This window comes from Mustela putorius, unplaced genomic scaffold (assembly GCF_011764305.1).
Source record: "Mustela putorius furo isolate JIRA1106 unplaced genomic scaffold, ASM1176430v1.1 tig00000744_pilon_pilon_pilon, whole genome shotgun sequence".
Taxonomy (NCBI): Eukaryota; Metazoa; Chordata; class Mammalia; order Carnivora; family Mustelidae; genus Mustela; species Mustela putorius.
The window spans coordinates 1-67,997 of record NW_025421465.1 but is presented as its reverse complement, the minus strand read 5'-3'; the positions used below and the strand labels follow the sequence as shown (position 1 = coordinate 67,997).

Genomic DNA, 67,997 nt, shown 5'->3' with positions numbered 1-67,997 from the left:
AAACCCCCTCCCCAGCAACCCTCAGTTTGTTTTGTGAGATTAAAGTCACTTATGGTTTGTCTCCCTCCCAATCCCATCTTAGTTTTTATTGGAATTCCAGTTAGTTAACAGACTGTGTAATGTTAATTTCAGGTATACAATATAATGATTCAGCACTTCTATACAACACCCAGTGCTTATCACAAGTGCACTCTTTAATCCCCATCACCTATTGAACCCATGACCCCCCCACCTCTCCCCCGCCATCTGTTTTGTTCTCTATAGTTTTTCTTCTTCTCGTTATTTAATGTTTCTAACTAGGCTTCTAATTATTAATTGTCATAACAAATACACTGGAAGATACATGGAGGAGTTCGAGAAGGCGAAGGGAGTTGGGGGCAATTTGGAAGGGGAGTGACCGATGATAGAGCTAATGGCCCTCATGAAAAACAATCTGAGGGGGTTTGAAGTTGGGGTGGGAGGTAGGGGTACCCGTGGTGGTAATTATAGAGGCACGGATTGCATGGAGCACTGGTGTGGTGAAAAAATTAATGAATACCTGTTTTTCTGTAAAAATAGTTTAATTAAAAAAAAAGTTTCAGATGCCAATGGGGTCAGTATAGGTCGCTGTACAACAAGTACAGACCTAATCCTGAACAAAACAAAAAAACACAAAAAAAAACAAACAAACAAAACCAACCCCAAAAAGTCGTGTGTGTCTTATGAAGACATCAGGGGGAAGTTTGTGTAAGTTCCTCTGAGATGTTTTAGAAATGGGACTTGGAAGGAGCAATGATACCCATGAGAGGTGGGAAATGGAACGGTGAATATGGGCTCAATGTCATCAAGTATAATAAAATTCACTGAGAAAATACTCACATTTGGGTTGAGAAAGTCCCCAGAATTGGGGATACAAGTTAACAGACCAGATGAAGGGCCCAAAAAAACCAAAAAAAAATTGAACTATAAAGAAATGAAGATACAGACCAAAACAAAATCTCATTCTCAGATCCAGCCCAAGGCCTGCAGGCTTACAACGACTGTGAAAATTTCACGTGTTATATATGTACCCAGTACGTCTTGTATCCACAGCCATAGCAGACAGGTAATAATCAATCTTTGTTTATCCTTCTGTAGTTGCCAGCCCAGAATTTGACACAAGTTTTTTCACTATAGCAAGACAAGATGTCCTTATCAACTGATGAGAATTGGCATGGAAGTTAAACTAATTTGCCATACATGGAAATAAAGGAATGAAATTGAGGAAATATCCTCACCCAGAAGGCTGCCTTGCCCAGGTTAGGGATGACTGATGCAAAATCAAAACGGGATATAAATGGCTGTTATTCCATTATTAAAGGTCATCCATGAGAGACTATGGACTCTGAAAAACAATCTGAGGGTTTTGAAGGGACGGAGGGTGGGAGGTCGGGGGGGGTACCAAGTGGTGGGTATTATAGAGGGCACAGATTGCATGGAGCACTGGGTGTGGTGCAAAAGTAATGAATGCTGTTATGCTGAAAATAAAAAAATAAAATTAAAAAAAACTTATCCAGCTATTAAAACATTAAAATTATCCTTCTATTTTTTGTCTGAAATACCATGTGAGGGACTTAGACATTTCCATCTCCAAAATGCAAACACCTGGCTAGAAAGAGAGCCGATCTTACTTTGTTGCTGTTCTTAAGTATAAAACAATTTCTTAAGTGTAAAGTAATTTATTGAACTTCTTTCTTATGTAATTCTTTTTCCAAGTGAATGAGAACCTTTTTTTTTTAAAGAAGCTTTGTAAACTGAAAGCTTCTTTTTTAAAAAAAAAAATTATTTATTTATTTTTATTTCTTGTCAGCAATAACAGTATTCATTGTTTTTTGCACCACACCCAGTGCTCCATGCAACTCCGTGCCCTCCTCTAATACCCACCACTTGGTTCCCCCAACCTCCCATCCCCTGCCCCTTCAAAACCCTCAGATGGTTTTTCAGAGTCCAAACTGAAAGCTTCTTACTAGTAGTTTACATCTATTGATTTTTTCTTTTTTCTTTTTTTTTTATTATGTTCAGTTAGCCAACATATAATACATCCATTGAATTTTGACTCTGTCTTCCAGTGGGACATAGGAAGCATTTCTGATTACATAGAACAAATTTTCCTTCATTCTGAGAGAAAAGTAACAAATAGAAAACACAGAAAATACAGGCCATCTTTAAAGAGAGGAGCACACGGGCAAGGGCGTTTTCAGGAAGCTTTATCTGATGAATGCAACCTGAGCTTCTGAAAGGCAGGAAGAGTAGAGATCAGAATCCATACAAAGGCACAGAGCCTAGCTTACCAATAGTTAAGTGATTGATGTTAGGTTTTGTGAATCTAATGACTCCAGAGCCCAGGATATCCAGCTGTTGAGAGAATTAATAAAAGGGACTATTGTTGTATCATGGCATGATCAGAAGACACAGGCTCTGCAGTTGGGAAGTTCCTAGTTCAGTAGGGAGGTAACACACACACATTCACCCAACCACTTACAAAAAAACTTCTATTTCAGATGGAACAGAGTGGTTTCATATGGTTATAAATGCAAAACATTTTTGCACATATATAGATTTCTACATAAATGTACAAAAATTCTTTGTAATTCAAGTGACCAAATTTGGATGAATTTATAAATGAAGGAAATATGGGGAGTTCCATATAAATATGGAAGGAAAAAAGGGAATGTGATTTTCTGGAATAGAGAGATATTAGGTGATCTACATTGTAGCATACATACCAAGACATGCAAAGTACTGTGAACCATGGTGTGACAGAGACCACAGGTTACAAAAGTACAGGGTACAGCTACAGTTGAGCAAAGAGTATATTTTTCCAAAAACAAGTTCTAACATGCTGGTTTGTGTGTTCATGTGTGTGCCCCTATGAGTTTGCAGGTGTGTGTACATAATAACATATACCCACACCCGCACTTTGCAATCAGGATCCATGGATTTTGTTGGCTCGTGTAGTAGGAAGCATATCCATTTGAGCCTTAATCCTGCTTATCAGTTTCTCTAAGCCCCGTTTCATATCTTTGTTTCTCAAACTGTAGATAAATGGATTCAACATCGATGTCAGTACAGTGTAGATGATTGTTGCTACTCGGTCTTTGACAGTATACCTGGACAAAGGGTGGAAATAGACATAGCCAATACTCCCATAAAACAGAGTCACCACGGTGAGATGGGAGCTGCAGGTAGAAAAAGCTTTGCATTTTCCAGCCACTGAGGGAATATTGAAGACAGCAATGAGGATTCTCAGATAAGAGATGACAATGCAGATACATGGGGCCATCACAGAAGCCATCCCTTCCGTCATGGCCACAATTTCGTTGACAGAGGTGGAAGAACAGGCCAGTTTTAGAACAGGGTTGACATCACAGAAGAAATGTTGGATAACATTTGATGCACAGAAGGTGAGCCGATTCACCAGGAGGACGTGTAGGAGGGAGTGGAGGCAGGAGAAAGCTACGGAGAAGGCCACTAGCAACAGACAGCGTCTGTGGTTCATCACAATGACATAGTGGAAAGGGTTACAAATGGCTACATAGCGGTCAATGGCCATAGCTGCCAGGAGATAACTGTCTATGTTTCCAAAAACCAGGAAGAAATACATCTGTGCCAGACATTTGGCATAGGAGATGGTCCTTGTCTCTCTGATAAGAAGTTCACTAACATTTTGGGATTACGACTGTTGTGTAGCAGATATCAGCAAAGGACAAGATGCTCAGGAAGAAATACATGGGGTTTTTTTGGAGTTTTAGGATCAGAGTGGATAGCCAAGATGATGAGCAGATTCCCCCCCAAGGTGACCAGGTACATGATAAGAAAAGAGGGGCAAAGAGTGGCTTCTGATCCTCAGGACGAGAGGACAGTCCTATGAGGATGAATTCAGAGAGTCTTGTCAGGTTGGACATTCCCATGGACTTGTATGCACCTACAGATAAAAGATACTGTCAGTTAATGATTCTTATGTCCTCTAGGACATGCAGCTTTCCATCTGGTTCTTACAGTGAGAATGAGCAGTTCTAATAGGGCATTTACTCTAATGTTTTTCTTCCTGAATATGAACAAAGCCAAAGGTGTATTTTCACTTGTTCTTTAAGGATCTTTGACATAGAGATCTATAGAAAACAGATTGAAGGGGTGGCACCTGGGTGACACAGTTGGTTAAGAGTCTGACTCTTGGATTTGGCTCAGGTCATGATCTTGGAGTCATGAGATTCAGCCCCACACTGGGATCCACACTCAGCCTGGAGTCTGCTAAAGACTCTGTCTCCCTCTCCTTCTGCCTTTCCCCACCGAGCATGCATTCTCTCTTAACTAAATAAATAAATCTAAAAAAAAAAAACCATATTGAAAGTGAGATGGAGAAGGAGGAGGAGAAGGAGGAGAGAAGGCTTGATTCCTGTTTCCTCTTCCTTTGTCTGTGGCTGATAATCACAAGAAACACAGATGCAGTCTATGAATCAGATTCAGGTTGGCTTCTCATAAAGATTATCATTGGTTAATGTACATCTAGATAACTATGAAATAGCTACTTCACCTAGTTTTGTGGTTGATAAAGAACCATCCTTTAAAAATAAAGTAAGATGAAAATAGAGAGGGAGGGACGTCTGGGTGGCTCAGTGGGTTAAAGCCTCTGCCTTCGGTTCAGGTCATGATCCCAGGGTCCTGGGATGGAGCCCCTGCATTGGGCTCTCCCGCTCAGTGGCAAGCCTGCTTTCCCCTCTTTTCTCTGCCTGCTTCTCTGCTTACTTGTGATTTCTGTCTGTCAAATAAATAAATAAAATCTTAAAAAAAAAAAGAAAATAGAGAAAGAGGCAAACCATAAGAGATGCTGAACTCTAGGAAACAAACAGGTTGCTGAAGGGGAGGAAGGGAGGGAAAGGGATGATAGGATGATGAGTATTAAGCAGGGCACTTGATGTAATGAGCACTGTGTATTGTATGCAACTCATGAATCACTAAATTCTACCCTTGAAAACTAATAATACAGTGTATGTTAACTAAATTGAATTTAAATGAAAAATTTGAGAAAGAACCATTCTTTTAAATCAAGATGTTTCTTTCCACATAATTTGCAGTGGAAGTGAGGAAGGCATACAAAACTGTTGAGTTGAATATAAATAGGTCTAGGGCAAAGAAACGTGGGGAAGGGAAAGTGAGAGAGAGGGAGTGAATTTTCATGTTCTTTGGCTGATATTTCATATTTTGAGGTCCGGGGAATGTGACTCACAAGTAGACTGGGTACAGAAGAAAGATTCAACTGCAGAATATATATCTCAACATTTAGCTCAAAGATAAGTTAGCTCTCTTAGTGTCCAGTAATGAAAAATTATCTGTCTGAAATCAGATATTCACACCTTCTTATCAGGCATTCTCAAAGTTCACTTCTTACCTGGGAAGGACATTAAAGTCTTGCCTCATGTGTTCTCTGCTCCCTGGAATGATTGGTAAGAAGAAGACAAACTGCGCCAAGAGGCCACATACAGAAAATGTGTCTGATTATAGAAAATCTAATGCTTCTTAAATCTGAATGTTACTTTCCATGGATTCTTACCATCCTTCCTAAGATATAGATACTTACATCCCTTTCTTCCTTAATGGGAGTATCCTCTGATGCTTTGCCACTAAATCTCTGGTGTTTTATTGGGGGGAGAGAATAAGAAGAAAAAACACATTAACTTTGTGCAGGGATTGTCTCCAAGGATCAAGAGGAATTGCATATCTTCTCCCTCCCCAAGTGGCCCACATCCCTGTCCTCAACAGTCTGGGCATCATGCAACATTGTCCTTAGCCTTTTGTAGGTGTCCAGATAGGTAACAATTTTCTGTCCCCTGGCTCTTGCAACCTCTCTGAGGGCTTACCTTGTTATGTCCCTTGTAGCACTGAGGATACAGTGCAAGGCAAGGACATCTGGGTCTAGTTTATTTCCTTGAACCTATAAAGCTTTGATTTGGACACTCCCTTAGTGCTTCCATTTGTCTAAAAGACAACTATCTCAGAGCACCCCAACATCGTGAATATCTTCTGCTCTCCCCTCAAGTTTATCTTGATTTATTTTGTTGCCCAAATATTATTGACATAAAATAATTAATTTCAGTGCTAATTTAGTGAACTGCTAATACAAGGACATAGTTTTTGAACATTCTAAAGTGATCATCAGTATAAATCTAGCTACCATCTGCCACCATACAAAGTTGTTACAATATTGCTAACTATATCCCCTAAGCTGTAACTTTCGTCCCCTTTATAACTGGAAGTTTGAGCCTTTTAATCTTTTTCTCCTATTTCAACCATTCCCCTTCCCTGTCCACCCTAATCCCCTCTGTGAACTACCTGATTGCTCTCTGTATCTATGATCCTGCTCATGTTTTGTTTTGTAGATTCCATGTATAAATGAAGTGATACAGTGTTTGTCTCTCTTTGTCTGACTTATTTCACTTAGCACAGTCCTCTAGATTTGTCCAAGTTGTTGCAAATGGCAAGATTTCAATCTTTTTATTGGGTGAATAATATTTCATTACACACACACAAATACATATATATATATATAAAATAACAAATACACATATATATACATATATATATATTCTTTATTCATCTATTGATAGATGGGTTGCTTCCATATTTTGGTTATCGTAAATAATGCTGCATTGAACACAAGGGTGCTCGTATCTTTTTCAAATTGGTGTTTGAAGCCAAACCATGTAGTCAATCCACTTCACAAAAAGGCCCCTCTGTCTTGCTTTGACAAATTAAAAACATTTTTAAAATTAGTTTTAGAACTGTAGTTCAGTGATTTATTAGTTGCATATAACACCCAGCACTCATTACATGAAGTTCCCACCTTAATGCCCATCACCAAATAATCCCTTCTGCCCACTACCTCCCCAGCAACACTCAGTTTGTTTCCTAGAGTTCAGTGACTCATATGGTTTGCCTCCCTCTCAATTTTCATCTTATTTTATTTTTCCTTCCCTTTCCCTCTGTTTATCTCTTTTGTTTCTTAAATTCCTTATATGGGTGAAACCATATGGTACTTGCCTTTCTCTGACTGACTCATTTCTCTTAGCATAATACCCTCTAGTTCCATATATGTCATTACAAATGGCAAGATTTCAGTCTTTTTGATGGCTGAGTAATATTCCATTGTATATATTTTTATGTTAAGAAATAGATTTCAGATGACTGATGGACTAAAAAATTTGCCCTGTTATTTTTTCTTTGCCAGATTAAACTTGAAAGCATAGACTTTCAGCATAAAATCTACTATCCCTTGGGGCCTGATTCAAATCCAGGCCTGTTTCTAGACATTGTGAGCTAAACTGTTCATGATACAGTATTTTATGGATTATATGACTAATTTTCCTTTTTTTTTTTTTTTACATTTTAACATCTCATATTGGGATGGGCTTAAATATTTGCATTTCACAAATAATTGGTAGTCTTGTTTTTTTCCTTAATGGTATATTAAAATAATGTATCTTACAAGTGATGGTATTTTATTTTATTTCTTTTTTTTGAAACAAGAGCATTGAATGACACATTGGACCAGATGGACCTCATAAATATATACAGAACATTCCACCCTAAAACAACAGAATACTCATTCTTCTCAAGTGTACATGGAACCTTCTCAAGACTCTTAATCTCACAAAACAAACTGAGGGTTGCCGGGGGGAGGGGGTTTGGGAGAAGGGGGTGGGATTATGGACATTGGGGAGGGTATGTGATTTGGTGAGTGCTGTGAAGTGTGTAAACCTGGTGATTCACAGACCTGTACCCCTGGGGATAAAAATATATGTTTATAAAAAATAAAAAATTTAAAAAAAAAAAAAAAAGAATAGACCAAATACTGGGTCACAAATCAGGACTCAACCGATACCAAAAGACTGAGATTATTCCTTGCATATTCTCAGATCACAATGCTTTGAAACTGGAGCTCAATCACAAGGAAAAGTTCAGAAGGAACTCAAACACCTGGAAGCTAAAGACCACCTTGCTTCAGAATGCTTGGATCAACCAGGAGATCAAGGAAGAACTGAAACAATTCATGGAAACCAATGAGAATGAAGACACTTCGGTCCAAAACCTATGGGATACAGCAAAGGCAGTCCTAAGGGGGAAATACATAGCCATCCAAGCCTTCCTCAAAAAAATTGAAAAATCCAGAACACAGAAGCTGTCTCTACACCTTAAAGAACTGGAGAATCAACAACAAATCAAACCAACTCCACACATAAGAAGGAAAATAATCAAGATTAGAGCTGAGATCGATGAGGTAGAAACCAGAGATACAGTAGAACGTATCAATGAAACTAGAAGCTGGTTTTTTGAAAGAATGAATAAGATCAATAAACCATTGGTGACACTAATCCAAAAGAAAAGAGAGAAAGCCCAAATTCAGAAAATTATGAATGAAAAGGGAGAGATCACAACTAACACCAAGGAAGTAGAAACAATCATCAGAAGTTATTATCAACAGTTATATGCCAATAAGCTTAGCAACCTAGATGAAATGAATGCATTCCTGGAAAACTATAAACTCCCAGAATTGAACCAGGAAGAAATCGACAACCTGAATAGACCGATATCTAGTAACAAGATTGAAGCAGTGATCAAAAACTTCCCAAAAAACAAGAGCCCAGGACCTGATGGATTCCCTGGGGAATTCTACCAAACTTTCAAAGAAGAAAATAACACCTATTCTCCTGAAGCTGTTTCAAAAAATTGAAGCACAAGGAAAGCTTCCAGACTCTTTCTCTGAAGTCAGCATTACCCTGATCCCCAAACTAGGCAAAGACCCTACCAAAAGGAGAATTTCAGACCAATATCACTGATGAATATGGATGCTAAGGTTCTCAACAAGATCCTAGCCAACAGGATCCAATGGCACATTAAAAAGATTATCCACCATGACCAGGTGGGATTCATCCCTGGGCTACAAGGATGGTTCAACATTCGCAAATCAATCAATGTGATAGAACAAATTAATACCAGAAGAGAGAAGAACCACATGGTCCTCTCAATTGATGCAGAAAAAAAGCATTCGACAAAAAATCCAGCATCTGTTCCTGATTAAAACGCTTCAAAGTATAGGGATAGAGGGAACATTCCTGAACCTCATCAAATCTATCTATGAAAGACCCACAGCGAATATCATCCTCAATGGGAAAAAGCTTGCAGCCTTCCCGTTGAGATCAGGAACACGACAAGGATGCCTAGTCTCACCACTGTTTGTTCAACATAGTATTAGAAGTCCTAGCAACAGCAATCAGACAACAAAGAGAAATAAAAGGTATCCAAATTGGCAATGAAGAAGTCAAACTTTCTCTCTTCGCAGATGACATGATTCTTTATATGGAAAACCCAAAATAATCCACCCCCAAACTACTAGAACTCATGCAGCAATTCAGCAACGTGGCAGGATACAAAGTCAATGTGCAGAAATCCGTGGCTTTCTTATACACTAACAATGAAAATACAGAAAGGGAAATTAGAGAATTGATTCCATTTACTATAGCACCAAGAACCATAAGATACCTGGGAATAAACCTAATCAAAGAGGTAAAGGAACTGTACTCGAGGAACTACAGAACACTCATGAAAGAAATTGAAGAAGACACAAATAGATGGAAGACCATTCCATGCTCTTGGATCAGAAGAATAAACATTGTTGAAATGTCTATACGGTCTAGAGCAATCTATACTTTTAATGCCATTCCGATCAAAATTCCACCAGTATTCTTCAAAGAGCTGGAGCTAATAATCCAAAAATTTGTATGGAATCACAAGAGACCCCGAATCACTAAGGAAATTTTGAAAAACAAAAATAAAACATGGAGGCTTAAGTGGGTAGAAGAAGAATAAATGAAACAAGATGGGATTGGGAGGGAGACAAACCATAAGTGACTCTTAATCTCACAAAACAAACCGAGGGTTGTCGGGGGGAGGGGGTTTGGGAGAAGGGGGTGGGATTATGGACATTGGGGAGGGTATGTGCTTTGGTGAGTGCTGTGAAGTGTGTAAACCTGGTGATTCACAGACCTGTACCCCTGGGGATAAAAATATATGTTTATAAAAAATAAAAAATTAAAAAAAAAATAAAGCTGGGGGCATCATGCTACCTGATTTCAAGCTTTATTACAAAGCTGTGATCACCAAGACAGCATGGTACTGGCATAAAAACAGACACATAGACCAGTGGAACAGAGTAGAGAGCCCAGATATGGACCCTCAACTCTATGGGCAAATAATCTTCGACAAAACAGGAAAAAATATACAGTGGAAAAAAGACAGTCTCTTCAATAAATGGTGCTGGGAAAACTGGACAGCTACAAGTAGAAGAATGAAACTCAACCATTCTCTCTCTCTCTTTTTTTTTTTAAGATTTTATTTATTTATTTGACAGACAGAGATCACAAGTAGGCAGAGAGGCAGGCAGAGAGAGAGGAGGAAGCAGGCTCCCTGCTGAGCAGAGAGCCCGATGCGGGGCTCGATCCCAGGACACCGAGATCATGACCTGAGCCGAAGGCAGCGGCTTAACCACTGAGCCACCCAGGCGCCCCTCGACCATTCTCTTAAACCGTACACAAAGATAAACTCAAAATGGATAAAAGACCTCAACATGAGACAGGAATCCGTCAGAATTTAGAGAAGAACATAGGCAGTAATTTCTTTGACATCAGCCACAAGTGATGGTGTTTTAGATTAAGTTAAATATAATAATTTGGAATCAAGGAAGTCAAGAGACAGCTGCTGTGTTCTGGATTTTTCAGTTTTTTTGAGGGAGGCTTGGATGACTATGTATTTCCCCCTTAGGACCACCTTTGCTGTATCCCATAGGTTTTGGACCGAAGTGTCTTCATTCTCATTGGTTTCCATGAATTATTTCAATTCTTCTTTGATCCCCTGGTTGATCCAAGCATTCTGAAGCAAGGCGGTCTTTGGCTTCAGGTGTTTGAGTTCCTTCCAAACTTTTCCTTGTGATTGAGCTCCAGTTTCAAAGCATTGTGATCTGAGAATATGCAGGGAATGATCTCAGTCTTTTGGTATCGGTTGAGTCCTGATTTGTGACCCAGTATGTGGTCTATTCTTGAGAAGGTTCCATGTGCACTTGAGAAGAATGAGTATTCTGTTGGTTTTAGGGTAGAATGTTCTGTATATTTATTTATGAGGTTCATCTGGTCCAATGTGTCATTCAATGCTCTTGTTTCTTTATTGATTTTCTGCTTCGATGATCTGTCTATTTCTGAGAGAGTCGTGTTAAGATCTCCAACGATTAGTGTATTCATATCAATATGACTCTTTATCTTGATTAACAGTTTTCTTATGTAATTGGCTGCTCCCATATTGGGGGCATAGATATTTACAATTGTTAGATCATCTTGGTGATAGTCCCTTTAAGAATGATGTAGTGTCCTTCTGGATCTCTGACTACAGTCTTTAGTTTAAAATCTAATTTGTCTGATATGAGAATCACTACCCCAGCCTTTTTCTGAGGCCCATTGGCATGAAAGATGCTTCTCCATCCCTTCACTTTCAGTCTGGGTGTATCCTTAGGTTCAAAGTGGGTCTCTTGTAGACAACATATGGATGGGTCCTGTCATTTTATCCAGTCTGCAACCCTGTGCCATTTTATGGGCGCATTTAGGCCATTCACAATGAGGGTGATTATTGATAGATACGTTTTTATTGACATCGTGTTACCTTTGAAGACTTTCTTTCTGTAGATTGTCTCTATATTTCTGTTCAATGCTATTCTTGGGCTTTTTCCTCCTTTAAAGAAGCCCCCTTAATATTTCCTGCAGTTTCGGCTTGGTGGTTGCAAAAGCCTTGCCAGTCCTGGAAACTCTTTATCTCTCCAACCATTTTGAATGTCAGTCTTGCTGGATAAAGTATTCTTGGCTGCATGTTCTTCTCATTCAGTACCCTGAATATATCTTGCCAGCTCTTTCTGGCTTGCCAGGTCTCTGTGAACAAGTCTGACGTTATTCTGATGGGCTTTCCTCTGTATGTAAGGATCTTCTTTGTCCTAGCTGCTTTCAAGAAGTTCTGCCTACAATTATAATTCTTCATTCTTACTATTAGGTGTCTCGAGGACTTTCTAGAATCTGTAATCTTGGGGGGAAACCTTTCAGCCTCTAGTACATAAATGCTGGTTCCTTTCACGAGATTTGGAAAATTTTCATGAAGAACTTGTTCCACTATATATTCTAGACTTCTTTCTTTCTCCTCCCCTTCAGGGATTCCAATAATTCTGACGTTGGAATGTTTCATGGCATCATTTATTTCCCTGATTCTGTTTTTCGTGGCTTCTAAGCTGTTTGTTCCAGGCTTCCTCCTGATCCTTTCTCTCTATCTGTTTGTCCTCCAGATCACTAATTCTATCTTCTGTCTGAGTTACTCTAGCATTGGGAGAATTCAGATTAGATTGGAGCTCATTAATTATAACAAAATAGAACAAATTGGTAACAGTGATAAATATTCAGGCAAGTCTTAACTTTGATGTTCTTGTGAAAGTTTTCAATCTAACACTTTACCAAATCAGATTCTTTGAATGAGTTTTACAATAAAGAATGATATTTCTCCCACTGGTCATCAGGTTAAAGGCCCTTTACATCATATTTTTCAGAGATTCCCCTTGCTAATTATGAAAACTCAATGTTTAAGCCAGGCTTTGGAATTTCTTTCTTTCTTTCTTTTTTGTAATTTTATTTTTTTTTCAGTGTTCCAAGATTCATTGTTTATGCACCATATCAAGTGCTCCATGCAATATGTACCCTCCTTAATACCCACCACCAGGCTCACCCAACCCCCCACCTCTCCTTCCCTCCAAAATCCTCAGTTTGTTTCTCAGAGTCCACAGTCTCTCATGATTTTTCTCCCCCTCTGATTTCTCCCAACTCCCTTCACCTCTCCTTCTCCCAATGTCCTCTGTGTTATTCCTTATGATCCACAAGGAAGTGAAACCATATGATAATTGACTCTCTCTGCTTAACTTATTTCACTCAGCATAATCTCCTCTAGTCCGGTCCATATTGATACAAAAGTTGGGTGTTCATCCTTTCTGATGGAGGCATAATACTCCATTGTATATATGGACCATATCTTCTTTATCTATTCATCTGTTGAAGGGCATCTTGGCTCTTTACACAGTTTGGTGATTGTGGCCATTGCTGCTATGAACATTGGGGTACATAAGGCCCTTCTTTTCACTACATCTGTATCTTTTGGGTAAATACCCAATAGTGCAATTGCAGCGTCATTGCAGACACATACTTAGCACCTTATACATAACATTCTAAACCTTAAATCAATCATTTAAAAATAATTAGATATTATTATACTTTATAGATAAGGAAGTAAAACCTCAGAGAGGCTAAATAATTTGCCAAATCCACAGAACTTGCAAGTGGTATGTCCCAGAATTATACTCTGTTGTTTGACTCCAATATTCTGGTCTTGGCCATTGCATAATACTTTAATTATTGTAGGTTATCCTAGCGAAATAATGAGATGATGATGGTGTAAATGACTGGGATAAGGATACGCAGTATTGACTATTTGGGGTTGCCTGAGCATAGACTTAATGACGTTACCTATCCCATTTAGAAGAGTGGAGTGTAGTTGTTGGGAGGAGCTTACAGTGCTTTTAACTTTCCCCTGATATCATGTCCACACTTTCTTGCTTCATGAGAGGCAGATGTACTTGACCTTCTTCTAGGAGACTCTAGGGGAAAGGTCTCTGGGGCCCCACAGCCTCTAAATCTCACCCAGTCTCTCCAGCCCTGGCTTCAGGTCCCAAGATTCAGCACCATGGCCAGATCGCTGAGTGAGCCACTCACACTGGAGCTACAAAAGTCCAGAATCAGAGCAGTTCTTTCTTGACAGGTGAGTGTGTGGGTGGGAACTAGCCTTCATTCTCCGTCTTGTCTCTCCTTGACCCATTCTTGTATTTCTCTTTTAGATGTCTCTCACTCAAACCCATTTTGTTTAGCATTATCCTTTGTGCTTTATGTCATCACAGCCATTCCCCTCTCTCTCCACCTTGACAATCTCTTTTACCAGCTCGCCTTTCTGTTTCTATTCTTGGTGTTCCATTTCTCATACTTGCCTTCACTTTTCTTTTATAGCCATCATTTCATGACATTCTATTTTTCTCTCCTTCTGCCCTGTCCCACATTATCACCCTCCTCTCACTCATTATCCACATGCCTTTCTCCTTTCTTCTAAAAAAAAAAAAAAAAAAAAAAAAAAAAAAAAAAAAAAAAAAAAAAAAAAAAACATACTTATTTCTGCTCATTATCTATGCCACAATCATTAAAAAAAATTCCCACCTTTAATTCTGCTCTTCTCACATCAAAATTCTTCCTAGTTTTTCCCTTATGTTTCTTTCATTCATCCATTCTCTCTACTCGTTTTCCATCATGCATTTTTCTTCTCTCTCCCCACCAATTTGCATTCTTTCTTCGTTGTATTTTTCCATTGTCTTTCCTCCACTGTCTCTATTTCCATGTTTCTGATTCTCACTTTTCCTCCTGGTCATCTCTCTGTGACAGCACACAATTATTTTTAGACACCCGAAGAAGGTTAAGAGAAACTCTCAATTGAGAGTAAATCCTGCTTTTCAATAATTATTTTCTGAAATTTTATTATACACTTAGAGCTTATACACAGCGCACACACACACACACACACACACACACACACAGAGAGTTATTTCACATTATTCGTTCAGAATGCCGTCTGTTCTCTGAGTAAAATGGAGGGCACTTTTGGTGTCAGCTGAGGGAGTCTTTATGTGTTACACTCTCCTGTGGTTTTGTTATCTCCTAGAAACCTTCTCATGACCTCAGCCCATCCCTGATCTTACCTAGACTGAGAAGGGATATCCTCCAAATAAGCTCCAAAACCCCTTTGCTTTTATTACCATAACACTTATAACACTGTTTTTCATTTAATGTTTATCTTCCCTTCTTTCCACACTGTGGTTTCCTCATGGCTATTGTGTGGTTTGTCTTAATGTGTCATCATAGGTAAGAAATCATTACTAGTAGAACAGATGAATTAAATGACAAATGGATGAATAAATGAATGAATGATCTTCTGGACCCTGTGATTACCTTCTGCAGTTGGTCTAGCCAAAATTATTTTGGGGGGACCATAAGTAAACTCAAGTATTTAAATTAATTTAAAAAAATTTCATCCCTTCTGTTTCCTGTCAGATATTTCCAGAGGCACAGACTCCAAGGTTGCTAATCCCTGCTTGGAGTAACAATTGTATTTTGAGAGCAAAATATTCTTTGGCAATTATTCTTATAAATTATTAAAAATCCCCAGTGTGAATGATTCATAGTGATGAGATCTACATTTTGTTACCCACTCCATACTCCTCCACATTCTTTCCTTCTTTTCTTTTGAGAGTCCTCCCATCTCCTTTTCTCTTCCAGTGCTCATATTCTCTCTGAATCTTTCACCTATATTATTAACCCTCCATGGTATACTCTACTTCATCATGTGCTTCATTTTTTACCAGAAGTGTAGGATGAATCCTTCAGCCCTTTACTGTAGCAGTGAATTTGGCAAGGTTTGAAGATGCTGATTTATGAAAAATCAGCATTAAGCAGGTCGGTGAGGCTCTAGGACTGGATATGTTCTTTAGGGTTGCTCCTTCAGAGTCTCCTACAGGGAAGGGACTGGGCAAAGAAGGGAGAAAAAAAGTTTAGAAAAGAGCTAACCACTGAAAGGAGGATAAAATTCACAATTTTACAGTATTCAGGAGATTGGAAAAAATGTCAGGAATATGGCAGATAGTGGTTAATAATTCCATTGATGGAAGGAAAATGAAGGTTCGAGAGAAGCAGTGGCTAAGAAGTAGACCATTCTTTGTGTTAAAATTCCAGTTCTGCCACTGACTTGCTGTGCAATATTAAGCAAGTTGCTTAATTTCTCTATGTCTCTGTTTCCCCATGTGTAAAATGAGAATAAAATAGCATTTCTACAGGATTAATAAAATCATGCATGTAGAGTGTTTTGTATAGTTAGTCATGTAGCAAGGGGTCCACAAATGTTATCTATTTTACTACTACTACTACTATTACTACCATTGTTATAGGTCATTGTATATGGTGAAGACTGTCTATTGATAACCTTAGAAGCAAAAAAAAATTGAATAAATTACTTTATAAGGAAACTATACTTAATTTACTAAATATACAAGTTAGAGTAAATGGTTGATAGATTATGAAATATGAATTATATATATTTTTAATTTTGAGTAAATGTTTTATTTCTTTTTCTTGTCATTACTTCACTGGCTAAGACTTACAAAGCTATGTCAAATAAGGACTTTTGATGCAGTAATCCTTGCCTTGTTCCTAAACTTCAGTGAAATTATTTTAGAGATGCACCAAGTATGACTTTCACTATAGATTAATACTATATGAACCTTATTTGCTTATTGTTTTTATTTCCAGTATGCTAAGAGATTTTGGTTATGAGTAGGTATCAAATTCTATCAAATGAACTTTCTGCATCTTTTGAGGTGATCACATTTTTTAAAATTTTGTAAACACTAATAGGCACTTTATTTAATTCTTCTAAAAACTTTGTGAAAATAGCTTCTATTTCCATCTTAGAAATCCATGACTCATACAAGTTAAGAACTTGCCCATATAAGAGAGTTAGTAGCTTGGAGCACAGAAATATAAACTGTGTCTTCTTTGACCCATATTTTGTAGCAAGAATAACTAAACAACACAAATGCACATCACAGAGAATGGATAAATACACTGTGGTATAGTCATACAAGGGACTATTATGTAGCAATGACAAATAAGTAAGTCACAGCTATATCCAATAATATCAATGATAATCATAAAATCAAATAAGCCCTAATTACTTAAAATTTGTTACTCTTTTATAAGTTTCAGATCATCTCAAATTTAACAATATTCCTGGAATACCTATAGTAAATATATATCAAATTTAAACATGTATTGATGAAAGGAAGGGAACGATTAACCCAAGATTCAGGAGGCTGGTTACCTTAGGCAGAAAGTGGCAGGGTGAGCTGATGTATATACAGATATGAATTAAAATCAATGTTTTAGTTTTCTGTGTTAAAATCAAGTTAATGGGTGTTTTTAATAGTATCCAAAACTAGGGGAACAAACAAACAGGTACACTTGGACAATGAATGGGCTGCAGCATGAATCAGGGATTATGATTAATCTAGTCCTGGGCTTCTGAAGCTGGAGAAATATAGGCAGTTATGAGCCCTGCATCTCTGTCTATTAGAGTCTTGCTGAAGATTTCTCCCTTCTGTTCCAGAGTCCTGTTCTAGAGTCAGTCCCAAATGAAAGAACTTCCATTAGAAACTTACTATAGAATTTACTACAGCAAGACAGAGAAATAGGAATGGTAATTGAAAACATGGAACATGGCTGGGATTAGGGAAAGATAATTTAGAGAAACATCTAGGCTCATTGGCCCATTATAATTCTGATAGTTGATATTTCACGTGTATTTTGGCATTTCCTTTCTTCCACAAGGTTTTGGGAAATTGTTTCAGAAATAAAACTTTGGTTCTCCCAGTTCTTGATAGATATTACCTAATTCTAGATTCTCCGTGATATACTGGCTGGGGTGTCCCAAGTTGTGTGTGTGATTGAATTAACTGAGCTGGATGTTATTTTGAGATAGAATGGTATGTTTAATCTTATGAAGGAATAAATAATGGAAATATAATAAAATAGAAGCTCTTATGTTTCAGTTTCTATTCTTGCCTTTCTGTTTATATATTCTAGTATGAAAAGTTTCACTATAAAGAAAAATATGTGGAAAACAATACAATACATATATACAACATCCAACTTAAAAAAAAAATACTTAGGGGCGCCTGGGTGGCTCCGTGGGTTAAGCCTCTGACTTCAGCTCAGGTCATGATCCCAGGGTCCTGGGATTGAGCCCCGCATCAGGCTCCCTGCTCAGTGAGGGTCTGTTTCTCTCTCTGCCCCTCTCCCCACTGATGCTCTCTCTCTACCCTCTCTCTCAAATAAATAAAGTCTTAAAAAAAACCCAAACTACTTTTCTATTCTATCCTCTATCCTTTCCTTCTTTGCCAAAGGTAAACATTATCCCAAATGAAGTATTCATTATCCTATGTATGTTTTTAGAATATATATCTATTATTATTGTTCTAAAAGAACACAATATTTTCATGTTTTAAATCTTCATATATGTCATATTTTCCTGTCATTCTGAACTGATTTTTTTCCTTTAAAAAATTTATTATTCATTTATTTATTTATTTAAAATTTACTTTTTATTTATTTTAAGTATAACAGTATTCATTATTTTTGCACCACACCCAGTGCTCCATGCAATCCGTGCCCTCCCTAATACCCACCACCTGGTTCCCCCAACCTCCCACTCCCTGTCCCTTCAAAACCCTCAGGTTGTTCTTCAGAGTCCATAGTCTCTCATGGTTCACCTCCCCTTTCAATTTCCCTCAACTCCCTTCTTCTCTCCATCTCCCCATGTCCTCCATGTTATTTGTTATGCTGCACAGATAAGTGAAACCATATGATACTTGACTCTCTCTGCTTGACTTATTTCACTCAGCATAATCTCTTCCAGTCCCATCCATGTTGCTACAAAAGTTGGGTATTCATCCTTTCTTATGGAGGCATAATACTCCATAGTATATATGGATCACATCTTCCTTACCCATTCATCCGTTGAAGGGCATCTTGGTTCTTTCCACAGTTTGGCGACCATGGCCATTGATGATATAAACATTGGGGTACAGATGGCCCTTCTTTTCACTACATCTGTATCTTTGGGGTAAATACCCAGGAGTGCAATGGCAGGGTCATAGGGAAGCTCTATTTTTAATTTCTTGAGGAATCTCCACACTGTCCTCCAAAGAGGCTGCACCAACTTGCATTCCCACCAACAGTGGAAGAGGGTTTCCCTTTCTCCACATCCCCTCCAACACATATTGTTTCCTGTCTTGCTAATTTGGCCATTCTAACTTGTGTAAGGTGATATCTCAATATGGTTTTGATTTGAATCTCCCTGATGGCTAGTGACGATGAACATTTTTTCATGTGTCTGATAGCCATTTGTATGTCTTCTTTGGAGAAGTGTCTGTCCATATCTTCTGCCCATTTTTTGATATGATTATCTGTTTTGTGTGTGTAGAGTTTGAGGAGTTCTTGATAGATCCTGGAATATCAATCTTTTGTCTGTACTGTCATTTCAAATATCTTCTCCCATTCCGTGGGTTGCCTCTTTGTTTTTTTTTGACTGTTTCCTTGGCTGTGCAGAAGCTTTTGATTTTGATGAAGTCCCAAAAGTTTATTTTCGCTTTTGTTTCCTTTGCTTTGGAGACATATCTTGAAAGAAGTTGTTGTGGCGGATATTGAATTTTTTTCAGTGAACTGGCATTTTTAAAGTTAATATTATGATTTGGAGACTTATATTTATTGATGCATGTGGCTCTATTTTCTAGATGTATACTATGAATAAACTACAAGTTACAAGAGATGTATGCAGTTGTACATTTAGATGAATAACCTCTCCTCCAAACACCAAGAGTGTCATCTCTATTATATATCCCAGTTTCTAGACATTGTGAGTTTGCTTTCGGGCTGCCATGTTCTGAATTCCACAGGCTCACTTAGCCACATATTAGCCACAAATTGAGTTTCAAAAAGCTTGAAAACTAATCTCATACAGATTTCATTGTCAGGCCTTGGCATTATTAAATTGGAACTCAATAATAAAAAGATAGTTTAAGAAAAAGTGTTTGGAAACAAAAGTGCAACTCTAAGTATTCCTGAAGGCCTTCAAGAAAATTTGAGCAAGGGAGCCCACGGATGGAGGACAGCTGGAGAAGCCCTGCCTCTACATAACCCATTGGGATAAGGATTTATGAGGTTTTCTAGAGTCTATTGTTGCTGAGAAGTCTTCTGTCAGAAAGTCATAACAAATAACATGGAGGACATGGGGAGATGGAGAGGAGAAGGGAGTTGAGGGAAATTAGAAGGGGAGGTGAACCGTGAGAGACTATGGACTCTGAAAAAAAAACCTGAGGGTCTTGAAGGGGCAGGGAGTGGGAGGTTGGGGGAACAAGGTGGTGGGTATTAGAGAGGGCACATATTGCATGGAGCACTGGGTGTGGTGCAAAAAACAATGAATACTGTTACGCTGAAAAGAAATTAAAAAAAAAAACAAAAACATTGAAAACATGGGACATGATTAAGAAATAAATATACAATCAAAAGAGACTATAAAAAAAGTCTATGATGTTTCCTTCATAGTTAATCTTTCCTTTCTCTCTGCTTGGTTTTAATATTTTATCTTTGTATATAATGATGGATTACTAAATCCTACACTTTAATATTATACTGTAGGTTAACCAACTGAAATTTAAATAAAAACTTGGAAAAAAAATAAAATAAGCAGTTAGGTAAAAAAATATATTTTATCTTTGTATTTGTTGTATAGCAATTTCTCTAATGTAGTATCTATGCAAGGGTTTTAAAAAAATTATCTTGTTTGGGAGTCATTGTGATTCTTCAATCTGAGGCCTCATTTCTTTAATTAAGTCTGGAAAATTCTCAGTTCATTTCTTCAATGTTTCCTCTTCTCTGTTTTCTCATTAATTTTTTTTTCTTGGACTTACTCGGTGTATGGTGGGTCTCCTTATTCCGCCCCCCCAAAAGTCTTGACTCCTCTCCCCACATCTTGGTCACTTCATACTGTTTTCTGGGTATTTTTCTCAAAACTAGCCTCTCTCTTCAGTTACTGTCCATGCCATTCATTGAGTCTTTACTTTGAATGTGAATATTTGTATTTTCTAATAATTCATATGGGGTCTTTTCCAAATCTGTTGTATTTTACTTTTATAATACCTTATTTCTTATAGTCTTTATTCTTCCTTTGAGATACAAAGTATTTTAAACATAGTTTATAATTCCTAACAGATTAATTACTTTTATGACGTTTAGGGGGAGATAATTCTGTCACTTGTTGATTGCTGATTATCTTCATAATAAATAGGTTTTGTGTCTGTTTAGTAATTTTGAATTGTGAGAACATCTTTTTGGTTGGTTTTTATTTGTGGGATTCCCATACAGTCTACAGCAACATGAGGAGAAGTTTTATGTTTGCTTCTAAAATGTACCCCAAGGATTTTACCAGTCTGGGAATGATTTTTTTATGTTAGTTTGCCAGTTTGAGGGGTCTAGGATCATATGTGTCTTGTAAATAAGTATATCCATTCCAGGTGCTGTCCAGACCCATAACTGCATTCCCATGGAAGACCTTTCCCCCTCCATGAAGTACAGGATGAGAGAGATGAGTTTTCTTTGAGGGTCCTATAGACACTGGTATATATTCATTTTTCCTGTTTGTGTATATTCTTTCACTGAGAGCTTACCATTTCGAATGTCCTGAACTAATGTGGTGGTGTGTACTTTTCGACCCTTTGCCTCACATAAGCCTATATTCTCACCCCCTGCTCTACATGGGGCCTCTAGACAATGAGGACTGATGGTATACCCCTCCCACCTACCTGTTACCACCACTGCATACATTACAGTAGACAGTTGACTTTTTTTTATTATGTTCAGGTAGCCAGCATATACATCATTAGTTTCTGTTGTAGTGTAGTTTCCTTTACATTCTTAAACACTCATTTATGAATTTAAAAGGATGATTATCATACTTCCTCAACATTTCTACCTATGTTGCATGGGAAGGTGCTTAGTACCTCATATTTCAGCAAGCTAAAGCTTTCAAAATAGCATGTGATGATCTGCAGAAATGTGAGAGGTTGCAATGTTCAGAAAACTAAAAAAAGAGTTGTCTAGTTTTAAACATACTGTGTAGGTGTCTCAGCATGAACTTGGTAAGATAGGTTAATCATTGACAACAGAAGTTCTTCATAAGCCAGATGAAGTTATTTGGATATTATTCTGAAGGCCCTGACTCTTTAAATAGGGAAGTATATGTTGAAAGTTTTCTTCTGGAATCAGTATGGAAGATCTACCAAGGGAGATAAGTAGAGAAACTAGTCATGAGGCTATGAAGTTAGCACTGGTCAGAGATGCTAAATCTTAAACAGTGTGAGTGGATTAAGGGCAAAGGATGAATATAAGGGGAAATGTAGAAGTCAAGGAGTGATTGAATATGAGGAGATGAGGGAGAGATTCCCCCAGCTTTTGCTTTAGGCAATTAGGTGGATGATAATGGTGATGCCATTAACCAACAAAATGGAATAAAGAGTAAAGCCAAGTTATTTTATGACAACTTGAAGCAGTTTCACTATAAAAACCAAATACCTATAATGAACCATTTGTTTATATGTTACATATTAAATGATAACATTATATTCCTTACAGGTTCAGAGAGATCAAATCATGAGGACTGCAATGGGATGAAGTGTGAATTGAAGATGAAGAGTTAGAGCCAGGGAGTACAGAAAATTTTTCAGGACATTTGCCATTGGAAGGAGAAAAGCAGCAGTAGGATGAAAAGACATTACTGAATGAAGGGTTTATAACTGGATGAGGGACTTTCTTAAGGTTTATAGATTATAGAAAAGGAGCCAGTAGAGAGGGTTAAAGGAAGAAGTAGGAAGAAAATGCTATAGTAAATTACAGGAGTGAAGTCATAGACTTAGCAGAAGGGCCATGGTGGTCAGTTGAATTGAAGTCTTTAGGGAACTTGAATAACATAAATAAATCAACTAGAACTATTATGATCCTCAGCCCTATTACCTATGACTTACTTTTTGATTGAAACTCTCTTTCAGGCAGGCTTATTGTCACTTATCATGGGCTGCTCCCCTAATGCTTCACATTCTTCAGTCTTCTTACTCCTTGGGTTCTCAAGAGCTAGAATCTCTCCAGGTCTCCTTTTCTTCCTGTTCCTGGCTATTTACCTGGTCACCATAATAGGGAACATGACTCTAGTGCTACTTATCTCCCGGGACTCCAGGCTCCACTCACCTATGTATTATCTGCTCCGTGGTCTCTCTGTCATAGACATGGGGCTGTCCACTGTCACCCTGCCCCAGTTGTTGGCCCATCTAGTCTCTAATTACCCAGCCATTTCTGCTGCCCGCTGCCTGGCCCAGTTCTTTTTCTTCTATGCATTTGGAGTTACAGATACACTTGTTATTTCTGTCATGGCTCTGGATCGTTATGTGGCCATCTGTAATCCCCTGCACTACCATTCAGTGATGAGTCGCCAACTCTGTGCCTGCCTACTGGCCTTGAGTTGGGTGGTGTCCATAGCGCACACCATGCTGCATGTGGGACTTCTCTTGCCTCTTTACTGGGATGGGGATGCTGAGGGCAATGTTAAACTTCCCCACTTCTTTTGTGACCATCGACCACTTCTGCGAGCCTCTTGCTCTGACATACATTCCAATGAGCTGGCCATATTCTTGGAGGGTGGCTTCCTCATGCTAGGTCCCTGTGCCCTCATTGTACTCTCCTATGCTCGCATTGGGGCCACCATCCTACGTTTGCCTTCAGCTGCTGGTCGCCACCGGGCAGTCTCCACCTGTGGATCCCACCTCACCATGGTTGGCTTCCTCTATGGCACCATCATCTGGGTCTACTTTCAGCCTCCTTCCCAGAACTCTCAAGAACAGGACATGGTGGCTGCTGTGATGTACACTGCCATTACCCCTTTGGCCAACCCTTTTGTGTATAGCCTCCGCAACAAGGATGTCAAGAGTGCCCTTCACAGGCTGCTTGGACTGGGGAGGGCAGACTCCTGATGAGCCTGCTGAAGAGCCATTTTGGGTGGTGAAGGAAAGAAGTGGGAGGGTTCAAGCATTTGGAGAGATGAGGGAAGGATGGCCTGGCTAACTTACGGAACTCCAGATTTGACTCCTGTTGTTGTAGTGCCTGACAGAGCGGTGAACATGTGCCACACATGCTCAGGGCTCCCATGTCATCCTGTATCAGGACTCCCTTCCCCAGACCGTTTATCTTCAGTTATCAAAGTCTATACAAATGAGTCACTAGACCTGGGATGTTGAATCCCAGTTTTGAAGAAGTGTGAGAATATTACTGTGAAATATGAACTGAAACAGAGACAGTGAAGTTAGTTATGATCACGTCTAACTTGGTGTGCTTCCTCATGGGAAGTGTGCTGGTGTGTGTCAGAAAGTTAGGGGAAGGGAGCAGGTTAGGTAAAATGGGATGGTAGTTTTATACCTGTTCATTCAGTGAGCAAATATTGGCCCAAAAGTGAGTGTGAAAGGGGCCATGATTCTGTTATTCTGTATCTTAGCCTCAGTTTCCATGGACTTGTCATAGTGTGAGCATCTTATTCTGATGTGTGTAAATTCTATTTCGTATATTTTAAATTAATTTTCTTTACATTTTCAAGTAAGATGTACAAAGAAAATGCAAAGCCAAAACTCTGCTGCATAAAACAAGGAACAGTGAACTATTTCAACAATGAAGAAGACAAATTGGCTGTGCTTAGCTTGTTGGGAGCTGGACATTGACTTCTATTTTGCCAGCTCTTCTGAGGTTTGCAGTGATAAATAAAAATGTTTGTTGAGCTCTTTTTTATTGAAGTGTAGTTGGCACACAATGTTACATTAGTTTCAGGTGTACAAAATAGTGATTTGATAACTGTATGTTTTGCTATGCTCATCCAAGTGTAGCTACCATTTCTCACCATACAACTCCATTTCAATACCATTAACATTTCTTTTTACTAAGATATAATTGAAATATAACATTGCAAGTTTAACAGTATGTTGATCTGATACATTTATGTGTTGCAATATTACAGTAGTCCCCCTTACCCTCGGGGGTTATGTTCCAAAACCCTCCAGTGGCTGCATGAAACAGTAGATAGTACTAAGCCCTATATATACTATGTTTTTTCCTATACATACATAACTGTGATAAAGTTTAATTTATAAATTAGGCAGATTAATAGAAAATAACAAATAATAAAAAACAGGGATTATTATAACAATATTCTGTAATAAAAATTATGTGAATGTAGTCTGTCTCTCTGAAAATATCCTTATTGTACGGTACTCACCCTTCTTTGTGTGATTATGTGAGATGATGAAATACTTAACGTGATGAGATGAAGTGAGGTCAGTGATGTAGGCATTGTGATACAGGATTACACTGCTGTTGACCTTCTGATGATGCATCAGGAGGAGGACCATCTGCTTCTGGACTGCAGTTGACCACAGGTAGCTGAAATTGCAGAAAAGGAAACCACAGATAAAATGGGAACTGCTGTACCACCAAAGTGTGAGATAACACTTCTACCATGTCATGTAGTTTTCCTCTTTTTTAGTGGTGGTAAAAATGAAAATCTAATCTCTTAGCAACTTTGAAGCTTTTAGTACATTATTGTTGCTTATTATCATTACACTGTGTATTATTAGATCTCCAGAACTTATTTGTCTACTAGGTGCAGGTTGGGTACCCTTAAATAACATCTCCCCAACTCCCCTATTCCTCAGTCTCTGGACTACCATTATACTGTGTTTTTATGAGTTCATCTGTTTTAAGTTCCCCATATAAGTGAGATTGTCATTGTCTTTGTCTGACTTATCTCACTTAGCATAACAACCTCAAGATCCATCCATGTAGTCACAAATGGCAGGATTTCCTTCTTTTTCATGGCTGAATAATATTCAGTTATATATATTATGTTTTATTTTGGATTTCTGTGGGGGTTTTTTTGGAATTTATTTTTATTTTTTATAAACATATAATGTATTTTTTTATCCTCAGGGGTACAGGTCTGTGAATCACCAGGTTTACACACACTTCACAGCATTCACATACTCTCCCCAATGTCCATAACCCTACCCCCTCTCTCTCCCCTCTCCCCCTCCCCCTATCAACCCTCAGTTTGTTTTTTTTTGAGATTAAGAGTCATTTATGGTTTGTCTCCCTCCAAATCCCATCTTGTTTCATTTATTCTTCTCCTACCCCCCCCCCCCCTAACCCCCATGTTGCATCTCAACTTCCTCATATCAGGGAGATTATATGATAGTTGTCTTTCTCTGATTGACTTATTTCGTTAAGCATGATATGCTCTAGTTTCATCCACATCATCACAAATGGCAAGATTTCATTTCTTTTGATGGTTGCATAGTATTCCATTATATATATATATATATATATATATATATATATATATATATATATATATATATATACCACTTCTTCTTTATCCATTTATCTGTTGATGGACATCTAGGTTCTTGTTTGGCTATTGTAGACATTGCTGCTATAAACATTCAGGTGCACGTGCCCCTTTGGATCACTACATTTGTATCTTTAGGGTAAAAACCCAGCAGTGCAATTGCTGGGTTGTAGGGTAGTTTTATTTTCAACAACATTTTGAGGAACCTCCATGCTGTTTTCCAGAGTGGTTTCACACCAGCTTGCATTCCCACCAACAGTGTAGGAGGGTTCCCCCTTCTCCACATCCTCGCTAGCATCTGTCATTTCCTGACTTGTTAATTTTAGCCATTCTGACTGGTGTGAGGTGGTATCTCATTGTGGTTTTGATTTGTATTTCCCTGATGCCGAGTGATGTGGAACATTTTTTCATGTGTCTGTTGGCCATCTGGATGTCTTCTTTGCAGAAATGTCTGTTCATGTCCTCTGCCCATTTCTTTTTTTTTTAATTAAATTTTTTAATTTTTTTTTGGCTTTTTAAAAAACTTTATTTTGAACATAACTATGCTTACAGAAGCATATACAGAAGTGTATACTCATACTGGTTAATAGAATGCCCATTTAAGCCTAACTTATCCTACACAATTTGGACCAAAGACTTGGTACATGGTTTAAGTTTAAAAAAAATTTTTGCAATCTGGTTTATTTTTTCATCTATTACAAGTGTATATAAAAGATCCTCCCATCGAATGCTGCTAAAGCAGGCAGCAAGAACCTTGAGATATTAACCTTTGGTTTGTCTCAGAAAAATAGCACATATTGCAGTGTAAGTTTATAAAATTTGGTGCAACAAAACATTGTTTGTAATGTTTCAATGCCAGTTTACAAAGATCAGTTAACTAATGGATGTTGAAAAGGGTGGGGAGCCTATGTACACAAGTGAAAATGTAAAAGCTATCTGATTTAGTAAAAATTGCATGTAGATTGCAAGTCTACAGAAACGAAGATTCAGATAATTTACCGAATCTGAATTAACACTATCAGCTCAGTTCATCTGCTGAGGTCAACAAGGGAAACTGCACAGACTAGCTGTTTTTTCTGGTTTATGCAAAAAAAAAAGAAAATGAAGTTTCTTCTTCCCCGCAGCTTTCAGTCCAGAACTGATATTATACTACAGGCAAGGTATTCCTTCCATTGTCAACATTCATGGGGTGACATGTGATGAAGTCTACTTGGGCTTAAATTTATTTGCATTAGCACTTAAATACAAAACAGTCTCCAAAGTTAAAGACCACATGACTTTAGAAGTGACTCTAAAAAATAAAATGGCCCTTCTTGGGAGACTAGAATAAAACATCTAGCCAATGATAAGAAGCCTTATCAGAAATGTAGCCCCTTACAAATTACACCTCAATTAAAAAAAAAAAAGTGGCCCCAAAGCAGCTCTGAAAAGAGGAAAAAATATAACAACATATCTTGAAGTTCAATGTGAATATAGGTTCAGAAGACAGAAGAGAGATTTTCATAAGACTACCTAGGATTAGGCTTATAATGTATTCTAGTATTCAAGTTTATCTCTAGTTACTAAACATCAATTTATAAATAACATATTCACTTTTTATTCCTTTAACAAAAGGGAAAATTCTAGTTTCAATTCTATCCAGTGGGGGGGAAACAGAAAACAAAGATTCAAACAGTTCCATGCAAATATCACATTTTTCAAATGGAAGAACTCCCAACTAAACCAGAAGATCTTATTACTAACATATTTTTCATTGAAACAATTTTAACAAGTACAAATACATGGCATTTTTATCCCCTGGGGTACAGGTATGTGAATCACCAGGTTTACACACTTCACAGCACTCACCATAGCACATACCCTCCCCAATGTCTATAACCCCACCCCCTTCCCCCAACCCCCCTCCCCCCAGCAACCCTCAGTTTGTTTTGTGAGATTAAGAGTCACTTATGTTTTGTCTCCCTCCCAATCCCATCTTGTTTCATTTATTCTTCTCCTACCCCCTAAACCCCCCCTGTAGCATCTCCACTTACTCATATCAGAGAGATCATATGATAGATTATGATATATATATATAATCTTACATCTTTTAGAAACATTTTTCTGTTGACAGACACTTAGATTTATGTTGTTTCCATATCTTGGCTATTGTGAATAATGCTACAATAAAATCGGAGTGGGTTATCTTTTTTTTTAAATTTATTTTTTATTTATTTTCAGCATAACAGTATTCATTATTTTTTGCACCACCCCCAGTGCTCCATGCAATCTGTGCCCTCTATAATACCCACCACCTGGTACCCTGACCTCCCACCCCCTGCCCCTTCAAAACCCTCAGATTGTTTTTCAGAGTCCATAGTCTCTCATGGTTCACCTCCCCTTCCAATTTACCCCAACTCCCTTCTCCTCTCTAACTCCCCTATGTCCTCCATGCTATTTGTTATGCTCCACAAATAAGTGAAACCATATGATAATTGACTCTCTCTCTGTTTAACTTATTTCACTCAGCATAATCTCTTCCAGTCCCGTCCATGTTGCTACAAAAGTTGGGGTATTCATCCTTTCTGATGAAGGCATAATACTCCATAGTGTATATGGACCACATCTTCCTTATCCATTCGTCTGTTGAAGGGTATCTTGGTTCTTTCCACAGTTTGGCGACCATGGCCATTTACCCCCCCAAAGATACAGATGTAGTGAAAGGAAAGGCTATCTGTACTCCAATGTTTATAATGGGTTATCTTTTTGATAACTTTCTTTCATTTCCTTTAGACATAACCCAGAAATGATATTGCTAGTTCATATAGTTTTATTTATTTATTTATTTATTTATTTTTAAAGAGAGAAAGCGATAATGCGAGAGGGACAGGCAGAGGGAGAGGGAGAGAAAAAAATCTTAAGCATGTTCCATGCTCAGGTTGGAAGCCGACCCTGGGCTCAATCTCATGACCCTGAGACCATGACCCTAGTCAAAACCAAGAGTCAGACACTTAACTAATGAGCCACCCAGGTGTCCTATATGTTTTATTTTAAGATATTTATTTATTTATTTTTAATTAATTTTTTAAATAAACATATAATGTATTATTAGCCCCAGGGGTACAGGTCTGTGAATCGCCAGGTTTACACACTTCAAAGCACTCACCATAGCACATTGATTATGCTTTTTTGTTTGTGCTTTTTTGTGCCATAGCCAGAAAATCATTGTCCAGCCCAATGTGAAAGAACTTCTTCCCCGTTTTCTTCTAGAAGTTTACATTATCAGACCTTACATTTCAGTCTTTAATCCATTTTGAACTAATTTTTGGGTGTGGTGTAACATAGAGGTTCAGTTTCCATTTTTCTTGGTGTGGCTGGCCAGGTCCATCAACACCATTTGTTGAAGAAATTCTTTCTTCCTCACAGAGTGTTGTTCATGTTCTTGTCAAAAGTCAGTTGACAAAGTTAAGTGGGTGTATTTCTGGACTTTCAGTTATATTGCATTGATCTCCATATCTGTCCTTTTGCAAGTACCACATTCTTTGACTGCTGTAGCTTTTTTTAACTTTTATTTTTTAAATTATTTATTTGCTTGTTTGTTTATTTATTTATTATGTTCAATTAGCCAGCATATAGTACATAATTTTTTTTACAGATTTTACTTATTTATTTGACAAAGAGAGAGCACAAGCAGAAGGAGTAGCAAGCAGAGGGAGAGGGAGAAGCAGGCTCCCCATGGAGCAAGGAGCCTTTTGTGGGGGCTCAATCCCAGGACCCTGGGATCATGACCTGAACCAAAGGCAGATGCTTAACCGACTGAGCCACTCAGGTGCCCCCTCATTAGTTTTTTGATGCAGTGTTTCAGTGATTCATTAGTTGCATATAACACCCAGTGCTCATCACCACGCATGCCATCCTTAATACCCATCACCCAGTTACCCCATCCCCCCACCCCCTTCCTTCTGTAACTCTCAGTTTGTTTCCCAAAGTCCAGAGGTGTTCATGTAAACAATTCTTTTAATTTCAGGTGTAGGACTTAGAAACTCATCATTTACAATACTTAGTGCTCATCACAAGTGCCCTCCTTAATACCCATGAAAAAGAAAAAAATAAGTAAATTTAAATTTCATATTAAAACAAACTATTTTAATATTATCAAGTGGCCAATGTTAAAATTTCCAGTTGTCTCATAAATATAATAAAATGTTTTTATAGTTTTAAAAAATTAGGACCCAAATAAGGTTTACATACTGTGATTGGTTATTTAGTCTCTTCAGTCTCTTTCTTCTTTCTCCCCCCACCCTTTTTTTCCTTCCTCTTTCCCCCTACTCTCCTCTATCTCTAGCAATTTATTTGTAGAAGATAATCAAGTAATTTTCCTGCAGAATTCCCTGTAGTCTGAATTTGTGTGAGTTCTTCCTTATCTTGCAGTTTAATGTGTTCCTCTGTGCTTTGTATTTTCCATAACCTGAAAGTTGGATGTAGAAGCTTTGTCAGATTCATGTTTGGCTTTTGGAAAGGAGAGACAACTCCATAGGTTGTGTGGGAGAGGTAATGTCTGGTTAGGTCGCTTCTTTGGTGAAATTAGCAGCTATTGCTATTCAACGTCTAGATCTAGAGCAACAATTAAAGCAGAAGTATATGTGTGTGGAAGGGGAAAGAAATCAGGTGGAAGTAGGAAGGAACAGTCTAAAATCCAGGAATGTTTGCTCAGAATGAAACTGATAGAAGAGAATCACATCCATTTGACAATGCATAAGCCTATATCCATTGTGGAAATATGTCACTTTCCCAAGGTAAGGAGAGCTGTTAGAAAGTCAAATAGATCCTCTGCAAACAAAAATAAATGTATTACATTTTTTGAGGAAGTTGATACTATTTTGATTGATTAAAAATCTCTTTCTTTCCACTGAATTCTGATCATATTCATCAGTTAATAATTTGATTTTCTAGTTTGTGACTAAGCTGCTTTTCCACAGGTTAATGGAGGAAAGTACTTGTATGCATCCAGTTTATAGTCATTTCCACATATCTAATCCATATCAATAGCCACATGTCATTATTACTTTATATTAGGCCAAAGACAATTTGCATATAATTTCATATTTTTCAGGGTGGAGCTTCACTTCCTGCTGCTGCTTTTATACTAAAAGGGTTGTTCAAATCAGGTATTCTGTGGATGATAGTTCTAAAGTAGATAAGCAAAATGAGTAGATGAAATTCAGCAAAGGATGCACTTGGGTGAGGGCAGGAAATTTGGAACTGACTGGAGAGCAGAATAGAAACATAGCAGCGGTCAAAGTTGTCCCACTGATATCTCATAAAGCCTCATGCCTTGCAGCTAATTCAGCTGGGTTAAGATGTTTGGATTAATAACAAACAATAACAGGAAGGATAGTTTAGGAAAGCTGGCTTCCTGAAATGATGAAATGGGAATCAATTTCCTCTTGGGGTTTTTTTCTTGCTCAACTGTTGACATTATACAAAGAAGACTATGGTTTCCCCCAAAGGGTTGACCTTCCCTATAGACACAATTGTTTTCTGAAGCTCTAGGGTGACATTTGGGTATAAGAAAGGAGAAGGAGCAGACTCCAGAGCTATAGACCCAGCTGATAAAGGAAGGTAGATGGGCTCATCCCATTGTAATTGCTATTTCATCTAAATACAGTTGGAGGCTCCTGGAGTTGGTAGAGTCCCAGAATGAGTCCCTGTAAGTGATGATGCTTCTTTGGGATGAGCAACCATATAGAAAGGCTTTTATGGAAAATGAAGAGAAGACAATCCTTAATTTGTGAGTTTTATGAGAATATGGTGAAGAAGGAGCACAGCTCTATTCATACTTTCTATCTTGAGTGTGTGTGGGTTAGATACAGAGAGAAGGTGAGAGTAAGATTATACTCTGCCCTCATAGTAAATAGAAGGGGCACAGTAAATAATCATAATCCTCAGAGTCCACAGTCTCTCATGGTTTTTTTCTCCCCCTCCAATTTCCCCAAACTCCCTTCTCCTCTCCATCTCCCCAGGTCCTCTGTGTTATTCCTTATGCTCCACAAATAAGTGAAATCATATGATAATTGACTGTCTCTGCTTGACTTATTTCATTCAGCATAATCTCTTCCAGTCCCCATTTATGTTAATACAAAAGTTGGGTAGGTATCCTTTCTGATGGAGGCATAATACTCCATGGTATATATGGACCACATCTTCCTTATCCATTTGTCCATTGAAGGGCATCTTGGTTCTTTCCACAGTTTGGTGTCTGTGGCCATTGCTGCTATGAACATTGGGGTACAGATGGCCCTTCTTTTCACGACATCTGTAACTTTGGGGTAAATACCCAGGAATGCAATTGCAGGGTCATAGGGAAGCTCTATTTTTAATTTCTTAAGGAATCTCCACACTGTTTTCTGACGTGGCTGCACCAACTTGCATTCCCACCAAGAGTGTAAGAGAGTTCCCCTTTCTCCACATACTCTCCAACACATGTTGTTTCCTGTCTTGCTAATTTTGGCCATTCTGCCTGGTATACAATGGTATCTCAATGTGGTTTTGATTTGAATCTCCCTGATGGCTAGTGATGATGAACATTTTTTTCATGTGTCTGTTAGTCATTTGTATGTCTTCTTTGGAGAAGTGTCTACTCATGTATTCTCTCCATTTTTTGACACAATTATCTGTTTTGTGTGTGTTGAGTTTGAGGAGTTCTTTATAGATCTTGGATATCATCCCTTTGTACTGTCATTTGTAAATATCTTCTCCCATTCCATGGGTTGCCTCCTTGTCTTGTTGACTGTTTCCTTTGCTGTGCAGAAGCTTTTGATCTTGATGAAGTCCCAAAGGTTCATTTTCACTTTTGTTTCCTTTGCCTTTGGAGACATATCTTGTAAGAAGTTGCTGTGGCAGGTGTCAAAGAGATTACTGCCTATGTTCTCCTCTAGGATTCTGATGGATTTCTGCCTCATGTTGGGCTCTTTTATGCATTTTGAGTTTATATTTGTGTATGGTGTAAAAGAATGGTTGAGTTTCATTCTTTGACACATAGTTGTCCAATTTCCCAGTACCGTTTATTGCAGAGACTGTATTTTTTTTCCACTGTATATTTTTTTCCTGTCAAAAGATTTGTCAAAGATTATTTGACCATAAAGTTGAGTGAGGGTCCATATCTGTGCTCTCTACTCTATGGACTTTGAGAAACAAACTGAGGGATTTCGAGGGGTGGGGTGGGGGTGGGAGGTTGGGTGAGCCTTGTGGTGGGTATTATGGAGGACACATATTGCATGGAGAACTGGGTATATAGTGCAGAAACTGAATTCTGGAACACTGAAAAGAAATAAAAATTTAAAGAGGAAGTGGTGATGCAACATGGGGGCTTAAGGGGGTAGGAGAAGAATAAATGAAACAAGATGGGATTGGGAGGGAGACAAACCATAAGTGACTCTTAATCTCACAAAACAAACTGAGGGCTGCTGGGGGAGGGGGGTTGGGAGAAGGGGGGTGGGGTTATGGACATTGGGGAGGGTATGTGCTTTGGTGAGTGCTGTGAAGTGTGTAAACCTGGCGATTCACAGACCTGTACCCCTGGGGATAAAAATATATGTTTATAAAAAATAAAAAATTTTAAAAAAGCAGGATTTTGAATGGAAATATGAAGGCTTAGATGGAGAATATAGTCATGCAGTCAGAGAGGGAATGGAAAGATATTTCAAAGTTCCCAGGTGCAAGAAATGTGTGGCAAAGGCCCTAATTTATTTTGTGAGAATTTGGAAGATACATTTTTGAGACAGAGAAAAGGAGGTTCTGAATTTAGATCTCAGATTCAAACTTTGTGATTCCTCAGCACAGGGAAACAGACTAGAAATAGAATTTAGACCAAGAAGGCATTTAATAGAGCATATTTCAAATATTTAGGTATTGATGAAACAGTGAATGATCTCATATCTTTTGGTTCTTCCATCAAAGAAGAAAGATGAAAATAAGAAGGATTAAGGCTTAACACTCTAGCTCTATTCCTTCTCAATGATTTTAGATGTCTCCAAAGCACCAGGTGGTAATGAGGAAAACTGAGACGCTTTTGTTCATTCCAGGGGTTCTTCCAGGGGTTTCTTCTTCTTTTTTTTCCCTCTCCCATTTCAATTTAATTTATGGCTCAAGGTGTTCAAAATCTGTATATGTGTATATCTTCATACCTTTCCTAAATGGACTATTCTTTTCTCTATCTTCCCCTAGCATCAGCATCCTTGATCCCTTAAAGCTCTCTGAACAGGACTTCTAGAGCTTAGGCTCTGAAGAGGCTAATGTTGAGATATTGGGAAATAGAAAATATACAGAAATGAGTCTTGAAGAAGTCAGCCAACAAGAACACTACCACTGCTTAGTATTCTTTTTGCATATCATTAGTTTACAAACACAGATTTGCTTTTCTTCAAAGAAAACGGACTCTTTGTTATTACATTCTTCCCATAATGGATAAATCTATATGCTTTTCCAATTTTTCCTTCTTGGAGATCTTTTTTTTTTTTCACCCTTTCCCCATGAAGGGGATCATCCCTTCTCTCTTCCTTCCCATCCTTTCTCGTTTACTTTCATCTATATCTCCCTGGGGCAGTCTTTGTATGGCTACTGCCTTGAATGAGTAATAGGATTGCAAGAGGGTATATAGTTTGATCTATATCCATGGACATAGAGAAGGCTACAGGAAGAAATAAAAACTAACAGACACTGGAAAATTAAAAGTTTTGTTATCTTTTAAGCTCCTGTTCCATGATTGCTAAGTAAAGAAAATCACCAAGAGAGATGTCCTTAAAATAGTTTTAATTCTTCATCTGAATATTTGGAACACTCTCCTTTAGTGGGTAGAAACACTGGAGCATCAAAGAATAAATGTAAACATAGCATGTCATTTGGCTCTGCATGAAAAATATTTATGTAGTTAAACTAATGTAAATGTAGTCTACTAGTTTTTAGCGTTTACCTGGAGAGTTAGCTGTGGTTACAACTCAATTTATATGTCTTCAGTTTTGACAAATGTATAAATCAAGATACAGCTTTCCAAAGGTTTGGAGGGTGCAGGGATGAGGAAGAGAAGAGGAGTCTGAAGTTGATGGAATAATGTGTTATGATGAGCGCTAGGTGTTATACACAACTAATGAATCATTCAACGCTAAACTAATGATGTATTGTATTTTGACTAACTGAACATAATAAAAATACATAAAAAATACATAAAAACTTAAAAAATTAGAAAAGATAAGTACAAAAGCAAAAATGTATAGATTTAAGCATACCATTTAAAAGCAGAAAAGCAACTAATTTAAGAACTAAAATAACCATCAAAAATTGGGGAAAAGAGGAGAGAAGAATGGGGATAATGTGAACAAGATAAAACCTCATCTTTCATAATAGAGAGCCAGAGGATAAATTGATAAAACTGGTACATAGATTCATAAACAAGATGTATATGATTTAGAAGCATAGAGGTGTGAACCACTGGAAGAGATAAAACGTGTGGCCCAAACAAACAAACAAACAAAAAACAAAACAAACTAAACATAAAGCAACATTAGGGTCAGAGACTTTGCTTTTTATTGTATGTTCCTTTTTAAAAAAATTTTTTAAATTTATTTTCAGCATAACAGTATTCATTGTTTTTGTACCACACCCAGTGCTCCATGCAATCCGTACCCTCTCTAATACCCATCACCTGGTTCCCCCAACCTCCCACCCCCCGCCCCTTCAAAACCCTCAGATTGTTTTTCAGAGTCCATAGTCTCTCATGGTTCACCTCCCCTTCCAATTTCCCCCAACTCCCTTCTCCTCTCTATCTCCCCATGTCCTCCATGCTATTTGTTATGCTCCACAAATAAGTGAAACCATTGTATGTTCCTTTTACTCTACTAGTTTAACAATTTTTCTCTCATTTATGAAAAAATATAGTATTTTACCAAATAGTAGCCTCTTTGGTATACCATGTACATCTGCCAATAGGGAAAACCTGAACTGAAAGGAAACAAGATTCACATCTACTGGAAGATTACATTATTTATTGAAAATTAATCATTAAGAATATCAATGATGATGTTAATCATTTCTGCTCTCATCCCAGGTAAGTTCATTTGACTTAATGGAACAGGAATTGCCCTACCAAAGGAACAATAGCTTCTGGACATACAAAGTTAGGACCAGATCTTCACTTTAGGGCTCCATCAAAGATGCAGAGACTCGGACATCTGCCTGGAGCCTTGACATAATTTCCTTTACTACCAACTCTGACAGTCAGTAAATTGTGGTGCTTATGTCTAATAAAACTATACAGGGTTGAGTACAGGTTTTGTCTCTCAGAGCCTATAAGACCTTCAACAAAGTAGTCTCTTCGCTTTAGCTCTCTCATCTGTAATATAAAAAAGTAGTTTGTATCATATGGGATTGTTTGACAATTAAATGTATGGTGTTTAAATGTATGGTGTTTAGTATGCTCTTCAGTGCATTGCAAACACTAAAGATATTCTGTGTTTAGTGATGCCTTCTTTGGTATACAGCAACCATGTATGATTTCTCCTACTTCCCTTAATATATATCATATCAAGAGATTGTAAGTGGTCAGCAAATGAATCTGGAATAAACTAAAGAGTGTGGGTGGGTACTTCAGTGGATGGATAGAAAGATAATGACAAGGGAAAGAGTTGAAAGAAAAAAAGGCCTTTTGAAAACTAGGGACATCCCATGCAAGAAAAAAAGGTGGTGTTTCCTAAAGGCTATCCCAGAGTAAACTTCAGCATTATTTAATCCTAACACTTGCTGTTGGTGGGTAATAATGATCCTGTGTTATGGCCACTAGAAACAGGACAGAAGTAACTGAATTTGTCTTATTGGGCCTGTCCAGCTGGCCAGAGATGCAGCCAGTTATTTTCGGGATTGTCCTTTCCATGTACCTGGTGGCACTTATGGGCAATGCCCTATTAGTAATTGTTGCCCTTTCAGACCCCAAGCTTCAGACCCCAATGTATTTCCTGCTCAGTCAGCTTTCCTTCATTGACATGTTTCTGACAACCATCACTGTTCCCCAGATGCTGGTGCACACACTGTCTGCAAATAGAACCATCTCCTTTAATTGCTGCATGATCCAGCTGTTCTTTTTTATGGCTGTGGGCAGCATGGAAGGCCACTTGCTGGCTGCCATGGCCTATGACCGCTATGTTGCCATCTGTGACCCCTTAAGATACTCTGCCATCATCAGCCATCACCTCTGTCTGCGCATAACCTTGACCTCATGGGTGGTCGTCAGCCTCAACAGCCTCCTTTATAGTGTGTTGGTCACCCGCTTAACCTTTTGCGACAACCAGGTCATCCACTTCTTCTGTGACATCACACCCTTGCTGCTGAGCTCTCTTTGCACCCGACCAGTGGTCAACGAAATGCTAATATTTACTGAGGGTGTAGCTGTGGTGGTCAGCCCCTTCTTCTTCATTTTAGGTTCCTATGCCCGCATTGGCATTGCCATAGTCCGCATGCACTCAGTTTCTGCCCTGCGCAAAGCCCTGTCCACATGTAGCTCCCACATTCTGGTTGTGCTGCTTCTGTATGGCTCTGTGATCCGCATGTACCTCCGGCCATCTTCCAGCTATGACTTGGACCAGGATCGCCAAGTTGCCATCTTTTACACAGTAGTTACCCCTATGCTAAACCCACTAATCTACAGTTTGCGGAAACCAGGAAGTTAAAGGGGGCTCTGCGAAGGCTTTTCATGAAACTCTCCATCTCAGGAAGCTTCCAACCTGGTTCCCAGGTGAACAGGAGATGTCAGCACGTCTCCTGAGCCCAAGGAGTTAAGGTCTAACTTGAAAATGCCTCAAATAAATGGGTTACATTCGTAATACCTGGTATCGTTCACAATCATGTGAAATAATTTTCCTTGTTGGCTCCCTTCTGCCTGGATTTGGGAAGAAATGAATTTGTAAATAAATAATTCTGATCCTCATTGACTGACCTAAAATCTCATCATATTGGAACTGGACAAATAATTTTATTGATTTACTTTATTTTTCAAAATATTTTATTTATATATTTATTTGTTTAAGAGATTGAGAGAGAGAGGGAGAAGGAGAGAGAGAATGGATGGAGGGACAGAAGGAGGGTGAGAGAGGGAATCTCAAGCAGACTCCACGCTGACCATGGAGCCTGATGTGGGGCTCCATCATGACCCTGAGATCATAACCTGAGCCAAAATCAAGAGCCAAATGCTTAACCAATTGAGCCACTTAGGCACCCCCTGAACTGCTGTTTTTAGATCACCAAACCTGAACCTCTCATCTTTTAAAACTAATATGGAGCATAGGGGATTGCTAAGCCAAATTATACATCAGTGAGGCCTGCAGAACTGTGATCATTTTAGTCATATCATGGCAGTGTCATATACTTGTCATTGTGACAGGTGTAAGGTGATATCTCATTGTAGTTTTGATTTGCATTTCTCTGATGATAAGTGATGATGAGTATCTTTTCATGTGTCTGTTGACCATCTGTAGGTCTTCTTTGGAGAATTGTCTGTTAATGTCTTCTGCCCATTTTTAATTGGATTGTTTGTGTTTTTTTGGTGTTGAGTTGCATAAGTTATTTATACATTTGGGATACTAATCCGTTATCAGATATATCACTGGCAAATGTCTTCATGCAAATGTCATTTAGTAGGTTGTCTCATTGTTTTGTTGCTTGTTTCCTTTGATGTGAAGAAGTTTTTTATTTTGATGTATTTTCAATAGTTTATTTTTGCTTTTCTATCCCTTGTCTCAGGGGACATATCTAGAAAAATGTTGCTATGGCCAATGTCAGAGAAATTACTGCCTGTGGTCTCTTCTAGGATTTTCATAGTTTCTGTCTCACATGAATGTCTTTAATCCATTTTGAGTTTTTTGTGTATGGTGCAAGAAAGTGGTCCAGTTTCATTGTTTTGCATGTAGCTGTTCAGTTTTTCCCAACACTATTTGTTGAAGAGACTGTCTTTTTTCCATTGCATATTCTTGCCTCCTTTGACAAGGACTAATTGACCATATAATTGTGAGTGTATTTATGGGCTCTTTATTCTGTTCCATTGATCCATGTGTCTATTTTTGTGCTGGTACTATACTGTTTTGATTATTATATCCTTGTAGTATATCTTGAAATCAGGAATTGTGATACCTCCACTTCTGTTCTTCTTTTTCAAGAATTCTTTGGCATTCAGGGTCTTTAGTGGTTTCACACAAATTTTAGGATTATTTGTTCTAGTTCTGTGAAAAATGCAGTTGGTATTTTGAGAGAGATTGCATCAGATCTGTAGATTGTTTTGGGATGAACATTTTAACAAAATTTGTTCTCCCAATCCATAAGCATGGAATATCATTGCATTTATTTGTGTGATCTCTAATTTCTTGCATCAGCATGCTATAGTTCTCAGAGTATAGATGTTTCACCCGAGGAGAGTGATTTTTTGAGCAGACCATAGAGTAGTCTATCTCTTTTAAAATTATAATAATTTTACATTCTCACATTATTTTAAATTCATAGTAATAACTAGCAGTTCAGTAATTACAGTGACTAAATTATTCTATCTGAGCTTTCATGTCCCTCCATAAAAGACAGTATAGGACATAGAGCACTGGTAATAGAGATTGGGAGAGAGAGTGGCTCTAACACTAGAAGTAAGTGGTCCTATATGGGACATATGTCAAGTAGGCTGTTTAAATACACTGATAGACTTGATGTAATATGTAAGGGGAAAAGAAGAATCAAAGATGGACTATGAAAATAGTGGGTGGAATCATTGTGCCATTTATTTATATGTGATGGTGTCTGTATTATTGCTGTAAAGAAACACATACATTTGAGAGATAAAGGGAGCAGTGTTTTATAATTACACTGAAATAATAGAAGTAGTAAGTAGCTCTTTTGTGTAAATATGATTTTCTAAATATTCTTCTTCTTGAAGATGTCTGAATGAAATAGAGTGCAAAAACCCAAGAGAAAATGCTAAAAGGCTTTGTTGAAGGTGGTGTGGGGTCATGTTCAAGGGGATGGACTCTGGAACCAGATACCATGAATTAGAATGCCACTATTGTCACAACTTGTCATGTGACTTTTTTTCTCGGGCTATTGGTAACCAGTTTTAGCTGGACCTGCCCTGGTAGTGATTATGATTACAAAAATGCCCTCAGTAATGATCAGGAAACTTTGAAAAAAAATTTTATTACCCTCAGGTCTGGAAAGCATATTGTACACTTGGTACCCCATAGTGAGGTCACAGGTACAGAGAAAGCATAGGAGAGCATAGGCTTAGTGTTCTGCTTTTATTGGGGTTGAGGGAAGGGGCCTTGGGTTTTACAGGTTGATTCTATTGGTGGATTTAAAACATAAGGGCAGGACTTTAAAGTGTGGGAAGAGAAAAAAACAAATGGCACAAATGGTCAGTTAATCTAAATCAGCCAAGATTTCTGAAGCAAATGAGCAGGGGGTGGTGGCATAGAAGGTTGGAGAGTTCTGGCTCTTTACTAGTCAGTGTGGCTGGCAGTGTATTTATTGAGATAGCCTTTTTAAAGTGTAACCCTCCAGAATCAAAGCTAAATCAAGCACTTAGTCTACAAAAAGTAAAACCATTTAGTGCTCTTTGACAATGATTCAACTACTCTGCCTCAGTTATCCATCTGTAAAGAAGAGAGAAACAGTATCTATAATTTAGGGTTGTTGAGGAATTTATGAGTAAAATATATGTAAAGCCCTTATAATACTGACCAGCTCATGAAAACCATATGTGTGTGTCCTATTATTACTAATATTCTTATTACTATCAATAGCATACAGATAAGAAATAATGGGAGAAAAGAACAGAGTTAATAGCTAAAGGTTTTGATATCTGTATGTACCTAAAGGCTACTGATGAAATGAGAGTAAGGCCAGTAATTATTCTGCTTCATTTTTTTATTGACTGCACCACAGTTGCTAGCATGTGTGTATTGTATTGGTTGACATTTCCTTCAAAGTACTGAATAAGAGATAATTTAGTGGAACAGAGTAGAGAACCCAGATATGGACCCTCAACTCTATGGTCAAATAATCTTTGACAAAACAGGAAAAAATATACAGTGGAAAAAAGACAGTCTCTTCAATAAATGGTGCTGGGAAAAACTAGGCAGCTATATGTAGAAGAATGAAACTCGACCATTCTCTTACACCGTACACAAAGATAAACTCAAAATGGATAAAAGACCTCAACGTGAGACAGGAATCCATCAGAATCCTAGAGGAGAACATAGGCAGTAATCTCTTCGATATCAGCCACAGCAACTTCTTTCAAGATATGTCTCCAAAGGCAAAGGAAACAAAAGCAAAGATGAACTTTGGGACTTCATCAAAATCAAAAGCTTCTGCACAGCAAAGGAAACAGTCAAGAAAACAAAGAGGCAACCCACGGAATGGGAGAAGATATTTGAAAATGACAGTACAGACAAAAGGTTGATATCCAGTATCTATAATGAACTCCTCAAACTCAACACACACAAAACAGACAATCATCAAAAAAAAATGGGCAGAAGATATGGACAGACACTTCTCCAATCAAGACATACAAATGGCTAGCAGACACATGAAAAAATGTTCTTCATCACTAGCCATCAGGGAGATTCAAATTAAAACTTCATTGAGATATCACCTTACACCAGTTAGAATGGCCAAAATTAGCAAGACAAGAAACAACATGTGTTGGAGAGGATGTGGAGAAAGGGGAACCCTCTTCCACTGTTGGTGGGAATGCAAGTTGGTGCAGCCTCTTTGGAGAACAGTGTGGAGATTCCTCAAGAAATTAAAAATAGAACTTGACTATGGTTCTGACTATACAACCTTTCTTAGTCTTTTCCATTTGATTGAGCCTGGTTGCTTAGCCTTCGTGGAAATTCATGAGTTCCACATACACTTTTAATAAATCTATGAATTAACCAGAATTGTTTTCTGCTGCCTACATTGAAGTATATTACAACCCTGTTGTTTAATGGCAGACCCAGAGCACACTCTCAGTTATAACTAAATACATAGTTTCCTGTTCCTGTGCTTTTTGGTTTAAGGGATAGCTCAGAACAATATTCAGTGGTAAAATCCATAATATATACCTAATTTGGATATTTCTAGGAAGTTCTAATGGAAACAGATATGTGAGGGACAAAATTGTTTTCCCAGAATCATAGATAAAACTAGAAACTGTGTTTGGGGATTTTAGCTGGAGGAAGAAGTTCATATTCTGCTCACCCATTTTCTGAAGGCTCCCTTGACATCCCCATTCCTCAGGCTATAAATGAAGGGGTTCAACATGGGGGTTACCACTGTGTACATGACTGTCAGGATGCGACCCTCAGGTGCCGAATAGCTGGTAAGAGGCCGGAAGTAGACCCATGTGAGTGTGCCATAGAAGATAGCCACCACAGTGAGGTGAGAGCCACAGGTAGAAAAGGCTCTCCACTTGCTCTTGGCTGAGGAGCTCCGGAGGACCACTGAGATGATGCGGGCATAGGAAGCAATGATAAAGACCAGAGCTCCATTGATGACAATAACACCCTCTGTATGAATCATTAGGGTGTTGAGATAGGGGCTGGAGCAGGAAATCTTCATCAGAGGGTAGAGGTCACAGAAGAAATGGGGGATCTTGTTATCTGCACAGAAGATCAATCGGCCCATGAGAAAGGTGTGCAGCATGGCATGAAGATGAGAGAGGATCTGGCACAGAGCCACCATCTGTGAACATAGTATTCTGGTCAGGATCCTAGGGTAGTGGAGAGGGTAGCATATGGCAATGTATCTGTCATAGGCCATTGCAGCCAGAAGGAAGTTTTCCATGGCTGCAAAGCAAATGAAGAAATAAGTCTGAGCTAAGCATCCCATGTAGGAAATAGCCTTGGTAGGAGAAAAAATGTTCTGTAGCATTTTGGGGACTGTGGTGGAGGTGAAGCAGATGTCTGCCAAAGCCAAGTTACTGAGGAAGATATACATGGGGGTGTGGAGGCGTGGAGTAGAGATAATCAGTGTGATGATGGCAAAGTTCCCCGAAATGTTGATTGCATACATCAGTAGAAAAAGAAGGAAGAGTGGAACCTTCTCTTCCGGCTGGGCAGAAATGCCCAAGAGAACAAAATGGGATACACTGGTCCAGTTGGTATTGACCATCAGTTGCTATAAAACAAACAGATTTAATACTTTTTATTGAGATATATAATTGCCATATAACATTATATTTGTTTCAGGTGTACACCATAATGATTCAGTATTTGTATATGTTGCAAAATGATCACCACAATAACTCTAGTTAACATCCATCCCCATACACAATTACAATTTTTTTCCTGTGATGAAGACTTTTTGAAGATATACTCTCTTAGCAACTTTTAAATATGTGATGTAATATTATCAACTGTATTCACCATGTTGTACATTACATTTTCATGACTTATTTTATAACTGGAAGTTTGTACATTTGAACCCCTTCACTCATTTCACCACTCCCTGCCCTCTGCCTCTGGCAACCACCAATCTGTTTTCTGCATCTATGAGATTTTTTTCTTTTCTTTTCTTTTCTTTTAGAGAGAGAGAGAGAGCATGCATGTCAGCACACGTTAGCAGTGGGGGAAGGGGAAAAGGAGAGGGAGAGAGAAAATCTTTTTTACTTCTTTATTTTAATTTTAATTAACATATAATGTATTATTTGTTTCAGGGGTACAGGTCTGTGATTCATCTTTAGCAATTCACAGTGCTCACCATAGCACATACCCTCCCCAGAGTCCATTACCCAGCCACCCCATTCCTTCCACCCCCTTCCACTCCAGCAACCCTCAGTTTGTTTCCTGAGATTAAGAGTCTCTTATGGTTTATCTCCCTCCCTGCCTTTGTCTTATTTCATTTTTCCTTCCCTTCCCCTATCATTCTCTGTCTTGTCTCTCGAATTCCTTATCTCAGTGAGATCTTATGATAATTGTTTTTCTCTGATTATTCCACTTTACATAATAACCTCTAGTTCCATCCATGTCATGGCAAATGGCAAGTTTTCATTTTTGATGGCTGTATAATATTCCATTGTATATAGATACCACATCTTTATCCATTCTCCTGTTGATGGACATCTAGGTTCTTCCTATAGTTTGGGTATTGTGGACATTGCTGCTATAAATAGTGGGGTGGATGTGCCCCTTTGGATCACTACATTTGTGTCTTTGAAGTAAATACCTGGTAGTGCAATTGCTGGGTCATAGGGTAGCTCTGGTTTCAACTTTTTGAGGGACCTCCATACTGTTTTCCAGAGTGGGTGCACCAGATTGCATTCCCACCAACAGTGCAGGAGGGTTCTCTTGAGAGAAAGAATCTTAAGCAGGCTGCACACCCAGCACAGAGCCCAATGTGGGGTTGTTCTTACAACCCTGAGATCATGACCTGAGTTGAAATCAAGAGTTGGATGCTTAACTGACTGAGCCACCCAGGCACCCAGAGTTTTTTTCCCCCTTTAAGTTCCTCATATAAGTGATATCATATGGTATTTGTTTTTCTCTGATTTATTTCACTTAGCATAGTGCCCTCAAGGTCCACTCATGTTGTTGTAGATGGCAAGATTTCATTCCGTTTAATGACTGGATAGTATTTTGTTGTATATATATACTAGATCTTCTTTTTCCGTTCATCCATAGATGGACCAGCTAGGTTGTTTCAGTGTTGTGGCTATTGCAAATAATGCTGCAGTGAACATAAGTGTACTTATATCTTTTTGAATTATTATTTTTGTTTTTTTAAAGATTTTATTTATTTATATGAGAGGTTAAACATTTATATTTGTTGCTACTGGCAGTCAGAAACCAGTATGGGTCTTGAGTGTAGAAAGGACAGGATTTCCCGGAGTACAGCCAGGCTTCAGTAAATTCGTTTATGACTTCCAGCCTATGGCCTCTGATTTTTTTTCCTTCCTTTTTTGCTTGAAGGTGGCAGAAAAGTAGCAGTGGATAAGGCTGCGCTCTTTTGCGCCAAACTAAATGTCTAGCATCCGCAGCTACAGTGTGTTGCTAACAAAGGCAGAGGTAGCTCTCTGGCTCCCAGAGCTTAACTCCAAACTCTCCCTCACAGCCATGTCCATGTCTACACGTACTTAAGGGTTCCTAAGCAGCTCTCACTACTGCTTGAGGAGCAATACAGAAAAGGCAATGTAGAGAAGCTGAGCACAGGATGGGAAATAATGGGATTCAGAGTCAGACAGAGCTGTATTCGAGTTCTTGATTCAACAAGTTAGATTCCCTGAACCCCAGTTTCCCAGTCTGTAAAAGGAACCATATGGTGCTCACTCAGAGTTTTTGAGACTATTAAATGAGATGCTGAATTTCATGCCCCTCACATGACTTTTCTTTTTTTTCCTTTTTTTAAAATTTTTTGTTTCTTTTCAGCGTAACAGTATTCATTGTTTTTGCACCACACCCAGTGCTACATGCAATCTGTGCCCTCTCTAATACCCACGACCTGGTTCCCCCAACCTCCCACCCCGCACCCCTTCAAAACCCTCAGATTGTTTTTCAGAGTCCATAGTCTCACATGATTCTTTATATGGAAAACCCAAAAGAATCCACCCCCAAACTACTAGCACTCATACAGCAATTGAGCAATGTGGCAGGATACAAAGTCAATGTACAGAAATCAGTGCCTTTCTTATACATTAACAATGAAAATACAGAAAGGGAAATTAGGGAATCAATTCCATTTACTATAGCACCAAGAACCATAAGATACCTGGGAATAAACCTAACCAAAGAGGTAAAGGATCTGTACTCAAGGAACTACAGAACACTCATGAAAGAAATTGAAGAAGACACAAATAGATGGAAGACCATTCCATGCTCTTGGATCATAAGAATAAACATTGTTAAAATGTCTATACTGCCTAGAGCAATCTATACTTTTAATGCCATTCTGATCAAAATTCCACCAGTATTCTTCAAAGAGCGGGAGCAAATAATCCTAAAATTTGTATGGACCCTGAATCGCTAAGGAAATGTTGAAAAACAAAAATAAAGCTGGGGGCATCACCTTACCTGATTTCAAGCTTTATTACAAAGCTGTGATCACCAAGACAGCATGGTACTGGCATAAAAACAGACACATAGACCAGTGGAACAGAGTAGAGAGCCCAGATATGGACCCTCAACTCTATGGGCAAATAATCTTCGACAAAACAGGAAAAAATATCCAGTGGAAAAAGGACAGTCTCTTCAATAAATGGTGCTGGGAAAACTGGGCAGCTATATGTAGAAGAATGAAACTCGACCATTCTTTTACACCATACACAAAGATAAACTCAAAATGGATAGTGTAGTGTACTATTAATGAGGGTAGATTTAGTGATTCATCAGTTGCGTGTAACACCCAGTGCTCATCACAAGTTCCCTCTTTTTTTAAAAATTTTTATTTATTTGTTTAATTTCTTTTCAGTGTTCCAGAATTCATTTTTGATGCACCACACCCAGTGCTCCATGCAATACATGCCCTCCATAATACCCACCACCAGATTCACCCAACCTCCCACCCCCTGCCCCTTCAAAACCCTCAGATTGTTTTTCAGAGTCCATAGTCTCTCATTGTTCATCTCCCCCTCCAATTTCCCCCAACTCCCTTCTCCTCTCCATCTCCCCTTATCCTCCGTGTTATTCCTTATGCTCCACAAAAAAGTGATGGATATTAAGGAAGGCACGTATTGTGATGAGCACTGGGTGTTATGTGCAACTAATGAATCACTGAGCCCTATGTCAAAAACTAATGATGTACTGTACATTGACTAACTGAACATAAACAAATAAACAAACACACAACAACAAACAAACAAACAAACAAACAAAAAACCCGAAGAGTCAGATGCTCAACCGACAGAGCCACCCAGATGCTCTTCAGTGTCTATGCTCTTAACCACTGGACTATGCAGTCCCTTAAACATTCCCTAACTATTTCAGTTCCTACTTTCCTCTTTGTTTCTTCCTTTTCTACTGAGCTATCTTGTGCCTTTAGCCATTGATAAGTGTCTCTCGTGTTTTTTTTTCTAGTTTAATTCTCATTATAGAATTAAAAAGTAGATATTATTATTCCCATTTTCAGATTATTAAATTGAGAATCAGAGGGATAGATTAACTTCTGTGGGGCCACAGAGCATAGGGTTGGATCATAGAGCTAACTCAGAAGTGATGCTCTTTCTGTCCTAGCTCATCCATTTAGCACCTATGTTTTATTCTTGTCCTGTCCTTCCTTCCCCTTACTAGTCTGTCACTGTAGTTGGGGCCTCCAAATCAGAGCAACGGGTCCTGACTTTATTTAGGAAACATGAAATGTCTCCCCTCAGTTCTTAAGGGTGTTTTAAGAAGAGAATGACCTCTGCCAGACAGTTTACAGCCTGTGGCTTCTACCATAGACCCATCAAGCTCCTGTGACAAAGATGCTTATAGGACTGGAGAAAGCCCCATAAGTTGTCGGAGAGCAGGCTGCCTGGAACCACAGTTCTCCTCATCTCCCTCAGAGCTGGTGGAGATGATCCCTCCTGACACATAGTGCAGCATATCAGCTCATTGTGGGCAAAGGAGAATAATGTGGTATGGGGCAAGGTATGGGAAGCCAGGAATGGGGAACTACTAGAGAAGAATCTTTATATAAAGATGTGGACAGAGAAAAAGTAGTGTGGTATGTGAAAAAGTCTTAATTGAAGAATGGTAAGATTTGGGCTCTGGTGTCAGATTGCCATGAAACTTTTCTTGGGGGTCTTGGGAAAATCACTTCATTCTTGAGAGTCTCTGTTTCTTCATCTGATAAATGGGAAGATGAACCCCTGCTTTCAATAGAAGAGCTTTTGTAAAGAAAACAAAAACAAAAACAAGAGACTGTGGACTTAAAGGCACTGTAACAAGTTTGTGAAATAGTGCAAAGTTGTTTGTTTTAAATTCCTGTAGGAACTTGGCTTCCCTATCACAGAACAGGTCCCCACAAGTCCTGGCACTCAGATCCACAGACTTCCCTGATAACAGAGTTGCCTCTCTTTCCAAAAATGACCTTGATAAACAGAAGCTCTTGGCACTTGTATAACATGACTTAGTCTATTCTCTGGGTTTTTCAGTCTGATCACTAATTCCCAGAAGTGGAAAGAAAAGTCCAGGTCAGTTTTTAAGAAAGACAAAGTTGACAGCTATGTCCAGGGTTTCATTTTAGAATCATCCAATCCTGATTACCCATAACACCTCCCAAAGTGACTAAAGCTTTCTGGAATTCCATCAGATATTTTCTCTTTGACTCAGGAAAATTTCCCTGAAAGGAAACACTCTTGACTATTTAAAACATTCAGTTTGTTTTTTGTTTTGGGGCTATTTTTCCCCCCTGTGGCTAGGTTTCATAAAGGGAGGAGAGAGTCCACGAAGATATATAGCATGTCTGAGGATGGCATAAGGAAGAGGCACTATAAAGGGAAAGAAAAAGAAAAAAAAAGAAGACTAAGGGAGTCAAAGACAGACTTCACAAAATGCACAATACTGTGTAAAGGATCCAATTTGAGAAAGATGGTTATCCCTCCAGAAATTTCAGAGAGCAATTCCTGTGAAGGAATTACCTGAGTGGCTCAGAAATTGCAGTGTGGGTGTGTGCAGTCTTGAGCGAGGAGACTCAGCTTCTTGTGGGCCTCTGACTGGATTGGAATGGGCTGGGCTGGACACTTCCTTCGTCCCTCAGGCAGCATGTATTGTCATGTCTTCTTTTGACAGTAGCATAGAGCTATCTACTCGGGGAAGACGGGAAGTTGCCCAGCATAGCAGAAAGGAAGGCATTGGGAAGGAGTTGAAGGGAGAGGGCAGCCAGCCTCATGGTGGTGCTTCTGCTGGTCAGGGGCAGGAAGGCATGCCTAGGAAATGCACTGGGAGATTTTATCACATGCTTCTGCATGACTCCATGGTTCTCACTAGCACCGAGCCCCAAGTGTGTCATTGTCCAAATCTGAGACCGTCCCTGGGGATTGGGACCCAAGAGGCAGTGCTTCCAGTATTAGCATTAGTGACTCCTGTGGCGTGGCAGGTGATCCTGAGAGTGGTCAGGACTTGGGAGATCATCCTGGACATGGAGTTCTCTGTCATGTGCTCCAAAATTTGACTCTAAGAAGTCCTTGAAGATGTAGCCTGTTATTTTTACATTTCATTGAAGTGAAAAATATTTTGCAGTGAAACACGTATCAAGTGAAAAGTGAGAGTCTTGTTTCCCATCTTCCCCATTCCTCTCCAGGAGTAATCGCTGTTCATATTTTTGACATGGACTCACCCAGACACTTTTCTATGCACAAATATACATGTATAATTTTATTTTTACAAAAAATAGGGCCATTTGTTCTGGAGCTTTCTTTGTTTCTCTCATCAATATATCACAGATCTCCTCTGTCACCATCAAACCTACCCCATAGGGCACCTGGGTGGCTCAGTGGGTTAAAGCCTCTGCCTTTGGCTCAGTTCATGATCTCAGGGTCCTGGGATCAAGCCCTGTATCAGGCTCTCTGCTCAAGGGGGGAGCGCTTCTTCCTCTCTCTCTGCCTGCCTCTCTGCCTACTTGTGATCTCTGTCTGTCAAATAAATACATAAATAAATTCTTTTTTTTTAAAGATTTTATTTATTTATCAGAGACAGAGGGAGAGAGAGCGAGCGAGCACAGGCAGACAGAGAGGCAGGCAGAGACAGAGGGAGAAGCAGGCTCCCTGCCGAGCAAGGAGCCCGATGTGGGACTCGATCCCAGGACCCTGGGATCGTGACCTGAGCCGAAGGCAGCTGCTTAACCAACTGAGCCACCCAGGCGTCCCTAAATAAATTCTTTAAAAAAAAACCTACCTTGTTATTTTAAAGTATTTAGTGCCTATTGGATGTTCCACAAGTTATAGACCATCATTCCTCATGCGATGTATCTCCTTTCTTGGGGGCGGGCTATCACAAAAGCAATGCTATATGGATATTCTTTTACAGATATCTTTGTTTGCACATATTTTTCTAGGAATGGAAATGCTTTATGAAAGTATATGTGCATTTTTTTTTACTTTCCTGTAGCTTGATGTTTATTTTTTAAAATTTTTAAAATTTTTAATTTATTTTCAGAAAAACAGTATTTATTATTTTTTCACCACACCCAGTGCCCCATGCAATCCGTGCCCTCTATAATACCCACCACCTGGTACCCCAACCTCCACCCCCCCGCCACTTCAAACCCCTCAGATTGTTTTTCAGAGTCCATAGTCTATCATGATTCACTTCCCCCTTCCAATTTACCCCAACTCCCTTCTCCTCTCTAACACCCCTTGTCCTCCATGATATTTGTTATGCTCCACAAATAAGTGAAACCATATGATAATTGACTCTCTCTGCTTGACTGATTTCACTCAGCATAATCTCTTCCAGTCCCGTCCATGTTGCTACAAAAGTTGGGTATTCATCCTTTCTGATGAAGGCATAATACTCCATAGTGTATATGGACCACATCTTCCTTATCCATTCATCCGTTGAAGGGCATCTTGGTTCTTTCCATAGTTTGGCGACTGTGGCCATTGCTGCTATAAACATTGGGGTACAGATGGCCCTTCTTTTCACGACATCTGTATCCTTGGGGTAAATACCCAGGAGTGCAATGGCAGGGTCATAGGGAAGCTCTATTTTTAATTTCCTCAGGAATCTCCACACTGTTCTCCAAAGTAGCTGCACCAACTTGCATTCCCACCAACAGTGGAAGAGGGTTCCCCTTTCTCCACATCCTCTCCAACACATATTGTTTCCTGTTTTGTTAATTTTGGCCATTCTAACTGGTGTAAGGTGATATCTCAATGAAGTTTTAATTTGAATCTCCCTGAGGGCTAATGATGGTGAACATTTTTTCATGTGTCTGATAGCCATTTGTATGTCTTGATTGGAGAAGTGTCTCTTCATATCTTCTTCCCATTTTTTGATATGTTTGCCCTTTTCATGTGTGTTGAGTTTGAGGAGTTCATTATCAATCCTGGATATCAACCTTTTGTCTGTACTGTCATTTGCAAATATCTTCTCCCATTCCGTGGGTTGCCTCTTTGTTTTCTTGACTGTTTCCTTTGCTGTGCAGAAGCTTTTGATTTTGATGAAGTCCCAAAAGTTTATTTTCTCTTTTGTTTCCTTTGCCTTTGGAGACATATCTTGAAAGAAGTTGCTATGGCTGATATCGAAGAGATTACTGCCTATGTTCTCCTCTAGGATTCTGATGATTTCCTGTCTCACATTGAGGTCTTTTATCCATTTTGAGTTTATCTTTGTGTACGGTGTAAAAGAATGGTCGAGTTTCATTCTTCTATATATAGCTGTCCAGTTTTCCCAGCACCATTTATTGAAGAGACTGTCTTTTTTCCACTGTATATTTTTTCCTGTTTTGTCGAAGATTATTTGCCCATAGAGTTGAGGGTCCATATCTGGGCTCTCTACTCTGTTCCACTGGTCTATGTGTCTGTTTTTATGCCAGTACCATGCTGTCTTGGTGATCACAGCTTTGTAATAAAGCTTGAAATCAGGTAAGGTGATGCCCCCCCAACTTTACTTTTGTTTTTTCAACATTTCCTTAGCGATTCGGGGTCCATACAAATTTTAGGATTATTTGCTCCCGCTCTTTGAAGAATACTGGTGGAATTTTGATCAGAATGGCATTAAAAGTATAGATTGCTCTAGGCAGTATAGACATTTTAACAATGTTTATTCTTATGATCCAAGAGCATGGAATGGTCTTCCATCTATTTGTGTCTTCTTCAATTTCTTTCATGAGTGTTCTGTAGTTCCTTGAGTACAGATCCTTTACCTCTTTGGTTAGGTTTATTCCCAGGTATCTTATGGTTCTTGGTGCTATAGTAAATGGAATTGATTCTCTAATTTCCCTTTCTGTATTTTCATTGTTAGTGTATAAGAAAGCCACTGATTTCTGCACATTGACTTTGTATCCTGCCATGTTGCTCAATTGCTGTATGAGTGCTAGTAGTTTGGGGGTGGAGTCTTTTGGGATTTCCATATAAAGAATCATGTCATCTGTGAAGAGAGAGAGTTTGACTTCTTCCTTGCCAATTTGGATACCTTTTATTTCTCTTTGTTGTCTGATTGCTGTTGCTAGGACTTCTAATACTATGTTGAACAAGAGTGGTGAAAATGGGCATCCTTGTCTTGTTTATTAAGTAAGAGCCATGCAGATGACCTCTCTCTAGGAGACTCTGTGGTATATATGCATTTTTAATTTCAGGTGGCAGCACCAGATTATCCTACAAAAAATTGGAGTCAAATTACTGGGTGTGCTGCAAAAACAATGAATACTGTTACACTGAAAATAAATTAAAAAATATTTTAAAAAGAGCATATGAGAGTGTCCTTTTCCACACAACCTAACAGCACTGTTTGCCAACTTTTTTCTGTCTCTCAGTCTGATGACAGAAAACAAAAACAAAATCAAAAACACCCCACAATCCCTTATTATCATTTTACTTTTTTTCCTAGTTGAAGGAAACTTTTTTTTTGTATTTTTGACCATTTTTATATTTCCCTTTCTGAATTTTCCAAAGAAATCCTTCACCATTTTTTTCTCTGTGATGGTTGTGTTTTTATTATGACTTTGCAGGGGTTATAATGTGCTTAAGAAATATTCTGTTATGTTTTCCTTCCTGATCTGACTCATAACTCTCTGTTCTCAGTATGCGGCTTGGATGGATATTTTCCCTTTTACTTATGCTCTCTTCAGTCTGGGAACACAAATCATTCATTTCCCTAGAAAGAAAGAGAAATGGACCATTCCTATCAACTCTTATGTCCGTCTGCTGCCCAAACATCTTAAACTCACATAGACGCAGATGTTGTTGAAGGCACATAGTTGGCAATCATAATAGGTTACATATGTTGAGTGTTTACTATGAGTCAGACATTCTGTTTAAAGTGCTCAAATGCTTTTATGTCATTTATTCCTCCCAGTGACCAAATGAGCTACTCCCATGTTCATTGTGGCATTAGTCATCATAGCCAAGATATGCAAACAACATAAGTGCTGTTGACAAATGAATGGGTAAAAAAAATGTGGTATATAAACACCCAATGGAATATTACTCAGCCATACAAAAGAAGGTTCATTTGTGACAACATGGATAAAGTTTGGGGCTATTATGCTGAGTGAACAGTCAGGTAGAGAAGACAAATACTATATGATCTTGCTTATATGTCGAAAAAGCCAAACTCATAGAAACCAAGAGTAGAAGGTGATTTCCAGGAGCTGGAATGAGAAGTGGGTTAATGGGGAGAGGTTAGTTGAAAGTATATCCTTCTAGTTATTCAGATGAGTAAGTTGTAGGGATGTAGTGTACAATGTCGTGACTGTAGCTAACAATACTCTTATATATTTTAAGGTTGCTAAGAGCATAGATCTTAAATGTTCTCACCACACACACACACACACACACACACACATGGTAACTGAGACAATGGATGTGTAAGCTAACTTTATTGTGGTAATCATTTCACAATATATATGTATACCAAGCCACCAAATTCTACACCTTAAACTTACACAATATTACAGGTCCATAGTATTTCAATAAAACTGGAAAAATAAACAATAAAAAAACTTAAATGGGGAAAATTAAATTACACCATTTGGGCACAGATGTATATGTCATAAAATTAAAAGAGAAATCAAATAAGTAATTAGCATAAAAGTAGGAATAGTGCGTACTAAGGAGGGCACGTATTGCATGGAGCACTGGGTGTGGTGCATAAACAATGAATCCTGGAACACTGAAAAAATAAAATAAAAAAAAATAGGAATAGTGGTACTTTCATAGGGAAGAGAGGAGCTGCAATTTCACAGAGGTACACAGACAGTTTCTGGAAAGCTGGCAATGATCTATTTCCTCAACAGGTGGTAGATACTTAGGGTTTTGCCTTGTGAGAAATCATCAAACAGTAAAAACAAAAGTTAGAAATTAAAATAAATTTTTAAAAATTTCAAAAAAATTTAAATATTCCAAATAGAACTCATTCACTTAATCATTAATTTCCATATTAATTTCTTCATTCTTTTATTTAGCTAAATCCTATGGGGTATGGTAGTGTTTAAGACAGAGCTCCTCCTTTCATAGAATTTACAGTAAATCATAAGAGATGTTGTGCACTAGACTACAGGCTCTATGAAGTCAGGGGCAAGATGTATTTTTTTCTTCATAGTAGCCCCAATAGCAAGTGTTAGGCACCTATTAGGAACTTCGTACATATTTGTAGAATGAATGGAAGAATAAGTAAAGTAGTTTCTTAGGCAATTACTTGTTAAATATCGTTGAGAAAAGTGCATTGAAAGAGAAACACAGGGAGTTTGGAAAATGTAAATCACAAAGATCTAACCTACCCTTCCTGAGGAAATGATGCTTCAGCTGAGATCTAAGGAATGAGTGAGTGTTAGGGAGAAGAGGAGGAGGAGAAAGCATTTTAGGCAGAAAGAATTTTGAGGGAGATAAAAACGTTCAGACTATAGCAGTGCTTGATCCAAATTATTACAATGAGATAAGATTGCTGCTGTTTAACAAGGGCAAGGAGGTATATGTTTGGAACTTGTGGGATTTACTGGGACACCAGCAGGTGCTCCCATGAATGGATGGAATGAGTTAGACCTGTAATGGGTACTGTAGGCGGGGAACCCTGATTCTGATTGTTCCCTGAGGATCCAAAGCTATGATATAGCACAGGTAATGAGGTCCAGAGTGATAAAGTAAATATTATAGAAGAAAAATGCAGGGATATAGCCCAGGTACAGAGTTTCAGGATGATAATGTAAATATTATAGAAGAAAGCAGGGCATCGCTAAGAGTGAATGTTGTTAGATGAATTCTATGAACAATACGACATAATTGGTAATAAGGCTCCTGTGTTTGTGACACTCGTCTGAGGCTGCCGGAGGTCTCTTCTCCACACAACCTCTGCTTGAAATGCTTAGGGAGGATGTAATTTATACAGGGAAGATAAGAGAAACAAATATTTTAATTGGGAGGCCCCCAGCATTACTGGAATTTAGATCCACTTCAATCCACAGATTCCTTCTGTAGGATAGTTACAAAGACCTTTATTTTTTTCTTTTTTAAATAACTTTTCTATCATGTTATGTTAGTCACCATACAGTACATCATTAGTTCTTGATGGAGTGCTCCATGATTCATTTTTTGTGTGTAATACCCAGTGCTCCATGCAATACATGCCCTCCTTAATAGCCCAGTGATGTGTACGAAGACATTTAAAATTGTAATAATGTTCTGCAACAACAGAGACCTGCACCAAGCGCAGATAACAAGGAAGGGCATGGCCAGTAGAGTCAGAGCACCTGAAGTCAGACCTCAAAGACGCCATTGGACAACCAACCCAGAACAGCAGAAGCTCTGAACATATAGAAGGGAGATCTGGTGGAGGAGATGACATGTTAACTCTAATCTTGAGGCAAACTGCTGCAGTGGGGACTACAGCTTGTCCTACTAACCCTCCTATTATCTTTTTTTAAAAAGGAACATGGCCCTCAGCCACCACTTTAAAGAAGCAGTGACAAGGTATAGTGGACTTAATATGGGGGGCAAGAGGGTCTGAGCAGTGCGAGGGGTAAACAGTAGTAAATGCTCTTGTTGCCTCATCCATGTACCCTCAAGTCTTATCATTGTCCTGATACTGACAGGATGTATGGATTTACCCCACATACTTTCAGATACCAGCATATCCATCTGTCTGAAAGCTATTTCTGGCTGCTGGAGGTGTCCCAGGGTATCCCATGAGTTCCAGATAGACATGCATAGCAGAGAAGAAGTGCTGAGGAATTAATGCTCCCTGGGAAAGCCTTCAGTCTCAGCTGGTGGGAGTTGGGTGGGGTAGTTTAGAAGTATGTGTTCTGTACTGGCTCCAGAGTTCCCCAGCCATAGTAAGGGCCAACTAGGCACGGTGGTAACTCATGTGGTAGTGTCCCTGTATTGTCTACCTTTCCTCTACTGTCTTCGTTCCCCATTTCCTCCTGGTGTTTCCTAGGATCACCTCCCAAAAGAACTGCTTATATTCAAATTCTTGCCTCAGAACCTGTTTCTAAGTGAACCCAAACCAAGATAGATTCCAATATTATGGCTTTAAAACACCTTGTAAAAGGCCTACCTCTCTTCATAAGCACTGGGCCAGGACATTTCAAATCTCTCATTTGATGGTGAATGCTATTTGGCAATAAAATGGCCTAAAATATGCTTGCCAAATTCTGTGTGTCTTATTTTTGGTAAATGTGAACAACTACAACCATTAAAAAGCATATGATTCTGTTGGCTTCATGATTACTCAGCAGGGAGGGGTCAGGCTCACAAGACCTACAATAATGAGAAGAGCAACTTTGAAAACAACAGCAGCTATACAAGGGTTGTGGTTATTTTCTGAGTCCCTTCTACATGTCAGGGATCATGAGAAGCACTTCAGTTATAGCCATTCAGTTATTTACCATTTATCAATATTATTAAAACTTAGTTTTTTACCTCATTATTACATACAAGGTGACTCGGAAATGTTAAATAACTTACTCTAGAGTCTCTGAGACTCTAGATATGTGCTGAGGCTATGATTTTCAGATTGTTGGGGGTGTTTGAGGGAGCTCAAGAAACAGCACCCACTTTCCCAGTTGAGTTCTCAATCAACTACTGAATAAGAAAAGGACACACAGAAGACAGGGGCTATATCGCCACTTTACTCCTGATGAAGTCTAAGTTAGAGACATGACTTGAAGTGAGAACCTAAATATTTTCCTGACCAACCCCAGAAGCGACTATTGCTGGATTTGGGAGGATTCTCAGGAGTATATGAGTGGCCACTTTACCCTTGGAGATACATAGCAGAGCACATGTCCCTGTGAACAGGTTGGTTCTCAGTAAGAAACAGGATTGGCCTGGGCTGAGTGTGCACAAATTTCTGTTCTGGGACAGAATGAGTAAGGTAGCAAACTAGGGCAGTTGTTAGATTAAATAAATCTCATCCACTCGCAGGTACAAGTCAAGCTGGGTGACAAAATATTCCTCCCAACACTAGCACACTCTTCTACCTACATTGAGTCAACCATTGGTGACCCATGTGAAGTGAATATGGAGGAATTAAATAATCATTGGAAGAATTCTCCTTAACACAGTTTCTACCTCCATATTCAGAGACCTCCAAAATATTTACCAGAGAGAGAAATCATGTAGAAGAGCCTTCATAAATAAATAAGAAGACTGGAGACAGGGCTTCCAGAGAGGGAGTGATTGAGGGTTTTCCCAATAGAGAGAAGGGAATTCCTAAGATTAATTAAGATAAATAACAGAACTTAAGATCTGGATTCCATAAACATTTGTGGAGCACTTACTGTGACCCAAGTAAGCTTATATGTTTCTTATTATTTATTACTCTTATGATGTAGTTGTTTTTCCAATTTTACAGATAAAGAAACCAGACCTCAGAAAGGAAGAATGTTCCCCAAATTACATAGTGTGAGAGTGGAAGGCTTTTGGTCTTGATTTGTAACTTCTGACTTCAAGTCTTTAGTTCTTGTCACCATAACACTAAATATTATTGGAACTGGGGTATATGCATATAGGGTTTTGACTAACATAATTCAGTCACTCTATTTTATAAATGTTTCAGGAAACCAAGGCTCAGAGGCAATCAAGTGATTATCCAGCTGTCACACAGTTCATTTCTGGCAAAGCCAACCCTGGAACCCAGGGCTTAAACTATGCCCCATTCTGATGTTTCAATAGAACACTGCCTATTTAAATATGAAGTATCAGGTTACTTCCTTTGTGCTTCTTGCTACCAGACATGATGAATCCTATATTCTTGGGCCAATGACATCTTCCACAGTTCTGTTATAACTTGACCCAAACAAAAATTTTTACTTTCATTGTTGTTTTATATGTATACAAGCCCCCAGGCTTTGGCTTGAGACCAGTAAAAGTAACAAGAGCCATTTTGAGAGGGGATAGTAAACTACTCAGAGCATGGGCATTTCACAGAGACAATCTGAGGTTACTGTTATCACTTGTCCCTCCCTGTCCTTAGATGTCAATCTGTACTTTGTAATACAAACATAAGAAAAAAGAAGTCACATGTTCAGGGAAGCTTCAGTGGTTAGGTCATCAGGAGGCCAATTTCAACTCCCAGATCTGAGTCTTGGAGTCAGGACCACAAGGTCCTGGGAAAGAACATTAGAGTGTTTTTCTTCTGAGTAGTTTTCCCAGAGCCCCCTTCATATCCCTGTTTCTTAGGCTATAGATGAAGGGGTTCAGCATGGGGGTCACCACTGTGTACATTATTGAGAAGACTCTGTCTTTTCCACCTGAGGGGGATGATGGAGGACATAAATAGACCCCAATAGCTGTGCTATAAAACAGAGAGACCACAGAGAGGTGGGAGGTGCAGTTGGAGAAGGCCTTTTGCTTACCCTTTGTGGAATTGATTCTTAGGATGGCCAAAGCAATATAAAAGTAAGATGTAAGGATGCAGATGAAGGGTCCAATTAGCAGTGTTCCTGCCACAAGGATGAGCACCAGGTCATTAACATAAGTACTGGAGCAGGCCAGATTCAGGAGTGGGACCAGATCACAGAAGAAATGGGGGATGATATTGGGGCCACAGAAAGAAAGCCTCATTACCAGGAGGGTATGCACTAGGGCATGGAAGGTAGTGACCATCCATGACCCAGCCACCAACAGGATACACCGTTGGGAGTTCATGGTCATGGCATAATGGAGGGGGTGGCTGATGGCCACATAGCGGTCAAATGCCATCACAGCCAGGAGAAAGTTGTCTAGATCTGCAAATAGGCCAAAGAAATAAAGCTGTGTCAGACACCCACCATAAGAAATCAGTTTACTTCCTGAGCGAATATTATCTAGCATCTTGGGAATTATTGTGGAGATGAAACCAATGTCAGAAAAGGAAAGATTAGCCAGGAAGAGGTACATAGGGTTGTGGAGGTGCTGGTCAGAAACTATGGCCAGGATGATGAGCAGGTTCCCCAGAATGGTGACCAGGTACATGCCCAGGAAAAGCCCGAACAGGAGAGGCTGCTGCTCTGGCTGCTCAGAGAGTCCCATGAGAAGAAATTCATAGATGCTGGTCTGATTTCTTCTGTCCACGTCTGGAATTCTGTATGAAAGAAATTTGTTGTTGTTGTTTTTATTTTTTTTTAATTTATTTTTTATTTTCAGCATAACAGTATTCATTATTTTTGCACCACACCCAGTGCTCCATGCAATCCGTGCCCTCTATAATACCCACCACCTGGTACCCCGACCTCCCACGCCCTGCCCCTTCAAAACGCTCAGATTGTTTTTCAGAGACCATAGTCTCTTATGGTTCACCTCCCCTTCCAATTTCCCCCAACTCCCTTCTCCTCTCTATCTCCCCATGTCCTCCATGCTATTTGTTATGCTCCACAAATAAGTGAAACCATATAATAATTGACTCTCTCTGCTTGACTTATTTCACTCAGCATAATCTCTTCCAGTCCCATCCATGTTACTACAAAAGTTGGGTATTCATCCTTTCTGATGGAGGCATAACACTCCATAGTTTATATGAAAGAAATTTTTATGATAAGTAACAAAAAAGTAAAATAATGCTGTGTGGGAAGTATTTCATATTCCTATTAGAAACATCATGTGGGGGGCGCCTGGGTGGCTCAGTGGGTTAAAGCCTCTGCCTTTGGCTCAGGTCATGATCTCAGGGTCCTGGGATCGAGCCCTGCGTCGGGCTCTCTGCTCAACCGGGAGCTTGCTTCCTCCTCTCTCTCTCTACCTGCCTCTCTGCCTCCTTGTGATTTCTGTTAAATAAATAAATAAATCTTTTAAAAAAAACTGTATATATGCAAAGTATACAGTGTGATGTTTTAATATAAGTATACATTGTAAAATGATGATTTCAGTCACATTAATTCATACATCTTTTGCCTTAGAGAATGTAAATATCCAATTTGGCAGTTACAGTTCTCATGGCAAATGAAATTAATGGAGTTTTTGGCTTATGCATCAGTCTCTTGTGAGTGTGATTGATGTGAGTCAGTCCATTTCAGTTTAACCCAGTGCTTGGATGAGATCCACACCACATGGGAGCATTTCCTGTATTTCACAGAATCGAATCTCTACTATATCTATATACTTAAAACCACTACATGAGGCTCATCTATTTGTCTCCAAGCAGAGTATCTAGGTTGCATAACATAAAGGGAAAAATTTAGTTTGTATTCAGAAAATTTTGACTCACCTTCCCCCTCTTTTTTTTAGATTTTTTAAAAAATTATTTATTTGACAGAGATCACAAGTAGGCAGAGAGGCAGGCAGAGAGAGAGGGGGAAGACAGCTCCCTGCTGAGCAGAGAGCCCGATGTGGTGCTTGATCCCAGGATCCTGAGATCATGACCCCAGCCAAAGGCAGAGGCTTAATCCACTGAGCCACCCAAGCACCCCTTGACTCACCTTCTTTATCAAACATTGTAATATGGCTTTGAATAATTCATTGAAACTGTCAAACTTTGGTCCCCCCCCCATGAAGAAAGATAACTTGAATTGATGTCATAAGCTGTTGTGAGTCTCCTTCTCACCATCAGAAAAACATCTAGGCTCTTTCTTATCATGACATTATTAGCCCTTCTTGAGTCTGTTTCCATCTTTCTGTCCAGTGAGACTTCCCTGTTACACCACACCAGTCTTGCCTATGAAACCACTAACAGTCCTCAGACAACTCCTGTGTCTTGCCTGCGTGACTTTGGTATTTAGCCCTTTCACCTTCCTGGATGCTTCCTCCTCCTCTCCACCTGGCAAGAGCTTGGGTGTCAACACTGGACAATACTTCATATTCTCCTTTTGGAATCCATTGCTTTTACCCTCTTTGCTCCCACAGCTCTGTATTTGAGTTTTGCTGGAACACTTGACATATTGCCTTATAATTAGTTGCTTATCCCCATTAGGGGAGACACTGAGGTGTCTCCCTCGGTGCCAGAGACTCATTTTTCTTCATTTTGTTTCTTTTTATGTATGCGCTTCGCATGTACTATTGAATAAGGTAGTGGATGGATGGGCAGTAAGATGGCTTTTTAAGCTATGATGAAACTGTGTGATATTATCATTTAGGTACCAGCATCGGCTTTTATACTTTAAGTAAATTACAGTTACTGGAAGAGGTGTATGAAAAACTTAGGTTGCCTAGCATACATTCTAATACAATGGGGGAAAATGTTTAAAGTATTTGAATGTTGAATTAGTAAGTCTAATTGGTTGTGTTTCTTCCCAAGCACTGAATGTGTGGTTTGTTTTATATTTTACATTTAAAACTAAATATTGTTGGGTTTTAATTTAAAAATGCAGAGAAAATGGATGCTTGGAATTCCAATTTAGTAGGAATGTATCTTCTCATAGGTCTGAATCTGCTCCTTTGTACCCCTTCCGAGTGCTAAGAAATGTTCCCCTGAATCGCTTTGCTTTTCCATATTTGAAAACAGTCAATCCGACCTGTCATGTTCCATCCACATATCAAGTCCCTTTCAGGAATATGTGGAAGTTTCAGGAATGTAGTTTCAGGGACTAGAGGGTTAAATTCATAGCCCAGTGAAGTAGACCTCTGGATCAAGGCTACCCTGCCACTCCATCCTTTAGGGACTGATGGATATTAAGCCATCTTATACAACATATATAAGATGGCTTAATATCCATATCTATATCTATATCTATATCTATATCTATATATCTTCTTTTCAGCATAACAGTATTCATTGTTTTTGCACACCACACCCAATGCTCCATGCAATACGTGCCCTCCTTAATACCCACCACCTCTTATTTTATGAATGAGTAAACAGAATCTCCAAGAACTTCTGTAATCTGTCCAAGTTCAGTACTACAACTGATACCAAAAAACAGGATTCCTGAAACAATTTCCAAAGGACCATTCTGCTTCTCTTGACTGACAGGGAAGGGGGATGCATGGCCAATGACTTACTGTCAGTTCTGAGTTGGGCCCAGAAGAGCTCCTCATTTTTTTTCACATTATGGTAGAGATTTGACTCTTCTGCTCTGGGTTCTCACTTGTCAAGAGTGGAAAAACCATATTTGATGACCAGATGAAAAGACAGCATCTTCCCCTATATTTAAGGCATAAAAGGACTCCTTGGGACGTGGAACCCTCATCTCCTCCAAAGATGGAGAAATGAGAGTGGGCCATCTTAGATCCTGAGTCAGCCAAACTGACTAGAAATGTGGGGGAAAAAAAAAGAAGCTAGATATCTCCCTGTGGTTTCTGGAGCAATCCCCAGAGCTCCCTGCTGTAAGTTGCAGAAACATCTGGGAACACCGGTCTCTGAAGTATTCACTGCGGGAAAAACCTTGGTCTGTTGCCCAGTCCCCAAACTCTAAATGAACTGCTCTGTGGCTTTGGAAAGTTCACTTATCCTTTCTGGACTTTTCTCAGGTAAGTAAGTCAGAAAACAAAATATTCTCTCAAATAGAAATCTCCGAGTTCACATTTTTGCCATCCTAAGTATGTGAAGTTGTAGTTCTTTGTGCTTTTATTTCACATTTCCCCAGTCTTTAATGATCCAGAGCACATTTTCTTGTGCTGATCAGCCATTCTCATATCTTCTTTTATGAAAAGTCTGCCCATTTTTACTGGGTTGATTGTCTTCTGATACTGATTTGTAGGAACTTTAATTCTGATTTGTAATGGATATACTTTTTCATTTTTCCTTTAGTTTAAGCCTTTAAAAAAACCCCCAAATTTTATCAAGATGGTTAGCCATCTTTAATTTCCATTTATCTTGCAGCATTTCCTAAAAATGTCTGTCCTTTAAGGTGCCTGGGTGGCTCAGTTTGTTAAGCGGCTGACTCTGGATTTCACCTCAGGTCCTGATCTCAGGGTCCTGGGATCCAGCCCTGCATCAGGCTCCCCAGTCAGCCAGGAGCCTTCTTAAGGATTCTTTCCCCAACCCACATATTCACACATGCTCTCTTTCTCTCTAAAATAAATAAATAAATACTTAAAAAAATATTTTACTCTTTTTTTTATTATGTTCAGTTAGCTAGCATATAATACATTATTAGTTTTTGATGTAGTATTCAACGATTCCTTAAAATGTTTATCTTTTAATTTGAGTGTTTCCTTCACAAGTTTCAGTGAGGCAAACCTTCTGAAGCTTTATGCAAATACATGACTTATCTTTATTTAGATATATAAGAATATTTGTAATATGTTTTCACATTTGAGTGACAACTTTGCTGGATACAAATTATTGATTTTAAAGCTATATTCTTTTTATGCATTAAAAATAGAACTGCCCTATGACCCAGCAATTGCAACTATTGGGTATTTACCCTAAAGATACAAATGTAGTGATCCAAAGGGACACATGCACCCGAATGTTTTATAGCAGCAATGTCCCACAATAGCCAAACTATGGAAAGAAACCTAGATGTCCATCAACAGATGAATGGATCAAGAAGATGTGGTATATATACACAATGGAATACTATGCAGCCATCAAAAGAAATGAAAATCTTGCCCTTTGCAACAACATGGATGGAACTAGAGGTAATCATGCTTAGCGAAATAAGTCAAGCAGAGAAAGACAACTATCATATGATCTCCCTGATATGAGGAAGTGGTGATGCAACATGGAGGCTTAAGTGGGTAGAAGAATAAAATGAAACAAGATGGGATTGGGAGGGAGACCAAAACCATAAGTGGACTCTTAATCTCACAAAACAAACTGAGGGTTGCCGGGGGGAGGGGGGTTTGGGAGAAGGGGGTGGGATTATGGACATTGGGGAGGGTATGTGATTTGGTGAGTGCTGTGAAGTGTGTAAACCTGGTGATTCACAGACCTGTACCCCTGGGGATAAAAATATATGTTTATAAAAATAAAAAATTAAAAAAAAAATATTTCATTGCTTTTTTTTGGGGACATCCAGTATGGCTGTTAAGGAATCTGATATGAGTATGATTACTGCAGGCAAACTCCCCTTTGTCTCAAAACTTCTCTCTGACTTTGAAATTCTTTTAAAATTTATTAAAACCTGTAGATGTGCGAGCTTTTCATTTCTTTCCTTTTCATTACTCTCTAGACCTTGAACTTGACCCTTGACCCTTGAAGTCATTAATATTTAACTCTAAATAACTTGTCTCTGTTATTTTCCAAATAGTTCTTCTCCAATTTTATTTTTTTGTTCTGAGATTCATATGATTTTTTTTTCATTAATCCTTTATTTTGCTTAGGAGATAAATTGCATTGTTTGATTATTTTTAAATGTGCTAAAATACACATAACATTTACATAAATTTTACCATTTTTAACCATTTTAACATGCACAAGTCAGTGGCATTAAGTATATTCCAATTTTAATATATGTGCTGCCGAAGCAAGCACAGTGGCATTAAGGTATATTTACAGTATTGTGCAACCATGACCTCTATCTTGGCTTCCCCTTTAAGTTCAGTAACAATATCACTTCTAGTCAAGAACGTTTTGCTGGAGGTTCTGGCCAGGGCAGTCAGCAAAAAATAAAATAAAAATAAAAATAAAATAAAATAAAATAAAATAAAATAAAGACATCTAGGCTGGAAAGGAAGGAACAAAACTCTATTTATTTTCTGATGATTTCTGTATATTATAGTTAAGAGCTTGAACAACTCAAGTTTGAGCTGCACGGGGTCCACTTATATGTGGAAAGATTTTCAAAAAATAAATACAGGACAGTAGTGCTAATGTATTTTCTCTTCCTTATGACTTTCTTTTTTTTTTTTTTTTCATTTTGTAAGGATTTATTTAAATTCCACTTAGTTAAAATACAGCATAATATTAGTTTCAGGTGTACAATATAGTGATTCAACACTTTCTATACATCACCTAGTACTCATCACCAAACAAGTGCATTTTTTAATCCAATCACCTAATTTTAAATTACTTTTTGTCTTTTTCTTGATTTTTCTCTATTGATTTAAATGATTATGCTATAGTATTTATTATTCCTTATCATTTCGGCTTTATTTTTTGTTACATTGTCATTAATTAGTTTTATTACATGTGTATTATTGATCTAATATTTTATAATTCCTGAGAATTTAATGTAAAAATTTTTTTTCTTATAAAATTTTTTCTTCTCTCTAGCCTTCTTTGTTTGTAAGAATACCCAGTATATAATCATGGAACATACAAATATGGTTACTTGACTGTTTATGTTACTGTTAAGTCTTCTAATAGTCGGCTCTTAGTAAAGTTTAGAGGGAGTCAAAAGTTATACAGGGATTTTCGACTGCGTGGTAGAGGTCAGTGTCCCTAACATCTGCATTGTTCAGTGGCCCAACTGTAAGAAGATACTAAGGAATCAAAAAAGAAATTATTAAATGAATAAGTAGGTTCAAATATTATGCAAAAATACAAGGGTCAATATACAAAAATTGATTTCTAATACACTATCAAGGAACAATCTGAAATGAGAATTAGGGGAAACAGTTCTAGGGTCATATGTAACCCCAGTGTTCATAGCAGCAATGTCCATAATAGGCCAAATCAGTGGAAAGAGCCAAGATGTCCTCCAATAGGGGAATGCATAACGAAGACATGGTCCATTAATGAGTAATGGAATATACTCAAGCCATCAGAAATGATAAATACCCAAGTTTTTCATCATTCACATGGATGGGCACTGAAGGAGATTTTGGCTGAGTGAAATAAGTCAAGCAGAGAAAAAGTGAAATTATAGTATGGTTCCAGTGACTTGTGGAACATAAGGAATAGCATGGAGGACAGTAGGAGAAGGAAGGGAAAATGAAGGAGTTCCAGAATCTGGAGGGGGAGAAGAACCATGAGAGACTGTGGACTCTGAGAAACAAACTGAGGGTTCTAGAGGGAGGTGGGATGGACGGATGGGGTTGGCCTGGTGATGGTATTAAGGAGGGCACGTATGCATGGAGCACTGGGTGTTACACGTAAAACAATGAAATCTTGAAATACTAAATCTTAAAACTAATGACGTACTGTATGGGGACTAACGTAACAACAACAAGAAAAGAAACCAATTTCTACTTATAATGGATAAAAAAGAATAGCATATTTAAGAATAAATTCATCAAAATAAGTGAGAAAATTCATTATCTAATACCAACAAAATATATTGTTGAAAGAAATAAATAAACATGTAACAAATGGAAATACATCCCCATGTTCAAGGCTTGAGTTCATATTGTCAAGATGACAATACTTTCCAAAACTGATCTGTATAGTCCAAAATAATAATACCAAAATCCCAGCTGTTTCTTTATAGAAATTGACCAAGCTGATTTTTAAACTATATATGGAAATTAAAGGGATCCCAACTAACAAAATATTCTCAGATGAAATAGAAACATAGTGTCAGGATCCATAGGTCCTGATTTCAAACTTCCTTACAAAGGCATCAGTAATCAGGATAGTATGATATAGGAATGAAAAATGAATTTAGACCAATGGAACAGAGCTGAAAATCCAGAAGTAATCTCTCATATTTAAATCCAGCAGGAATTTTATTTTGATTTTATTTTTTAAATTTATTTTGTAATTTATTTTTTTAGTTTTTTTTTTAAATTTATTTTTGATTTTCAGCATAACAAGATTCATTATTTTGCCACCACACCCAGTGCTCCATGCAATCCGTGCCCTCTGTAATAACCCACCAAACCTGGGACCCTCAAACCTCACACCCCCAACCCACTTCAAAACCCTCAGATTGTTTTCAGAGATCCATAGTATTATCATAGTTCAACTACCCTTTCCAATTTCCCTCAACTGCCCTTTTTCTCTCATCTCCCCTTGTCCATCCATGCATTTGTTAAAAGGTGCCAAGACAAAATCAGTAGGGGGAAAAAGAAAACGAAATATTTTTTAAATTAAATAAAGGCTCTGCAACACTACATGCAAAAAGAATGAAAGTTGAATCGTGAAGTGTCGTGTGTGTTTGTTACTCAAAAGTAACTCTAAATAGACCATAAAAAGCAAGCAACATAATAAAAAAAACCTCAATACATATATTTAGCAAAGGTACTCCTATCTACAATATATAATTTTTTACAAATTAATGTTTGAAATGAGAACACCTAATTAACCAGTAGCAAAATAATGGAGACACATGTTTGTTACAAGAGCACTAGGCCCATGCTCAATAAGCAAGGCACAAGAGATACACTAATGAGTTCTCGACAACTGCATAAAAAACTCACCAACATGATTTCTCCAAACCCAGAAAGAATGGTCAGTGGAGAAAGGACAGTAAATAAGTGTGGCTTGAGGAAGTGGACCCACACTTATTCACATATTTTATAGGGATGAGTGGTAATTGAATAACACTTTATCTAACTTTCTGGTATTAACTACGCAAGGCCCGATAATGCATAACACTCTGCCCCACCCCCTAAATCCCTTCTACAGTATGGAACATATCCGATACGAAGAGTAGGAAATGTTCATTTGGGATTATGCCTCAAGCAGGTCAGTAGAGCACAAGGCAAACAGGAATGGTCATGAATCCCCTGTTTCTGGACCGTGGGTTTTTCATTTTTTTTTTTTTCACTCACTCACACCATGGGTCTGTTGGGGTAGAAAACACTTGAACCTGGTTCATGGATAAAATCATGATATAGTGTAATGAGTTGAAAACAGATGGCTGTCCACTGCCTGAGGTACACTGCCATATACAGCCCCACCTGGGAGTGA

The 67,997-nt window shown here is 38.5% G+C and overlaps 4 protein-coding genes and 1 pseudogene across 4 annotated transcripts; 2 read left to right on the top strand and 3 right to left on the bottom strand.

Annotated features, from left to right (window-relative positions):
- Window positions 1-2,944: 2,944 nt before the first annotated feature.
- Window positions 2,945-3,929, bottom strand: LOC123393154 (annotated as a pseudogene).
- Window positions 3,930-22,861: 18,932 nt separating this feature from the next.
- Window positions 22,862-23,815, top strand: LOC123393157 (olfactory receptor 1B1-like). Its single transcript, XM_045084228.1, has one exon. It carries the CDS (start codon window positions 22,862-22,864, stop codon window positions 23,813-23,815), a length of 954 nt encoding a protein of 317 aa, XP_044940163.1.
- A 13,219-nt stretch (window positions 23,816-37,034) lies between these two features.
- Window positions 37,035-37,928, top strand: LOC123393156 (olfactory receptor 1361-like). The gene has a single exon (XM_045084227.1). It carries the CDS (start codon window positions 37,035-37,037, stop codon window positions 37,926-37,928), a length of 894 nt encoding a protein of 297 aa, XP_044940162.1.
- Window positions 37,929-42,462: 4,534 nt separating this feature from the next.
- Window positions 42,463-43,389, bottom strand: LOC123393155 (olfactory receptor 1Q1-like). Its single transcript, XM_045084225.1, has one exon. It carries the CDS (start codon window positions 43,387-43,389, stop codon window positions 42,463-42,465), a length of 927 nt encoding a protein of 308 aa, XP_044940160.1.
- Window positions 43,390-58,468: 15,079 nt separating this feature from the next.
- Window positions 58,469-59,411, bottom strand: LOC101680707 (olfactory receptor 1E5-like; the record flags this gene model as incomplete). Its single annotated transcript, XM_004782110.2, has 1 exon — window positions 58,469-59,411. A coding segment is annotated over one exon (943 nt), but the record flags the coding sequence as incomplete, so codon positions are not given.
- Between the last annotated feature and the right edge of the window lie 8,586 nt (window positions 59,412-67,997).

Excerpts from the sequence above, each read along its gene's own strand:
- LOC123393155 (XM_045084225.1), bottom strand. The coding sequence starts at position 43,389 with ATGGTCAATACCAACTGGACCAGTGTATCCCATTTTGTTCTCTTGGGC.
- LOC123393156 (XM_045084227.1), top strand. The coding sequence starts at position 37,035 with ATGGCCACTAGAAACAGGACAGAAGTAACTGAATTTGTCTTATTGGGC.
- LOC123393157 (XM_045084228.1), top strand. The coding sequence starts at position 22,862 with ATGGGCTGCTCCCCTAATGCTTCACATTCTTCAGTCTTCTTACTCCTT.